Below are 71,041 nucleotides of genomic sequence, written 5' to 3'. Positions count from 1 at the left end.
TTAAATTCCACTTACGAGTGAAATCATACAGCTATTTGTCTTTCTCTGACTGGCTTATTTCGCTTAGCATAATTCTCTAACTCCATCTATGTCCTTACAAATGGCAAGATTTCAGTCTTTTTTATGGCTGAGTAATATTCCATTGTATTTATGTATACCATGTCTTTATCTGTTCATCAGTGGACAGACACTTGAACTGTTTCTGTATCTTAGCTGTAGTAAATGATGCTACTATAAACATTGGGGTGCATGTGCCCCTTCAAATCACTATTTTTGTATCCTTTGGTTAAATACCTAGTAGTGCAATTGCTGGGTCCAAGGGTAGTTCTATTTTTAACTTTTTGAGCAGCCTCCATACTGTTTTCCAGAGTGGTTTCACCAGTTTGAATTCCCACCAGCAGTGCAGGAGGAGGGTTCGCCTTTCTCTGCATCCTCTCCAACACCTGTTGTTTCTGGTTAATTTTAGCTATTCTGACAGGTGTGAGGGGGTATCTCATTGTACTGTTGATTTGTATTTCCCTGATAATGAGTGATGTTGAGCATTTTTTCATGTATCTGTTGGCCATATGGATGTCTCCTTTGGAAAAATGCCTGTTCATCTCTTCTGCCCATTTTTAAATTCTTTTATTTGGTTTTTGGGTGTTGAGTTTTATAAGTTCTTTATATATTTTGGATACTAACTCTTTATCAGATATGTCATTTTCAAATATCTTATTTCATTCTGTAGGTTGCCTTTTAGTTTTATTGATTATTTCCATCCCTGTGCAGAAGCAGCTTTTTATTTTGATGAAGTCCCAATTGTTTCTTTTTGCTTTTGTTTCCCTTGCCTCAGGAGACATATTGAGAAAGAAGTTGCTCTGGCCAGTGTCAAGGAAGTTACTATGTGTGTTCTCATCTAGGATTTTTTAATGGTTTCAGATCTCATATTTAGGTCTTTTATCCATTTTTTAAAGAGATTTATTTATTTTAGAGAACAAGAGAGAGCATGCACACAAGTGCGGGGAGGGGCAGAGGGGGAGAGAATCTCAAGCAGACTCCCTGCTGAGCAGGGAGCCTGACACGGGGCTCCATCTCATGACTCTGAGATCGGGACCTGAGCCAAAATCAAGAGTCAGTCACTTAACCACCTGAGCCAACCAGGGCACCCCATCCATTTTGAATTTATTTTTTGTGCATGGTATAAGAAAGTGGTCCAGTTTCCTTCTTTTGCATGTTGCTGGCTAGTTTTCCCAGCGCCATTTGTTGAAGAGACTGTCTTTTCCTATTGGATATTCTTTCCTGCTTTGTCGGAGGTTAATTGACCATATAATTTTGGGTTCGTTCTGGGTTTTGTATTCTGTTCCATTGGTCTGTATGTCTGTTTTTGTGCCAGTACCATACTGTTTTGGTCATTGGAGCTTTTTAATATACCTTGAAGTTCGGGATTGTGATGCCTCCAGCTTTGCTTTTCTTTTTCAAGGTTGCTTTGTTTATTCAGAGTCTTTTCTGGTTCCGTACTAATTTTAGATTGTTTGTTCTAGCTCTGTGAAAAATGCTGTTGGTATTTTGATAGGGCACATCAGTTTTGATTGGCTTATAATAACCTCCTCCAGACTCCAGTACTCAGTTCTCTCTCCAATTCATTCTTCTACTGCAACTAGTATGAGGGATCTTTATTTCTTTTATTTTTTATTATGAAAAAATTTAAACATACGGGAAAGTGAAATAGTACAATGAACTCCATACACTCATAGCTCAGGTTCAATAATTATCATGATTCTGCTATATTTGTCTCACCTTTCCTTTTTTATTTTTTCTTTATGGAAGTATTTAAAATTTTTAAAAAGATTTTATTTATTTATTTGACAGAGAGAGAGCACGAGCAAACATGAGCTGGGGGAGAGGCAGAGGGGGAGGGAGAAGCAGAATCCCCACTGAGCAGGGAGCCCAATGTGGGGCTCGATCCAGGAGCCGTGTTGATTATGACCTGAGCTGAAGGCAGACGCTTAACCGACTAGGCCACCCAGGCACCCCTTAGGAAATTTCAGACATCATGTCATTTCATCCTAGCATACTTGAGTCTACCAAAAAAAAAAAAAAAAGACACTTCTAACATAGCCACAATGCCATTATCACACCATCCTAAATTAATTCTGATTCCTTGATATTATCTATCAAAGGTTGGCAAACTACTGGGCCTACAGTCTGTTTTTGTATGACCTGCAAGCTAAGAATTTTACACTTTTAAAAGGATGTTTAAGAGTGCCTGGGTGGCTCAGTTGTTTGAGCGACCAACTCTTGATTTCCGCTCAGGTGATGATCTCAGGGTCGTGAGATCAAGCCCCATGTCTGGCTCATGCTGGATGTGGAGACTGCTTAAGATTGTTTCTGTCCCTTTACCTCTTCCCCTCACTCCGCTCCTTGCGCTCGCTGTCTCTAAAAAAAAAAAAAAAAAAAAAAAAAAGTAAAAGGATGTTTAAAAGCAAACAAAAATTAGTGACAGAGTCATATATGACCCACAAAGCCTAAAATATTTTTTATTCCTTTGCAGAAAAGGTTACCAACTCCTGATTTAAAAGAACATGTGATCTTTCAAAATGCATATCTGAGTTTGCTATTCCTTTGCCTAAAACTCCTCAGGATCAAGTCTGCCCTTGTTAGTGTGAAGGGCAAACCCTGGTGCAGCCCTTCCTTTTGCCCACCTGTCCAGCTGTGTCCACCACCCTCTGCTCCAGAGGGCAGTGAACACTAGTTCCTTTGCACCTGTTCCTCCCTCTGCTGGAACTACTCTGTTTCTGAAGCTTTCCTAATCTTTCAAAGCAGAGTTGGTCCCTTCCGTCTCCTCTCTCATCTGTGCCGTGTCTGCTATTTTTATCTTGTGTTAGTTTTTTTTGGTTGGTTTGGTTTGGGTTGGGTTTTTGTTTTTTTTTTTTTTGTTTTTTTTTTTGCCATTTTTTATTTCCTGCAGATCTCCTAGTCTGCCAGCTCCTTGATGACAAGATCTTACCTATATCTACATCCCTAGGACCAGCCCAGTACCTGGGGAAAAAAAGCCAGATATGGATCGTAATCTAAATTCTTGGGCAACATGAAGCCTCAAAGATAACAGATGCTAGAATACATTTTATTGTTTGTAAAGAAAACTTAATATTTTGTTAGAAACTCTCGATTGTGTTTATATTTTAGCAGATGTCTTTTTTGGGGCTGCTATAACAAAATACACACTGGATGGTGTATAAACAACAGAAATTTAGTTCTTATACTTCTAGAGACTGGGAAGTCCAAAGTCAAGACACCAAAGAATCTCTGTGATGACTTTTTTATGAGAACACTAATCCCATTCACAAAGATTCTGCTCTCATGACCTAAGCACCTCTCAGAGCCCCACCCCCCACACCTGCCCCAAAACCATAATCTCTGAGGGTTAGGATTATAACATGAATTTGGGAGGAGGGGGCTTAAATATTCAGACCATAGCAGCAGCATTTATCCTATTACTGACTTTTTATGTCTTGGCACGTCTCTGCCTATATTGACTGACCTTTTCTTAGACTCAGCGTTGATTAATATGAATCTCACCGCAAACGATCAATTTTCAATGAAGAAGCACATTTATATTAATTTGGTTTGATATCAGTCATTAAGAGGTTGGGTGAACTACACTGGATGATAGTACACTGTGCCTCCATCCAAACAGGAGGTTAATTTAAGCATGCCTGAAACAGGGAGACTCCTGGTGTCTGCCTAGGTCAGAAGGGTAACCAGTGAAATGTTTGTGATGTCATGCAGACCAGACCAGTCAGCAGCCACACAGGGAATCTCAGGGACTGTGAAGTGGATGAACAATTAGCCTATCAGAGAAAGGGGAAGGGTCCAGCTGGGCCAAGGATTAGTGAATGCAGTAGCAGTGAGGGGTGGGTTAGCATGGCCCTTTGGTGTCCAGCCAGTCATTTGAGGTGGCCATATGCAGAAAGCTTCAAGTGCCACACTAAGTAGCCTGGGAAGACTTGATATTGGGGAGTGACCAGGTGTGCATTTTTCAAAACTTAAGGTAGGGAGACTATGGCAGAATTTCAAAAGGATAATTTAGGAAGGCTTAAACTAAGGCCTTTAGCAGTGGGAATAGAATTGGGATTAGGGACTTGAAGTATTGGTAATAGAATCAGCTGGTCCTCGGGGCTCTTTTGGATGTGGAAGGGTGAGGCAAGGAGAAGAGCCCACTCTGATTTAGGCAAAGGGGAGGGCGAGGGTAGACAGGAGGGTCTCTAATTGAAGAGAGCAGGCTGGGCCAGAGATGATCTGAGACGTGGCTTGTAGGAATGGCAGGAGCCACCCAGATAGATCCGACTGCCCAGGGAGAATATGTGGGGTCAGAAGAGGAAAGGTTTAAGATGGAACAGGGAGGCCAGAGACATCTAAGACAGCAGGCGGGGGAGTCAGTGTCTGGCCCCAAAGAAGCTAATGCAGTGTGGTCTGAGTGCGAGAAATCAGATGGGAGATGGACATGACCACTTTTTCAAGAGATAACTGTGAATAGGAAGCAGGATGGCGAAAGCAGTATCTGGAGGGGAAGGTATAGTTAAGGGAATTTTAAATTTACTTTTTGACCTTTTTTAAGCTTTTTATTTGAAAAGTGTTTTAAATATATAGAAAAATGTCAAGAATAAGAATGGTAAAAAGATAGTGTTTACTCATTCACCTATAGCTAACGTTTTTTTTTTTTTTAAGATTTTATTTATTTATTTGACAGAGATAGAGACAGCCAGCGAGAGAGGGAACACAAGCAGGGGGAGTGGGAGAGGTAGAAGCAGGCTCACAGCAGAGGAGCCTGATGTGGGGCTCGATCCCATAACGCCGGGATCACGTCCTGAGCCGAAGGCAGACGCTTAACCGCTGTGCCACCCAGGCGCCCCTATAGCTAACATTTTACTTCATTTTTGTCTTCCCTCTCTTTTGCTCTTTCGTACATATAATTTTTTTCTAAACTTCTTGAAGACAATGCATATGTCATGGCCTCCTGCCCATAAATATTTCAGTATATATTTACTAAGGATAGGGATGTTCTCTTGCCTGAGTACAGTACAGCTGTCACCTTCAGTACATTCAAAGTTAATACTGTGCGATCTGTATTCCAGTTTTGTCAATTGGCACAATTATTCTTTTTATAATTTTCCAGTACAGACCCACTAAGGTCAGGTATTAAGTATAGTGGTCAAGTCTCTTTAGCCATCTTTAATCTAGAACATTTCTGTAGCCTCTCTTGTCTTTTATGAAAATGATACTTCTGAAGAATACAAATACTACTTTGAGTAGAGCAGTCTACATGTTGGATCTACCCGATGTCTGCTTGTGATTTTGAAGCTCAGGTGATGCATTCTCATAGGCCATGTGTCCTCAGGATGTCACTTCTGGAGCGCATGGTGTCCCTCTGCCACCATTGGTGATCTTAATTTAGAACACTTGGCCAAGGCGTTGTCTGATTTCTCCACTGTGTAATTACTGTTTTTTCCTTTTCATTCTAGGGGCAGTATTTTTAGATCGTGTATATACTGCCCCTTCTCAAAATTTACCCCCACATTTAGAATCCAGTGATAATTCTCTCCTGATCCAGTCTGCTCAGATAGTTACAGAATACTGTTTTTTTTTTGTTTAAAGATTTTATTTATTTATTTGACACAGAGAGAGAGACAGTCAGTGAGAGAGGGAACACAAGCAGGGGGAGTGGGAGAGGAAGAAGCAGGCTCCCAGCAGAGCAGTGAGCCTGATGTGGGGCTCAATCCCAGGACCCTGGGATCACGCCCTGAGCCGAAGGCAGACGCTTAATGACTGAGCCACCCAGGCGCCCCAGAATGCTGGTTTTGGTTGGGGTTTTTTTGTTTTGTTTTTTGTTTTTTCCAACTCTGCTCCTCTCCCCACATTTACCAACTGGCCCTGACATTCTGCTGTAAGTAAGTGGCCTCTCTTTCTCCCCTGTTTGTATATGTATGGATTCACAAATTCCCACTTTCAATGGTTTATAATTTACTGTACGTAATTATTATGGAGCCTAAATTGGGTGGTGAGGCTGGCCTATGGTCTTGTGACATGCCCCTGTCGTTTTTAAGCATCTCCTTACTCGTTGGAGTAACAAGATGCCACGGCTCATCTTGTGTGTTTTCTGCCCCAGCCTAGAATCTGCCATTTCTCTGAGGACCTCTGGTTCCTTTTAGTAGACAATGGGAGTAGAGACCAAGAACAGGGTGCTAGATGTGCTTATTACCACTAAGGTGTTTTTTGCTTCTTAGCTTTTCAGCAGAGAGCTAGGGAATATGTGTACATATATACACATGCAAATATACATGCATGTGAGTGCATAGACATGTGCGTGCACACATGTAATTTAGAAATCATGAATTCACACTGATACCTCTGATTCATCCCCACAGGGTTCTTTCTTGCCTTCCCCTATTCCATACTTATATTTCTTCCTTCAGGAAGAAACTGCTTAAAAATTCAGTTGTTTTCAGGGCTTCTCCACCACCTCCTCCATCCTTCCCGATACTGAGAGAATATAGTATATTGTTACAAATTCTGTGATATTATATGCCTAAATTATGGGTTAGTTCTTTGTTTCTTTTTGTTCCCTTCCTGTGGTCACAATATCCATGTGAAACACAGATGAGTTCATTTGTTGCCGTGTGCTTTGTGGTTCAGCTGCTTTTCCTTTTTCAAATTCTCATTGATTTAATTTTATTCTTTGAATATGCAGAACATTATCATCCTTCTATAGTAAAAACTATGCAAAAAGCTGTACTTAGAGTGTCTCTCTTCCCTATCCCTTTGCTCTGTTCTTGCCACTCCACCACTTACAGGTAATGGGGCTTTATTGATTTCTGGTTTCTCTCATTACTATAAAGATAAGCAGTTATATGTTTGTTTTTTTCTTTCAAACATAAAGCATAGCATATATGCTGTTTTTCTCTTTACATGGTATCCTGGAAGTTGCTCCCTCTCAGTCAGTTGTTAGAGATGTTCCACATTCTTGCTTAGTACTCCATTGCATATGTGTGCCATAGTTTATTTAACTGGTTTTCTGTGCTAGGACACTCAGGTAGTTTTCTAGATTCTGTAGTTACAAATAATGCTACCATGAATAGCTTTGTGCACATACACTTTTTTGTATTGTTGGAAGTGGATCATCAGTGTAAATTCCTAGATGGGATTTCTGGATTGAAGTATAAATGCATACAGTTCACCTAAATATTGGCAGATGCCCCTCAACAGGGGTTATGCCCCTTTGCAGTCCCATTAATATATGAGAGCACCTGTTTCCGCCACAGCCTCCCCAACAGAGTGTGTTGTCATGCTTTTTATATGACAGATGAGAAGTAGTATCTTAGTGTAGTTCTTATTTGCATTTCTCTTTTGAGTGGAATTGAAAACGTGTTTAAGGGATATTTTAATATTTCTTTTTGTGAATTGTCTGTTCATGTCTCTTGCACATTTTTCTATAGGAATTTTAGTCTATTTTTTCAACTTTTAAAAAATTTTTATATAAGGGATATTGGCGCTTGTATATGATGCACGTTGCAAATATTTTCTTTCATTTGTCATTTCTCTAATTTTGCTTACAGCATTTTTGCCATGTAATTTATACTTATACAGCCAGTTTATCCATCCTGTCATTGAATGTGAGGCATGGTTTGAGAGCTGTCTCTTCTCAGGTTCTGAAGGCTCTCACTCGTGTGTTCTTCTGGTGTTTGTATGGCAGCATGTTTTTATATTGAGAGCTCTGCTCCACTTGGGGTGACATTCTTGAGTATGGTGTAAAGAATGATCTGATTTTATGTTTTTCCAAAGGGCTTTATAGTTGTTCCAACACTATTCTAAAGACTATCTTTGCCCCAGTAATTTGATATATCATCTTTATCATATGGTTGATTTCTGTATGTAATTAGGATTATTTCTGGACTTTGTATCCTGTTCCTTTTCTCCGTACACTGGGACCATGCTGCTTTAGTTACAGAGGCTTTGTGCTGTATTTTAATACCTAATGTGGCTAGTCCCCACTCACAGCCCTTTTATGTTTCTCTCTAACAATTTTTGTGTTTATTTATTTTTTTAATTTTAAGTAGGCTCCAGGCCCAACATGGGGCTTAAACTCAGGATCCTGAGACTGAGAGTCGCATGCTCTACTGACTGAGCCAGCCAGGCACGCCTTGTATATTTATTTTAGAGGATTTGGTTCTATGGCTGTAGGAACTTACATCTTTCTCTCCTGAGGGCTGAGGATGAATAGAGGTGGAGGGACCAAGGCCAAAGGGAGTGAATGGAGCATGGGCCCTGATGTGTGTGGGAGCAGGATTCAGAGCACAGATAAAAGTCATGTTGCCGTTGATGGTTCTGGAATTCCACTGCCTTCCCAGTAGCCCTCACATTTAAGCAACATGGACTGCTCTGCCCCAAGTCATGGATACAAGTGGAGTGCCTTCAGGGGGAACAAAGAATCCCCGCCTGAGCCCTAAAATCTGTTTTAGGAAGGAGTTTACCTTTCCTAAGTCCTGTACTTTATACCCAGGTTCCAACCCTGATCAAATAACCCAACCTCAAATAATAAATGGTAATAATTATGCAAATAGTACTTAGCAAGTAGTAGGCGTTGTTCACAACACTTTAAGTAACTTTCACAAGGTCATGCAGCTGGATATTTGAACCCAGGTAGTAGTATTTCCTTTGCTTGGGGGTTTGTATTTTAGCTTCTAATCTTTGATATGCTGTGATTGCAGTTAGCTTGTTCATAAAGTAGGAATGAAGGCCTCTTTGCCTGGCACGCTGGAGCATGCCCTTCCATATAGATTTCCTCCCTGACTGCCCACTTTCTAGGATCAGGTTTTCCTTGGAGGGGAAGTCCAGGAGGCCAGAAACTCCTGGAAGCTGCAGTTTGCTTTCTTTCTCACATCTGTCATGACTCTCTTCATGCTTTCGTTACCATAGCCCCAATACCACCACTTAGGTACTGATTTCTTCCCTTTTTTAGCTTTGCCTCTTTAGTTCTGCTGATTATGTCTCTTTTGTCTTACTTACTGATTTTTCTGTTTCCTCTTATTCAGAGATTTCTGCTACTCTTTGTTTTTTCATGACTAGGTAATTGTTTCCAAAAGCTGATCAATGTTGTCCTTGGTTCTTTGCATCATTTCAACCCATTTCAACTTGCCCTCATGCTAAACTGTTATGCAGGAATGGAAAATTCTTTGTTCCATTGAAAATCCAGGGCTCTAACATTTTAACATTAGCTCCACAGGGGCAGAAATTTTGGCATGTCCCCTCTTGTATCCCCTGCAGTTAAAAATGGTACTTAATCACACAGCATGCAGTCAATAAACATTTGTCAAGTGAATGAGTAAATTTGGATGTAATTCTTCCAGTTTCCTCTAAACAAAATGAATAAGTATCATTTTCATTTTCTTGGTTTAGTGTCACATTTGAAGACGAGGGGCACTGAGGATGAGAAATCAGCTGAAAAGTATGAAAATGTTGGAAATGCAGAATCTCTGTGGCCAAAAGTGGAAGGTCTTCACAAGGATCGTATACAGGAATATAAGGTTGGTGAAACTTGTGATTGGAATAGCAAGGTAGAGAGTCAGCTGGAAAATCCTGAGGGAAAAAGAATGAAGGAAGACAAAAGTGGCATCAGGGAAAAGATTGGCAAAGCCAAGAACACAGCAAATATAAAGACGGAACAGGAAGACGAGGCATCTGAGAAAAGCTTACTTCCAAGTTCAAAACATGTTATACACCAGACTGTCCCTATAGAACAGATAAGCAGTGAACAAGACAAATGTGTGGAGAACATTAATGGAACCTCTCACCCTGGTCTACAGCAGAAAACCAGTGCTGTTAAGAAGTCACACAAATGTGATGAGTGTGGGAAGTCGTTCAAATATAATTCCCGCCTTGTTCAACATAAAATTATGCACACTGGGGAAAAACGCTACGAGTGTGATGACTGTGGAGGGACTTTTCGGAGCAGCTCGAGCCTTCGCGTCCACAAACGGATCCATACTGGGGAGAAGCCGTATAAGTGTGAGGAATGTGGGAAAGCCTACATGTCCTACTCTAGCCTTATAAACCACAAAAGCACCCATTCTGGGGAGAAGAACTGTAAGTGTGATGAGTGTGGGAAATCCTTCAATTACAGCTCTGTTTTGGACCAGCATAAGAGGATCCACACAGGAGAAAAGCCCTATGAATGTGGTGAATGTGGGAAGGCTTTCAGGAACAGCTCTGGTCTCAGAGTCCACAAAAGGATTCACACAGGGGAGAAGCCCTACGAATGTGACATCTGTGGGAAAACTTTCAGTAATAGCTCTGGCCTTAGGGTCCATAAGAGGATCCACACAGGCGAGAAACCTTATGAATGCGATGAGTGCGGGAAGGCCTTCATTACTTGCAGAACACTTCTAAACCATAAAAGCATCCACTTTGGAGATAAACCTTACAAATGTGATGAGTGTGAGAAATCGTTTAATTATAGCTCTCTCCTCATTCAGCATAAAGTGATCCACACTGGAGAGAAACCTTATGAATGTGATGAATGTGGGAAGGCCTTCAGGAACAGCTCAGGCCTTATCGTTCACAAAAGGATCCACACGGGAGAGAAACCTTACAAGTGTGATGTCTGTGGCAAAGCATTCAGCTATAGCTCAGGCCTCGCAGTTCATAAAAGCATTCACCCTGGGAAAAAAGCTCATGAATGTAAGGAGTGTGGAAAATCCTTCAGCTATAACTCACTTCTTCTCCAGCATAAAACCATTCATACTGGAGAGAGACCTTATGTGTGTGATTTGTGTGGGAAAACTTTCAGGAACAATTCAGGCCTAAAGGTCCACAGGAGGCTCCATACTGGAGAAAAACCATACAAGTGTGACGTGTGTGGGAAAGCCTATATCTCACGCTCTAGCCTTAAAAACCACAAAGGAATCCATCTTGGGGAAAAGCCCTATAAATGTACCTATTGTGAGAAATCTTTCAATTACAGCTCTGCCCTTGAACAACATAAAAGGATTCATACAAGGGAGAAACCTTTTGGGTGTGATGAGTGTGGAAAAGCCTTCAGAAATAATTCAGGCCTTAAAGTACATAAACGGATCCACACTGGAGAGAGACCTTACAAATGTGAAGAATGTGGGAAAGCCTACATCTCACTGTCAAGCCTTATAAATCATAAAAGTGTACACCCTGGGGAAAAACCCTATAAGTGTGACGAGTGTGAAAAAGCCTTCATCACATACCGAACCCTTATAAACCACAAAAAAATTCATCTTGGGGAGAAGCCCTACAAATGTGATGTATGTGAGAAATCTTTTAATTACACTTCACTCCTTTCTCAACACAAAAGGGTCCACACTAGAGAGAAACCTTATGAATGCGACAGGTGTGAGAAGGTCTTCAGAAACAACTCAAGCCTTAAAGTGCATAAAAGAATCCATACTGGGGAGAAGCCCTATGAATGTGATGTGTGTGGAAAAGCCTACATCTCACACTCAAGCCTTATTAACCATAAAAGTACCCACCCCGGCAAGACACCCTATACATGTGATGAATGTGGAAAAGCTTTTTTCTCAAGCAGAACTCTTATAAGCCATAAAAGAGTCCATCTTGGGGAGAAACCCTTCAAATGTATTGAGTGTGGGAAATCTTTCAATTACAGTTCACTCCTTTCTCAACACAAGAGGATCCACACAGGGGAAAAACCTTATATATGTGATAGGTGTGGAAAGGCATTCCGGAACAGCTCAGGCCTCACGGTGCATAAAAGGATTCATACAGGCGAGAAACCCTATGAATGTGATGAGTGTGGGAAGGCATACATCTCACACTCAAGTCTTATTAACCATAAAAGCGTCCACCGTGGGCAGCAGCCCTATAATTGTGAGTGTGGGAAATCCTTCAATTACAGATCAGTTCTTGACCAACACAAAAGGATCCACACCGGAAAGAAGCCATACCGATGTAATGAGTGTGGGAAGGCTTTTAATATCAGATCAAATCTCACTAAGCATAAAAGAACCCATACTGGAGAGGAATCTTTAAATGTGACAAGTGTGGGAAGTCACAGTGACACATCACAGAAGAAAACTCATGAGGGAGGGAATGCTCTGGACGGGACCAAGATGAGCATATCTGTAGGAGGCAGAGCTTACCAAGTCTCAACTCAAATGGAAGAAAAACCTTATGAATGTATGAATATCTGAGCTCTTCGTTCATGGCTTGTAACTTACATAGTATAAGTGAAACTGCGAGTACTCGTCAGTGTGATCTTCACATGGCCAGCAAGGAAGCCTCCAGTGTCAAGGTGGTTGAGCCTTTATGGAACACAAAATAGTTTATACTGGGGATAAAACCTATCAAAGTGATGGTGATTAAAAAACCTTCAAAATAAGTAGACATTTCTGGACATAAAACACATGGATGAGGAAAGGACTTCACTTAGAAGTCATATAGTTACCATCAGAAATTTCTTATTTGGGTAAATTCTGTGAATAGAAATGGGGGAAATTTAGGTACAGCTTTGAATCTTAATTATACATTGGTCAGTGGGGAAAAAATACAAGAAGGGCCTCCCAACAGGCAAATTCAGGGAGAGAGAGGCTTCAGGGAATACAAATTTATTTAATAGTAGTGATCATGAAGTATAAATTTGGTATAATTGAATAATTTGTGAGGGGTGATGATAAATTTTGAAACAAAATTGGATTTTGTTGTAGGAAGAGTAAAAAGTATAGACATGAATCTAGCAGGAAATAGTCATTTAAAAAATGTAAGTTGATTGGACTATATGGTTGTAATGTTGTAATACACTGGTTGAATGGGAGAAACTTTTAAAAAATGTCAAATGAACCCCCTCAGTGAATGATGAAGTGTGATGAGTGTAAACCTCACACGTTATGCTACAAATACAAGGTTCTGCCGTAGAGAGAAATTCAGCACATTAAATAACTAATGGAACACAAACATGAATTTGCACCTGCACAAAAATAATTGATTCAGGGATTCATGTGAATAGGAATGCTGAGGTGATTTTATTGGAAGAGCTAGAAAGCTAAGTAGCTATTGATAATTGAGGGTTTGGAGGAAATTCGTGCTTCTTAATAATCCTGTTAAATGTTTGGTTGTTTTGAAATGTGTTATTGTAAAGATTTCATACACTTCCTGTGTGTATTGTCTGTTGTAAAATGTTATGAATACTTTGTTCAGGGCTCAGTCTGTCTTGGCCATGAAGAGCCAGATAGTCGTGGTGAGGTAAGGTGGAACTCCAATAAAGAAATTCCTCAAAAGTACACAGGCTCTGACTGACTCTGGATGGAGCAATTCACTGAGAAAGCAGTTTGTGTGTCACATCTTTGTGGGGTGAGTGAGACCAGATGCAGAGCAGGGAGGGCAGCAGGGGCCTTATTCCACAGGACTCATAGCTCAGGTTTCACAAGAAGTTAGGTGGCGTGTCTACCAGGAGAAGTGCGGAATGGTCTGACCCGCATACTGGGCCTGGATCATAGCTCCTGGGAGTGGGCAGGCTGTGGGACTGATCTGCCACCTCACAGAAATAGTTCTCGTGGGAACAAAATTTAACAAAATGTTGTTATGTGTAAAGCTGTTAACTAGGTATCTCAAAGGGTAAAAGGAGAGTTGAGTAAGCTGTCCAAGAATACTCCGGATGGCGCCTGTCTGTAGAGGCTGAATTCTAGTCCTGTCTCTCTGGCTCCAAAATCCACTCTCCTTACCAGAGAGCAGTCTCTAGCTAGCTAGTTTCCTGGCTTTCTGGGATTTGTCTCTAGTCCTGTTCTAGCCTCACGTAGTTTCCATGCCTCTCTCTAGGGGTATGATTCTTTCACTTTGTCTCCAAGCCTCCACCAGTAGGTTTTGATGGAAGGGGAGGGACAGAGCTAGGAAAGGGAGAAGGAAAGAGCATTTCTGCCGCTCAGCTCCACTTTGGAACACCCCAGCCACACTTGTTCTGTCCTTCTCGGAGCACTGACCCTCTCCACAGACTTGGATTAATGGAGTCAGCAAATACTCGTTGAGGATCTGCTAGGCACAATCCCCTGTCCTAGGAGCTAGGCAGCAGGAATAAATAAAGGATAGGTAAGGGAGAAAGTCCATAAGCAAAACCACACTAATGGGTGCTGAACTGAACTCTGCAGTGTTGGGAGGAAAGTGACCTCCACCAGCGGGGAAGAGGGAGGCAGCGGTGATGTCTGGGTGGGACAGTTGGGTTGTTAAAGAGGGAGGAGTGGGAAATAGGATGGTCTGATTGAAGGCCTCATTGGAAAAGCTCACACATCCTCAAAAGGGGATGGCTGTTGCAGGATCCGTGCATAGTGGGCAGAAAGGAAGGCCATAGAATATCAGTTCCAAGGAGTCGCCAGGTATCCAACTTTCATTTACTTGAGGCCACCAATGGTTTGAGCATCACCCCTCCATGCACACACACCCAGGTACTTGGGCTCTGCCTGGACCCAATGTACCACCTACAGTTGTGAGAGAAACCAATGAAATAACAAGGGCAAGGGTGGCTGCCGCTCAAATGGGGATTCCGAGTGCTCCAGCCTGCTGAGCACTAGGATTTGCTGCTACTGAGGCCTCCACTGACTGACCCACAGGAAATGGACCTCAGGGCCTCTTGGCCTGGGCCTCCAGTCCGAGGGCCGGTGACATGCTGCTCCAGCTGGTCTCATATGATTTCCCCTTGTGCCAGGTAGACTTTCTGCAGATTCAGTGAGCTGTTCGGGCTCACCTCAGGACGAGCGTGTTTCGGGAGCACCATCCCCCACCTCTTTCCAGAGAAAATGCCTGATGTGCAAGAAGAATTAAACTTGCCAACATGTAGGTAAATCAAAAAAAATTTTTAAAAAGGCGGAGTCTAATTCAAAGGACTAAAGGTAGAATTGAAATGTTGGACAATAGTCGGTTAAATTGGAAGCTGGAAGATTTGCATGAAAGTGGCCTAAAGTGCTTGTATTTTTTCTGAGGAGGTGAAGATGCTCTTAGCTCTGGATTTTGTTAAGTTAACTGTATGGTAAAATGTCATGGGCAGACCAGAAAGATAGAAGTCAAGTGTATAAAGTACCTAAAGATCTGGGGGCGCCTGGGTGGCGCAGTCGTTAAGCATCTGCCTTCGGTTCAGGGCGTGATCCTGGTGTTCTGGGATCGAGCCCCACGTCGGGCTCCTCCGTTGGGAGCCCACTTCTTCCTCTCCCACTCCCCCTGCTTGTGTTCCCTCTCTCACTGGCTGTTTCTCTCTCTGTGTCAAATGAATAAATAAAATCTTAAAAAAAAAAAAAAAAGTACCTAAAGATCTGGACTGGAAAACCTCAAAGTCTGGAAAAGAGAAAAACCAGCATTGAAGAGGATGGTACCTTCTGGGAAAGACAGGCAAGGTTACTTTGGTCAATTTCATACCAATGACAATGAAAGACTGCATTTTTAAAAATGTAGATGGCATCCCACCCCTCCTCTCAAGAGAGCATTGAGAATAAAAAGACTAAATAGACAGGACAGTTTAAAAATGAGATCCTGTCATCAGAAGGGAACACCAAAGCAGCTTCTGTCCTAAACTGTTAGCTGATGCTGCATAGCTGGGTCCCACTGAACCAGCCACAGGGAGTGAGTGAGACAAGGTCAGGGCCAGGCCCACTGAGGTGGTGAATCTTACACGAGAACTTTCTGCAGTTAAGCTGGATTCCTGAAGTGCCGCATCCTCAAGAGAAACCATCCCTCAGTCCCAGGGGGCTGTAGAGACAGTGGCCTTGTAACTGAACAGAGCAGTAGAAAAGAAAGTATCCCAAACACCTTGTGGTCACTGACCAACCCTTATGACCCAGGTAAACACAACCTGAGCCCTGGCCAAAGCAACAAGAGGCATCTTTGAAAGAGGACTTCACTCTAGACCTCAGGGAACATTTAGAGGTGATTTTTCAGGAGCATTTAATAAGTAAACAAGGATAATCTGGCACAAGGGGAAAAGGCAACATGACAAAACCAGAAAAGAACAGATTCACATAGACTTCACATATTATCAGTTATGTTGGTTTTTTTAAATTAAAAAAAATATTTTGGAATTTTTGTGGGGTTTTTTTAATTTTAAAAATTTTTTTGTTTAAAATATTTAAAGATGTATTTGGCTACATATTGTGACAAAATTAAAAATAGAATTGGTGAACTGAAAGATAAAGGTGAAGAAATCCAGAATGCAGCATGGGGTTAGAAAAATATGGGAAAATAGAGAAATGTTTTCTTTGGGAAGTTTTTACATATAAATATATGTAAAGTCACAGTCTCAGAAGGCAAGGACAGAAGAAAAGGGCCAAAGGGACTGGGGCTGAGAATTTTCCAGAGCTGATGAAAAACACAAGTCAAGAGATTGAAAAGCCCAAAGAATGCATTTACAAAAATCATATCTACATGCATCATAGTGTAACTGCAGAAAAAGAAAGAAAAATTAACAGCTAAAGACAAATTACCTTCAAAGAACAACATACTTCTCAGCAACAACAGAAGGTAAAAGAGTGGAATGAAAACATGAGTATAAAGATAGAAAATAACTGTCAGCCTGGACGTTTATGCCTAGTGAAAATATCTTGTAAGAGTGAGGACAAAATAAATACATTTTAGGACAAAACTTGTTTTCCCCTGCTGACCCTCACTGAAGGCAATTCTAAAGAATGCATTTTAATACAGAAAGAGAGTGATCCCAGATGATGTTCTGAGATGAAAAAGGAAGAGCAAAGAGTAAGAGATAGGTAGGCAAATGTAAATGAACATTTTTATACAAAACAAAGATTTAGAGTTGTTAAGATAGACTCAAAATAGCAGACAGCAATAATATGTCAAGAGAGTAAAAGAAAAATTAAGTATTGTATGAGGAAAGGCTTTGGTTAATCTCATAGACATTGTAAAATCTAGGAGAATCAAAATGCAATGTACATTTTTAATACTAATAGAGGAAAAGTGAATTTTTAAAAATCAATAAAAAGCAAAAGAAAAAACAGGAAAGAGAAGGAAAAACAGGTGGTAGATCTTAAGCCAAAAATATCAATATTTCTATTCAAATGACAAAGATTGCCAAACAATGTCTTAGTCTGTTCAGGCCACTATAACAAAATACCATAGACTGGGTGGCTATCAACAACAGAACCATATTTGAGGCTAGAAGTTCAAGATCAGAGTGGTTGGAGATCGGCATGGTTGGGTGAGGGCTCTCTTCCAGGTTGCAGATGTCTAATTGTACCCTCATGTGGTGGAAAGGGCTGAAAAGTTCTTTGGGGTCTCAGATAATAGCACTGATCCCGTTCATCAGGGCTCCCTTCATATGACTTAATCACTTCCCAAATCCCAACCTCCTAACACTTTCACACTGGGCATTGGGATTCCAACATGTGAATTTGGGGGGAATACAAACATTCACACTGTAGCAGGCAGGACAAAAGTATAAAACTCCACTGTATACTGTATACAAGAGACTCACCTTAAATATGAGGACACTCAAGATTTGAAAGTAAAAGATTGAGACAAAGTTATTTGAAGCAAATAGTAATCAATAGAAACTGGTGTAGCTCTACTAATATTAGATGAAATAGATACTTTAAGTCATAAACTATTCCTACAGATAAAGGGAATCATTTATTACATTAAGACAAAAGGTCCAGGGAAGAGAAAATACTGGGAAGATGTAACAGTTTTAAGTCAGTATCTACCTAATAACATAGCTCAAGAGTTGACAAATATATGCAGAATTCAAAGGAGAAATATAAAATCCACAATCATGATGGGAGATTTTTGATACGTCTCTCAGTAATAGGACAAGAATATTAAGAATTAGTAAAGTTACAGATTTGAACACAATGATTTAGTAAGCAACCTAATACATGGAACCCTGCACCACTGTATGAAGGATACAATTTTTTTTCCCAAGCACACATGAAACATTTTCAAAAATTGACCTACACAATGTTACATGTCAATTATATTTCAGTGAAGCTGGGGAAGAAATTGACCATTTGCTGGACTGTAGCGTAAACCTCCACAAATTTTAAAAAATTAAAATCATACAGAGTATGTTATCTTGACTATGCAATTAAATTAGAAATTAATAATAAAAGGATACTTAGTCCATCCCCATTATATTCAGAAATTTACAAATACTTTTCTTAATCATGGTTCAGGGAGGAAAATATTTTGAACTGAATACTGTAATCAAGACCACCGGGATATTGCTGAAGCAGTGCTTAGGGAAACATTTATAGCCTAAAAAGATATTCTAGAAAATCACAAAACCTAGTAATCATCTAAGTACCATCTCAAAAAGATAGAACAATCAAAATAAATCCCAAAAGAGTTAAAATAAGAAAGTAATAAAAGATAGACTTTGATGAAATAGGAAAACAATACAGAGGATCAACAAAACCAAATGCATGTGTGTGTGCTTTGGAAAAGACATAAAACTGACAAACCTCTGGTGAGATTGATCAAAGAAAAAAGAACAAGTCAGGAATAAAAAGGGGGAGTAAGGAGAACTGTAAAATTTTCTACTCTCTGAACATGCACTGACCTCCTGACTCCCTGCTACTGAGAGAATAACCCACTCCCTCTAAATTCCTAGAGTCAACAGTTCTGAGAACAGGATGTAACATGAGTGAGCCAAGTCACAAACACAATCCATTTCTGAAGGAAATCTTGGAAATTATACATGGAAGCAATCTTAGAAGCAAGATACTGCTGAAAAACCAGATCCAGAATCATTGTTCTCGAATCTCATCTTAGGTTGTATCTGTGTGTGGGGTGGTCCTTGGGATATTTTCTTGGCTTTCAGATGGGGCTGCCTTCCACTCCCTGACTGTCCGGTCGCTAGAGTCTTGGGACTGGGGCCACCACATGGCAAGACTTACTTCACACACCTTCATGCTAACGCTTCTCGTTCCAGGCACTTCTAAGAGCTCTAATAACACTAACTTCTCCAACTAGCTACTATTATTATTCCAGTAAGAGACAGCTGAGGACACACAGCATAAAACAGAAAACTTAATTACTTGCCTAAAATGATCTTGGATAAGAGAAAGAGCCCTTATTTGCATCTGGGCTTTGTGGTGGAAAGACCACGTTTTGGCCACTATACTTTGTAGTCTCTCTACATGGGATTCACACACACTCCTTCCTGAGCATTAACGATATTCTCCACAGCCTGAGAAAACTGCCAGGTCTAAATGGGGACACTCTGCAGAAAGAATCGTGTTAAAATTTGTGACTTCTTTCTCCATGTCTCCAGGCTGAGGGACTCAGTTGAGGCTGAAGAAGAGGCGTGGAGAAACCTCCCAGCCCGAGTAATCCCCTGGAAGTGGTTATGCCCAATTTTTCAAGGTCATGATGCAGACAGACTTCAGGTCCCCCACTATCTGTCCTCAGCTAACTGGTCCTCAGTTAACCCTATCTCATTTTTGAATCCCCATGAGGGAAAAGTTCCCTTGCATTGCATGACTGGTACTCAGTACCACTTCACCCCTAGAGTGTTCATACATAAACCCAGATGAAATTATTTTTCAGGTTCTAGGCAAGCAATCCATTGTTTCTAAGCAAACGTGCTTTGCTTTTTCAGGCTGGAAAAGGGGTCAGCAGAAGAAGTCTCCAGCTCTACTCCAGTGACCAAGAGTGTTGGGTAGGACCAAGGCTGCTTTGCACTTGCTTCTCCCGCTTAGGCAGCCTGCCCACTCATACTATAGGCATTTTGCTTCTCCCCACCACACCCCCTGTTTTCCTGACAATAGATGGCCTGGAAATTAATACAGAAAAGGCTAGTGGGAGCCAAGCCTCCACCATCTTAACCATGGCTGTTTGGGGGTGAGTGTCCCTTAAGATCTGAAAGGATAAGAGGAGGTCCAAGGGTTGGCAGGGCAAAGCCCTGGAGGAGGGCAGAAGTTCCTCTGGTCTTGGATATAAACGTTAGGGCCAGCATTCCAGTGAATGCAGCAACCGTGAATTTCTTTTCCTGTCCATAATTTCCCCATCCGTAAAACGAGGGAAATGACCCAACTCACAAGGTTGCTTTAAGGATTCATGAAAAAGCATTTTGTATTTTGCAAATCTCTATATGAACATCATTGTTAAATTGACTAGTGACCTGTCTTGTTTTTTAAGCTAAAAAGGAGATCAAAATTAGAGCAAAGATTAATGAAACAGAAAATGACACAATAGAAAGGATCAAAAGTCAAGGTTGGTATTTTGGAAAGCGTATTAATATTGGTAAACCTCTGGTGTAACAAAGAACAAAAATCACAATCACAACAGATCCCATATGTTATTTAGAAGTATGCTTTTAATTTTTAAAACTTACAGGGACTTCCTAGTTATATTTTATTATCGCATTGTGGTCAGAAAACATACTCTGCATGATTGCTACCCTTCGACATTTGTTGGGATCTGCTTATGGCCCCGCACGTGTTTGATCTCTGAGGTTTCTGTGGGCGCTGGAGAAGATGTGTTCTGCGGGCGCTGGGTGCACTCATCCAGACAAAGCCTTAGATCGAGTTGGTAATGCAGTGTTCAGATCTTCTCTGCTCTTAATGGATTTTTTCTGTTTGTTCTGTCAGTTAATGAGGTAATTCCACTCACAGGACTGTGAAGTTTGCTCTATATATCTGAGGCCATGTTATTAGATGCATGTAAATATAGAATTGCTATATCTTCCTGAGGAATTGAAATTGTAAGAAGAAAGCCTCTAACTGTACCAATGCCTTTTGCCTATTTGAAGTCTATTTTTTCCTGATATTAATAACATTTGCTTCTTTTTAATTATGTAACATGGCATATCTCTTTTCATCCTTTTACTAGATTTCAAAGCCCAAAGATGTGTTTAGATGTATCTCTTGGAAATAGCATGTTGTGCTTTTAATCTAGTCTGATAATTTCTTTTAACAGGAACATTAGGCCTTCCATGTATAATTTCCAGTACGTTTGGGCTTAAATCTTACTCACTGCTTTCTATTTACCCTACCTGACCTAAGTTATGTTATCTCTTTTCTTGACTTCTTTCAGATTGGGTTAGATTTCTTCTGTTAGGATTCTATTACAATGAGTCTATTATTCTACTTTTCCCTCTGTTGGTTTGGAAGTTATATACTTTTTCTCTTCTTCACTGGCCAAAGACTTAAAAGATCCATTCTTGATTTATCAAAGCCTAATGTTAATTGGCACTTTTACTTTCATACTAGACAATGAAAGGATCTTAGAATACTTTAACTTCATTTACCTGTCATTTTATATGCTATCGTTTTTGTGAACTTTAATTACGTACATATAAAGGTATATGGGTATGTACTGGAATACAGTATGACTGTTTTCTATACCAAATGTTTATTGAGATTTATCTTCCTATTTACTGCTTACTTTCTGCCTCCTCAGCTTCCCATGTGGGGTCATTTTCCTTCCTTCTGTCTGAAAAACATCCTATAGGACATTCTGTCCTGTTAGAGGTAACACCTTCCATTTTTTGTTTGCCTAAAAATAGCTTTATTCCACCTCATTCTTAAAAGATATTTTTTCCTAGGAATAGAATTCTAGGTTGAGGGTCTTTTGTCACAGTGGAGGCATCGAGCCACCAATTTCTGACTTCCATACTGGTTGGTGAGTGGTCAACTGTTCATTCTCCCATTTAATGCATTCTTTTAAGGTTTTTTTTTTTTCCTGTGTTTTTGGTTTATTCCGGTTTTACTATGATATTTTTAGGTGTTTGGGGTTTTTTTTTCTAGTAATGCTGCTTCAGATTGTTTGGGCTTTTAAATTTGTGGATTTGTATCTTCAGTTTTGGTAAATTCTCAGCCGTTGGGTGCCCTCATACTCTTTCTCTTTCCTTCTGGGACTACAGTAAACATATATTAGACCTTATCACCATAACCCCTGTGGTGAAGTAGTAACCTGAACCTCTCATTTCTGCCCCTTTGTCCCCGCTCCCTGCCCAGGCTTCATTCTGGAAATAACTTATATGTCATTCGTCTCTCATTAGCTGTGTAATCTGCCATTAAGTAGATACTCTATTTTTCAGTTAGAGACTTTCCATTTGTTTCCTTTTTTAGAGTATGCCAAATACTCAAATTTGTCTCTATTTTGTTTAAACTTTATTTTAAAAGCTGTATCTGATGACATCCAGCAGGGGCTTTCTCTGATGCTGATCTCTGAGAGTGTCACAAATTCCCTGCATTAGATTCCCTCTGCCCAAATACTTAGAGAGGTTTCTGTTTTCCTGGTTGGAATCCGACTGATACACTGCTATCTGCCAAGCTCTCAATCCTGCACCTTACAACTTTCTACAGATTTTTTTCACTGCCTACAGCTCTCCTTTATATTTCGTTAACTTTCAGCAAAAGGGAGCTTGATTCAGGAGCTACAGAATTTGTGGTCTGAAGCCAGGAGTCTAAAGTGAACACAAACTGGAAAAAATAATCCCTTCTCAAAGACTCCTAGCCTTAGTAAATAATTTTTGGATAACATTTTTCTGGGGGGGCCACACTGCCATCCTCCCAATTTTGTTTCAGTTGGCCTGCAATCAAGCAAATTCATTTTCTCCTTCCACAAAAAAATATCTGAGATACATATGTTAGTTATTTACCGAAAGTTAAATCTTCTTGAAGCTATTTCAATAACATATTTAAAAGTTTTCAATCAGTAGTCACTTACTAAAAAAAAAAAAAAAGTTCTTAGAGCCTGTCCTCTGAAGATATAATTAAAACAAAACAAGGCACAAACAGTGGGCACAAACCTTGGTGCTCCTAGGTCCCAGCTTCTTTCTCAGGAGGGGTTTTTCCCTTGAAAAATAAAGTTAAAGCATGTTACAACAAATACTATAATAGCAATACTCTAACATTTTTCTTCTTCCTGTGATGTTACTACCCTCCTCCCCATCAAAAAATGTTTTTTAGCTACTTTTATGGGAAGAGTTACATCATTTCCCAGTTCTGCTCTCACTTCCCCCCACGTCTAGAATCTTGGGTGTTAACCTAGTTTATTTTGTCTGGGGAAATGCTGACTAGTGGGGCTGTGAAGAGCAATCTCAGGGCCTTCCTCAGCCCCCAGCCCCTTAGCTCTCTCTGGAGCTGACTGACCCTCTCGTGGCCCATGCAGAGATCTGCCCTTGGGCACACCAGCCCTTGACCTAGACCACCCTCCAAGACTAACAGTGCCTCAGCGCCTAGTCCGTCAGGGGTAGGGGACAGCAGACCAACACCGTACTCGAACTTCTGCACAGAACACAGTCTTGATGACTAAATGGCCCCATGCCATTTGCTGTGGGGCCTCCATCTGGGGTTCCCCACTCACCTCTTTTAGCCAGTCGCAAACTGCAGTATTTCGGGTGGGCTGCAGACTGGCATAAAGGTACCACAAAAATACACCCATTGTAGGGTTAGAGTAAGCTCCTGGTTTAGTTAACCAGCTTCAAAATCTTATCAGAAGCAAGATGGCATCTGGGCAGGATTCAGAGCATCACAGTGATGTTCACCTTGGTGCCCAGGGTCCCTAAGCGGCTAGGATTGACTGGATCTGGAGCATTTTTTTCTTGTCAGGACACAACCATTTTAAACTCTAGGATAACATAACTTTTGGAATCCAAACCAATAATCTGTGCATTTATACTTTCAAGAATTTGTACAGACAAGAGGCTCTCACGGGTGGAACCAGAGCCAGCAGCACCAGGGAGCCCATAAGGAGGAGAAGTGTACTTGAGGCAACACTTTGCACTGTTCAAAGGGGACACTTCTGCTTCCAAACATTTGCTTTAGATTTTTCACAGAAAGGAAGCTTACTGGGGCACCTGGGTGGCACAGCGGTTGGGTGTCTGCCTTCGGCTCAGGGCGTGATCCCGGTGTTGTGGGATCGAGCCCCACATCGGGCTCGTCTGCTATGAGCCTGCTTCTTCCTCTCCCACTCCCCCTGCTTGTGTTCCCTCTCTCTCTGGCTGTCTCTCTCTCTGTCGAATATATAAATAAAATCTTAAAAAAAAAAAAAAGAAAGGAAGCTTACCGTACATGCATTTATGTGGTTGTTCTCCTCTCTGTGAAAGGACATTGACATCTTTTGCATTCTTTCTAAGGGCTTCCTCATAACTTACTATATAGTTATACCATAACTTAACCAGTCCCTACTGATAAACATTTGAGTTGTTTCCAGTTTTTTTGCTAGTATAAGCAGTTTTGCAATAAAATATATTTGCTCTCCCTTACAGAAATTTATCTGAAGGATACGTTTTTTTTTTCTTTTTTTAGAATCATAAAAATTAATTTTGGGGGGCTTTCAAAATGTTTTTTTATCGAGTATAGTTGACACACAATGTTACATTAGTTTGAGGAGTACCACATAATGATTTGACAAGATTATACCTTATGATATGCTTACCACCAGTATCACCATACAACACTATTACAACATCATTGGTTATATTTAAAGGTTACGTTTCTAAAGACAGAATTGTTGAGTCAAAATTTGCCTTACATTTTTGATAGTGTAAACTTGCTATCTAAAAATCCTGCAACAACTTCTACTTCCAACAGTAGTGCATAGAACTTTCTATTTCCCCACACCTTCACTAACACTAGGCATTGTCGGCATTTTTCACCTTTGACAAGCTGATATTTGAAAAATGGTATCTACTGTTTTTTTTTTTTAATCTCGAAACTGTCTCAAAGGAAAATGGAAAGTACAGTATAAAACTTCTATTCTTCCCAAACCATTTGAAAACTAAGTTGCTGACAAGGCACCCCATCACCTTTGAATACTTTTAGTGTCTATTTCCTACGAGCAAGGATCTTTTACCTCACCACCATAAAATCATCAAAATCAGAAACTTAACATTGACTCAGTACTACCATCCAATGTTCTGACCCCATCCAGGTTTCTTTAATTGTCCCAGGAATGTCCTTTGGAATAAAACTATTCAGTTCAGACTCGTGCATTGCTAATTTAGTTTCTGCATCTTTTTGGTCTCCTTCAATCGAGAACAGTGCTCCCGTCCTAGAACAGTGGTTCTCAAGCTTGCCCAAGTGTCAGAATTATGTGGTGGGCTCGTTAATACACAGATGACTGGGCCCCAGAGCTCCTGATTTAGGGAGTGGCTACGAAGTTGCAGAAAATGCTCAGGTGAGGCTGATTCTGTTGGTCCAGGGACCTGTCCACATTGAAGTCCACCAGCCTGACGGGTCCCCGATTGCTCATGAGGCCATCGGCAGGCTTGTGCACAAGGTGGAAGGTGAAGACGTAGTCCAATCTTCTTAGTATTTAAAATAATGCTTCATACTACCAATAGGTTGTATTTTTACAAAGGAATTACTAAGTGTGGTTTATTAGTTTCCCATTGCCACAATTTGGTGGCTTAAAACAACACAAATTTATTATCTTAACATTCTGGAGACCAGAAGTCCAAAATGGGTATCTTTGGCCTAAAATCAAGATGTCGGCAGAAGCTGCATTCTTTCTGGAAGCTGTGAGGAGAGTCCATTCCTTGTCTTTCCCAGCTTCTACAGGACGTCTGCAACCTGCTCCTATGGCCCCTTCCATCTTCAAAGCCAACAATGGCCAGACAAGTCTTTCTCATGCTGCATCAATTCTGGGATAATCCAGAATAACATCCTCATTTCAGGATCCCAAACGTCTGCAAATCCCTTTTGCCCCGTGAGGCAATATATTCACAGATTCCGAGGACGAGGACATCTTTGGGGTCCATCACCCTGCCTACCATAGTGAAGACCTCTAGCCGGCTACCAAACTCTGTTCTTCCCTTCTAGGGGCACAGAGCTACACCACATTTTCCAGTCGTTTTTGCAAACGGGTGAGGTCTCTCAAAAGGAATGTGAGTGGGAGTGTGTGTTCTTTCCATACCAGGCCTGCGAGAACCTCCTTTGCATGCTTCTCCTGTTCTTTCTGCTTTCTCAGGCCCTTGAGGATGTGGAGCCTGGGTAGTCACTGACCTGAACACCCATCCTGGACTATCAAGAGAGCAAAAATTAAAATTCTATAGCACAGAGACTACATTGTAGAGCCTTGCATTTTGGCTCTACTTGTTATAGTAGTTGACCCTTCAGTGGTCAGTCAATCCTAACTAATACATCAACAAATGAGAATATTTCTTCAGAGGCCCTTGACTCCTAATGCCCACATTTCATAAGACCTAAACCTCCTACTTCCCTAAGAAGACTGAGGTCCTCTGAAATAGGCAACCACGGTTTTTTACCTCCTCCCTTCAAACATTTATTGAACAACAGGTACAGGGCAGGTGCACTAGGAATGCCTGCGATGCTTGCTTCTTTTTTCTTGATGGGCATACTTTCCTTTCTCTCTTGTTGCCTTTTTTAAACCAGGGCTCCTTCTCCAGCTCTACTGCCCTCACCACCTTCCTCAAATTTCTCCTCTCCACTGGCACTTTAGCTTCTGCTTTCAAACATGTTGGCCTTGCTCCCAGGGTTGAGTCAGCCTTGCCTTCACTCTGCTGCGCCAGCAAACTGCTTCTCTGTTCCTCTGCCTCTTTCCACTATCAGACTTCAGGAGCTGGGGCCTCACTTTGATACACGTCTGGAGATGGGAGGGAACAGAGATTGACCTGGCCTGGGGGCTCAGGGAAAGGTACAATGAAGAGGCACAGTGTTCCAGCTGATGGCTGAGGCTGAGAAGGCATGAGCTGAGCAAAGGAAGAAGAAGAAAGTTACAGGCAGACACACTGCTAGAAAATAGAGAGCCTGTAACTAATTGCTTGTAACTAAAAAAAAAAAAAAGGCAATACGAGAAAGAAAGAAAGAAAAGAAAGAGAAAGAAAGAAAGAAAAGAAAGAAAGGCTGAACTTATAAGGCGCCAGTAAATACATGTGGTAACTGGGGTGGGTCAAGGACCTGTGTAAAAGGGAGAAGGAAAGTGCTCTGGGGACAGGGCAGGGGTTGGAGGAGGGGTATGGAGAAGAGTTGGGGAGCACGGTGTACTAGGCAGGGGGCTAGAGCTCCGAAGACAGCCTGGATTGTGGCCTTTGCAAAGCTCTGTAGCTGGCCAGGCCCCGCTGGCCGTGCTCTGCAGTCGGAGCTCAAACCCACAACCCAGCCGAAGCAGTCAGGCACCTCAGAAAGTGTGACCTGGGGTCCTGCGCCCTGCTCAGCTGCTCCAGGAAGCTTGGGGACCTGGGTTGTGACCATAGGCCTATTCTAATTTGTAAATCTGTGAGGATGACCAAGAAGATGGGTGATGGCAACCAAGGCTCCTCTTCTCCCAGCTTGTGCGGGGAAAGATTTCCATCCCAGCAGAGGCGCTTAGGAGAAGGCAGGGATGCGAAGCCCTGGGTCTGATTCCGTCTCCCTGTTCTAAGGGCCGTGCTGTTCTGGGGCAGACCCACAAAGATCCCAGATACGGAAGTGCGGTGGGCTGTGAGCCCTGCAGAAGAACTCTTGGCACATAACCACTTCGTCCAAACCCTGCCTTAAGAGACGGAAACACACACTAGTATAGTGTCTAACAGGTCATGGCATGTCCCTGGGCTGTCTGCTCCAGCCCCCTGAAGTTCCTGTGTGGGAAAGCTTCAAGCTGCCAGAAGAATTTCGTTTATTCCAGCCAACACATGAGGAAAAGGCTCCTGTCTCCCAGTCTCTGTAGGAGGGTGGGAGCCTAGCTCCCATCAGCACCAGTGAGCAAATCCAGATGGCCTAATCCTGCACGTGTACCTTTCCACGTCCCTGGTTCTGCTCACCACCCTCCATGACCGCACTCAGAGCAAGATGGGATTTTTCAACGTTGGGATTCTTATTTTCTCCTGAGATTGGGAACTGTTTGGTCTGAGTGTGGAAGGCGGATCGGGTGGGAAAGCAAATGAGCTTCATGTGTGAGGCGGTGCGGCCTGCCTCCGGCCCCCTTAGCTCAGGTTCTGCTCATCAGATGGTGACGACCAGCTCCAAGGTGTAGCAAGTGCCCCACTGATTGGAGCTTCCCCTTCCGCGTTGGCACGCTAATCTCTAAAATGGTCTTCAGACTTGCTAGTGTGTAGAAACTCGTTTTTTTCAGATAGAAATTTAGATCGTACTTTCAAACAGATGAAAGTAGAGCTTCTTTAGTAGGGTGGGGAAGGGGGGGGTTGCCCACGGGGTCTAACAGACTCTCCAGAGGGGGCTGAATCACCTGCACAGAACCAGGGAAGTCAGAGACCACTGGCTACGCCAAGGCACGAGTCTCACCTTCTTCCACTTTGCAGTCAGATCCCTGCCCCAGCAGAGTTTGGGCGGCTCATGTTCAGGCGTCCCTCAAGCTTCTGGCCAATGGGATGTAAGCACAAGTAAAAGGGCAGCTCTCAGGGGATTCCCTGAAAAGAAAGCTCTTAGTCCCCTGCTTGCTTTGCCTTCTTCCGCCTGGCTGGGAAAGAGGACAGCTGGAGTGGCATCTTGAACCCACAGGTAGATTCCAGGTGTGGACGGTGTAAAGCCGGTATGTCAGCGTCATTGCCCAGTGACCTTGTGGAGCAGAGCAACTGTTGCTCGGGAACCCCCCCCCCCCCACTATACTATCACCTGAAAGGGAAACAGAGGCCTGTCTTGTTAAAGCCAGTTTGTTTGGGTCTTTTTGGAAAGTGGCTCAGCCAGTTTTGTAACTAGGAGAGCAGGGCTCAAAGGAGGAGTTTGGTAACTTCTACATTACCTCCTCTAAGCTTTCAGCCGTGCTCAACTTATGGAAGACCCTTGCACTTATGACCCGTGTTCCCATGTGGCTTTGGCCCACTTTTAAAACTTCCTCAACTCCACCCCAATAAAGAAATCTGCAGGTTTGTTGAATGAGAGGATCAGAAGAGTTGGGTCATCCAGTCAGTCATAAATATAGATGCTAATTTCTGAAATGGTATAAGAACACAAAGGAAATTAGTAGAAAATCTGATTTCTATTTCCTTTTCTTGCATCATTTCCTGCCAACTCCCACCTTTTTAATTTATTTATAAGGGAATTCTTCCTCACTCCTCTTTTCCCTTGGATTTTCTCTGGAGTGCCTACATAAGTTGTTCAAACATGTGGCATTACATGGGTCCTCAGGAATGGCTCATGGAAAAGTAGGGCACAGCTGACTGATGGCGACTTGAGTACCGGGAGATGGTGACCCCACAGGAGAGGAGGGAACTTCCTGCTGAGACACTGAAAAACCTCAGAAGGAAAACAAAAAAGGTCAAGAGTCACCTACTAGTAAGAAGCAGCTGTAAAAAGAAATGTAAAGTGTTTCTCGAACTTTCTTTTCAAATTGCAGTCTTAATAATTGCCATCCTTTATGAGTCAGCCATAGGTCTAGGTGTCTCACAGACACAACATCTCATCTTTACAGAATCACTCAGGGCAAACGTTCTTATTCACGCTTTACAAATGAGACTGGAATTCAGAGTAAGATTAGGGATTTGAACCTGGCCTTGACCCTTCCCCCCGCCCCTTCCACTTTAGACAAGAAATATAAAGCATTAAAATCTGGCCTTGGAGGATGTGATTAATTTTATGTGTCATTTTAGCTGGCCGTGGTGCCCAAATATGTAGTCAAACATCCTTCTGGATGTTTCTGTGAGGGTGTTTCTGGATGGGAGATTAACATTTCAGTTGATGGAGGAAAGCAGATTGCCCTCCATAATGTGGGTGGTCCTCATCCAATTAACTGAAGGCATGCGTAGACCAGACCCACTGACATCCCCTGATCCAGGAGGAATTCTGCCAGCTTCGGGCATTCAGACTTCAAGCACAGCATCAGGGCTATTCCCTGGGTCTCCAGCCTGCATATTTTGGAGAAAACAGTGTGCTTGGAGATGAATGCCGGTAGATTACAAACCAACAGAACCAGAGGGGAAGTGAAGGAAGGTGCTTCTCTGCTCTGGGCTGTACTAAACTGCTTTGCATCTTCAGGGGTTTCTCTGTGCATGGCACAGGGGTCAGTGAGCTACGTAAAGACACTGAGCCAGACTGGTGTCCTCTCCCAGTGTGTAATCGTGCATCTGTGGCAGAGTTCCTCTTCCTGGGCTCGTAGGAGGATGGGTTTTCCCAGTCTCCTTTGCAGTTAGGGGTGATGATGTGATTGGGTTCTGGCCAATGAAAGGTGGGTGGTCTGATGTAAACTGCTTCCTGGCTTGGCCCAAAAAATTTCTGTAATCCTTTAGCTCTCGGTTCCACTGTTCCCGCCACCGGGGAGGTTCATATTCAGAATGATTTGGGTAGAAGATGGATGAGGGCCACCAGCACCATATTAGACTTTGTATGAGCAAGAAATAAACCTTTAAGCACATCAGCTCACTGAGATTTGGGGTTTACTGGTTCCCTGTCCCTAGGCGGGTCTGTGCTGACAAAGGCAGCATCCGTTAGCCTCTGTTGGCTGGAGGAAGCTAGGCCTCTCCAACAAAGAGAGTCAATGATACAGTGTTTTTAAAAGAGGGCAACCGACTGATGTGTTGACACAAGTTGTGTCAGTGTGATTATTTTCACAGGTGTCTCAGCTTGGATGATAAATTATATGGACGCCCTGCTTAAGGAACAAAGAACTTTAAATCTCTCTCGCTTCCCAGTCCAAAGGGAGCAACTGCTGCCTGATAGCTCTGTCCTGAGTCCCTTTCATGTAATTGCTCTGCAGACTTCAGGGCACTGGGGTCATCTGGATGGTGGCAGCTGGGCTGTGGCCACACAGAGGTTGTCACTGGTGACTTTTTGATCTTATTTTTTGAGAGAGTGAGAGAGAGTGAGTGTGCACAAGTGGGGGGAGGGCAGAGGGAGAGAGAATTCTCAAGCAGACTTCACACCCAGTGTGGAGCCTGCCGTGGGGCTTGATCTCATCCCTGAGATCATGACCCAAGCCGAAATTAAGAGTCAGATGCTGAGCGTGCCTGGGTGGCTCAGTCGTTAAGCGTCTGCCTTCAGCTCAGGGGCTGATCCCAGGGTTCTTGGATCGAGCCCCACATCGGGCTCCATGCTCAGTGGGAAGCCTGCTTCTTCCTCTCCCCCTCCCCCTGCTTGTGTTCCCTCTCTCACTGGCTGTCTCTCTCTCTCTGTCAAATAAGTAAGTAAAATCTTAAAAAAAAAAAAAAAAAGAGTCATATGCTGAACCAACGGAGCCCAGGTGCCCCGACTTTTTTATTCTTTAGTCTTCTGATTCCCGTGGCTAAAGAAAGACCACAGTGGAGGCCACAGTGTGAATGTACCCCTATCCCAAACACGCTTTGTCATGTAATTGAAACATGACACTGTCCTGATAGTTCAGTAACGCTGATTCTGACCTTAGCCAAAATTAAGCTTTCTTCACGTCAGCATAACCTATAGCTTCCTACTGCCCCCCATACGCTTAAGCTTACGCTGTGCTTCTACCCTAAAAGGAACATCAGTTTCTAGTAACCAGTCACAAGAGAAAACCGTGTACTTTCTCATGCTCTGTAAGCTGCTCTGTGACAGCTGAGAGCCAGCTGTAAGCACTTTGAAGTCTTCCTGTTCACCGATAGTTTGTGTCTGCTCAAATATTCATATCAAGTAAGTCTCTCTGGATTTTCTCCTGACACCATTCTAGACGTAAGCACAAGGAGACCAGACTCCCGGTCTTTTTGTTTCTCACTTCTTATTTTGAGATCATTATAGATTCCCAAGCAGTTGCAAGAACACAGAGATCCTTTGACCTAGTTTCTCCTAATAGTAACATCTTGCAAAACTCTAATATACTGCCACAACTAGGATGTCAGTATTGGTACAAGGCCAAGACCTTGTACAGATTTCCTCAGTTTTACTTGTACTCGTGTGTGTGTTATTTAGTTCTATGCAATTTTATCACATGTGTAGATTTTTTGTGACCAACGCCACAGGCAAGGTGCAGAAAGGCCAACTTTGTTTCTATTCACACTCCCTTCCTCCCAGGCCTAGAGCAGTGCCTGCCTCAAAGAAGACACTTGGTAAATGCTTGTTGAGCGAATGAGTGACTAGCTAGGGTTCTCAGAAGCCAGGAAGGAGATGCAAAAATCCTCCCACGTAAATGACGTCCATACCACAGTGCAGAGGTAGGCCTGGGGACGGCTGTGCCATCTGCCGCTGGGCCACGTGATTGCTGCAGCCCACCCTCTCCTCCGGGATGGGCAGGGGAAAGTCAGGGCATGCCCAGTCCTTCCAAGGGCAAGGCCCAGAGGTTGCACACATTGCTTCCCCTCACATCCCTTTGTGTGTTGAGTTCTAAGAATTGAGTTCTAAGCCCACATCAAGCTAGGAGGGAGGCTGAGGTTGATGGTGTTATGGGCCTGCCATTGTTCCTGCCCTCCCTGCCCTTGCCGAGGTTCCCCAAGGCAGGGAGTACTTCCCTACCCCACTGATGTCCGGCTCTGGCCAGGGGAATGTGGGCGGGAGTGACAAGGTGTCAGTTCTGAGCTGAGGCCTTAAGTGGCCTCTCGTGTTCTTCTCCATGCCACTCAGCCTCCATGAGCAGCACCTGCGCCAGGAAGCTGGGGGTCCAGACGATAGGACAAGTGGAGCTGCCCTATATCTGACCATGGCCTGAAGCAGAGCTGCCTCTGCTCAAATGCAAGAAAAATAAAAATAAACAGCTTTGGTGGGGGGAGGGGAGGAGGAGAAGCCATGGAGATTTGGGCTTGCTTGTTAGGCAGCACCGATGAGGCAGAAACTTCATGCGGTGGCCGTGAGTTCAGCCTTCACTGAGGAGCTCTACTGCTGAAGGGGCCATCACGGCCGCCTGGGCGGCTCGGTGGTTAAGCGTCTGCCTTCGGCTCAGGTCATGATCCCAGGATCCTGGGCTCCCTGCTCAGCAGGGAACCTGCTTCTCCCTCTCCCTCTGGGTTCTCTCTGTCTCTCTCAAATAAATAAATAAAATCTAAAAAGAAAGAAGAAGAAGAAGAAGGGAAGAACACACATTAGTGTACCGGGGAGGGTTCTTCCTGGACAGAGCAGAGACCACACCCAACCTGTGGAGGGCTCCTTTAGGGGTCCGGGGCATGGCCGAGCCAAATGTAACATAAGGGGGAGCACATTCCTGGGACTGTATTGTGGGTGGAAGCCCTGGAGATGGGCTGCCCTGGGCCAACTGGAATGGTGAGAGCAGACTGGGAGCCCCTCTGTCTGGAGGCGTCTTGGAAATGAAGGGCAGGTTCTGCGTGGGAGAATGATGATAATGGAAAACTGTGTCTTAACAAATAAAATGGTCACATTAACTAAACGAAGTTTTGCAAGAGTTTTCTCTGTGAGTCAAGAGGTCGTTCTAATAATAGAAGCCTGAAATACATGTGTTTCACCATATTAAATGGTTCATCGGTGTCTGTCTGTTGCCACTGTGGCTGTGGAGAAAGCTGCCATTCCGGTCGGCATCCCATACAAGATTAGGAATGCAGGGAAAGACAGCTGATGCGTCTACCAGATCAATCAGACTTTAAGGAGCATTTCTCCATAGTGCCTCGGCACCTCAGCGCTCACAGTTCGTGTGATAAATGCAGAATTTAAAGGAAGCAGCTCTCCATATTACTTGCTGACTGTTCTGCCAAGAATTCGGGTGTACAGACTTGGCATCGAATTTTTTCTACCTGGGAAACTGCTAGAAATATGCAAGAGGTAAAAACTTTTGAAAGCACAGCGATTTAGGGGTGAATATCCATTCTGAGGTAGATGAATTCATCCCTGATAAAGTATTGGCTGCTTACTTGAAACAGAAGAAAATAAAACATAGCTTAAAACATTTCTTCAAACACAAATATATCCTAAATTTTACCTAGGTTGTCTTTGTTTGTTGTTTGTTTATTTTGGCTTTTTGGTATTTATCTTCCTACTTTATCACTTAAAAATGTTGAAAGACTAGAACCACAAATGCCTTCCATCTAGATTCAATGGTTGTTAATGTTTTACCCTGTTTGCTTTTTCTCCTTCTCTCCTCCACCCCCGACATACCAAAATAAACCAGTTTCGAAAATAAGTTATTAAAATGACCTCATGATCTCTAAATACTTCAGCACGAATCTCCTAAAAACAAGGGCAATCTCCTATATAACCACACCTTAGAAAATTAACAATCTACAATCACAACTAATAGCCAAGCCATATTTAAATTTTCCCAGTTGTCTCCTACAGATTCCTATGCAATTCCCCCATGATCTAATCAATGTTTGTGGATTCCGTCTGGAGGTTAATCTGGAAACTCTCCCCCACTTTAATTTCTGTTTGGTTTTGACCTATGATGTTGATTTTTCAAGAATCCAGGCCAAGCAACTGAGAGAAAGGCACACATTCTTCATTTGTCTGATTGTACCTGGATGGTGTTATTTTTTTTTTATTGTGTTATCTTAGTCATCATACAGCGTGGGTGGTGTTCTTTAACATTTGCTTTTAAGACTGTATTGTCCTTAAAATGGAAGTTAGTTCTGAAGACTCCATTAGGCTTAGGTTAAACATTTTTTTGCAGGAATACTTCACAGACATCTCAGAAGAGTGTTCATGTATCGGGTTTTTCCACGAGTAGTGATGCTGAGGTGATAACTTGGGTGACAAAGTGACTGCCAACCCTCCATGGAGAAGTGTCTGCCTGGAAATGGAGACTGAGGCAACGTTCACAGGCTAATGTTTTATGACAGGTGCAAAAAAGTTGGAAGGAAAGAATCGAAGCAAAAAAGGTGGAAGGAAGAGAAAGAGGGAGAATGAATGCAATGTGGTTTCTTGACAAGCTGGCCCTGGTTTCGTAAGCAGCCCCACTTGGTCATGTGGGACATCCTTGGACGTGCTCTATGCACTGTCTCATATGAGTGGAGTTGTTCTCTGACACAAAGCCCACAGCGTGTAAATATCCCTGTACGTCTGGATTGTGTTACCAGTGCCTCCGGGCAGCCACCGGGAAAGTAGGGCTTCTGTGGGTCCCACCGTGTTGGACTTGGGTATGGGAGCTTCTGTACACCTTTCTGGTGTAATGACAGCCTTGCCGAAGGCAGAGAGAGATGTCTGTCATTGTAGGAGGTGAGGTGACGAGATGGAGGCTGGAGCTTTACCACCATCACTGGGACCTCATCAGGGCAAGTGAGTCCTGAGAGGCAGGCAGGCAGGGCCAAACGCATCTGTGGGAATGGGCATACATTGGATCCAATACCAAAAGGAACATCTTTCTCTTTGAAACTGGTAATGATCTGTGGAGTGATAATTTGCTCCTGTAGGAATACCCTATTGCCCAATTACTTTTTATGTAATGGTTTTAGAACCCATTGATTATTCTTTTTTTTTTAAAGATTTTATTTATTCATTTGACAGAGAGAGAGACAGCCAGCGAGAGATGGAACACAAGCAGGGGGAGTGGGAGAGGAAGAAGCAGGCTTCTAGTGGAGGAGCCTGATGTGGGGCTCGATCCCAGAACGCCGGGATCACGCCCTGAGCCGAAGGCAGACGCTTAACGACTGAGCCACCCAGGCGCCCCTAGAACCCATTGATTATTCTTGCCTGAACCACTAATACATCGGGAGTTGCAAGGTATGGGGGCTAGTGGTACCCACTGCCACTATACTAGGGTGTCATTTCTTCTGGGTGCTTCAGGAACACAACTAGGATTATATTTATGTATATATGTATGAAGTAGCATGAGTTCATATTGTTATTGGCATTGTTAAACAGTATTTTTCTTCAAATACTGTTTACATTTTATCTTTTTCCTTTGATATTGGAAATTCTTGGTTCCCAATAATATTAATGTAGGTATAGTCAGAGTAGTGTGTCCAGGTTACCCAAAGTAACTTTCTTTTTCATTGTTGGTTTAGTAACTAATTTTATATAAAGTTAGATCATTTGTTTCTTTTAAGGTCTAGATTTAATGGATTTTCTTTATGATTAGCTTTTGTTTTTGAGTATATAAAACACATGGTTAAAAAATCAACATTATATCAACACATTTAGCCAGAGAAGCCTCACTCCCATGTACATCCTCTCCACTCTGTTTCATTTTCATTAGTTTCTGGTTTCTCCTTTACTGCATTTCCTTTTGCAAAAATCAGCAAATACAGAGATATAGTTGACCCTTGAAGAACACGAGGGTTAGGGATACCGACTTCCCATGCAGCCGAAAATCCATGTGCAACTTTTGACGCCCTTAAAACTTAATTACTAATACCTTACTGTAATAAGTATTATATACTGTATTCTTATAAGAAAGTAAGCTAGAGGTTATTAAGTAAATCATAAGGAAAACACACTTACAGTACAGTACTGTGTAAGTGGACCCATGCAGTTCAAACTCTGCTGTTCTAGGGTCCAGTATACATTTTAATTTCCCCTTCTTTCTTACACAAAATGCACAACACTGTATACTCTGATCTTTGACTAGGCTTTTTTCTTATAATAACATATATGCAAGGAATTATTCCATACTTGTTCATAGATTTAAGTTAAATGCTAAAATTCATTAACTGTTTACTACCTACATATGTCAAGTGTATTAGGGTAGGCGAGGCAATGTTGTAGTAACAAACCAACCCCCAAACCATTACAAACCCCCAAACCATTACAAATTGGTTTCTTGCTCACATAAAGTCCTACGTGGGGTAGGACACCCCTCTATGTCTTATAGCCATGTGACGTGGAACAGATGTGCCCCTTGGTCGCCAGGCTGAGTAGTCAGGCCTGGAAACAGCCCAGGACATGGCCCAGTCACCTGGCCCCAAACCAATATGAGGGAGGTTGAAAATGTGTCTCATTCCTCAAGAAGAGGAAACAGAAATGGAATTTGGTGAATTACGTAGCATTGTCTCTGCCACACCAGACTTCACATTCATTCTCTCATAGAAATCCCACCACAGTTCTACAAGGTAGGTACTTTTATTATGTGTATTTTACAGCAAAGGACCTTGAGCATTCCTGTGTGTCAGGATTAATTTCAGATCCAGGTGTATCTGGTGTTTTCCACTAAAAAAACCCCACAGCAAACCCATTTCATCCATGCATAACAGCAAAATTCGCAGAAACGTTGGAGCTCAGGGCGATTGGTGTAGGACAATAAATATTTAGGCTTAGGATTAAGAAGCTATTTCTTACAAAAAAGTACAAAATAAAAATGAAATCCCTGAAACAATAAAGTGTAAAACACACATAGTATTTCAGTATCATTGGATGATAAAACAGCTTTATTTATAATTTCTGAATCAAGAGCTAATGTTATAGACATTTTTTAAAGTGCAAAGTGAGACTGTAAACATTTTTTCTTCCTCTTCCTAAGTAAAAGCATCATATGTTCACTGCATGAGAGAAATAATGACTCTTTTAAAACCAGTTGGGATAGTTCTGAGGAATTAAGCCAAGTAAGCGCCAAGGATTTTAAAGTTGAAAAACCTTTGTTTTAGAGGAGGAAATGAATAAAATTCAAAGGCCATTTGGACGGTGTGTTTAGTCCCACATTATTTGTTATATTTATATAGTATTTTTATAGTATTATATTTATTGCCTGAGATTGGGTGCAACAATACTGGATCCCAGTGTATGTTTTTAGTGAGTGATTGCAGCAAAGTGAACAAAATGACAAAACTAGGAACTCCACTTTAAATGAACCATCGGCCATCCACATATGCAAGGGACTGCAGATTCCATGAAAAGTTCAGCTGGTTCCAGAAGGTGATTTTTCTAGAACAAGGCAAAGCTCACCCTCACCTGTGAGTGTCAAGCAAACTCATCCCGGCTGTTGATCCAACACAGTTTTCACGATAATGCCCTGCAAGTATCAACCTCTTGTCAGTGGTTTCCATTTTGGACCCTAACTACAGTAAGAAATATTGTTAGCCACGTACACACACAGCCATTCATGAGACATAATAAGGGCAAAACACCCTGATCCTCTCCCCTCAACCTACTCTACTCTCTACTCTCTTTTCCCCCAAATGCAGGCATCCCTGCATTCACAACCTCTAAGACCAGCTGTGTGAAATCCTTAAGCTATTACTGCTCTTTGCTTTGGCTGGCCAATCAAACCAGCCTGTGTCGAACAGTTATTTTCTCTTCTTGTTCCACAGCTCCCAGAAGGAAGACAGGCTCCGTGCTTGGAGAAGGTACTGTCACCTCAGAATCAGTAACCAAACCCTGGAGCCTGGAGGACTCAGTGCTGTTTATAGAAGTCGCTACTTCCTTTAAGTCTATCTTAAAAAATGTTCAGGCTCGCTTAGCACATTGACGCATGGCTAGCATTGCCAGATTTAGCAAAGCAAACAAACAAAACCAAGTTGCCCAGTTACATTTGAATTTCAGATAAACAATAATTTTTAGTGTATGTCTTATGCAAGAAAAATAATTCCTTGTTTATCTGAAGTTCAAATTTAACTGGGTGTTTCATATTGTATCTGACAACCCAACTGGCCACACACCCTGTTCTCCTTTACTTTGAACATCTTGAATCTTAAGGATAGATCTAGGCCAGACAGGATGTGGGCATTGCTCTTGGGAGGGGGGACATTTTGGCTTAGCCTCCTTCTGCTCTCCTCCGTTTTAATTGCTGGCTACACGCCCCACAGCCCCCTTGAGGGTTCTCCCATCCTGGGGTCACCCTCTTAGACATGGCATTGGATAGGCAAGGTGGCACAAACCCTGCTCCTGCTGTGTCCACTTGACCTTGGCATCCGAACCTCAGAGATGCCATCTCTAGCTCAGAGACAAAGGACAGTCACCAGCCCAATCTAGCCGTTTCACAGAATCACAGTCTCTCCTTCCTGCAGTCTCTATAAGCGATCCTCTCCATGAGGGAGAGCCTACAGGGAGGACTGAGAATTGCGTCCTACTCCACTCCTCCTGAGCTGACATCACCAGCCTCCTTCCGCTTCCAATTCTATGTATCTCAAAGAAAAGCTTTGCCTTTCCATCAAAGCACACTAACTCTCCACACAGGCCAAGCCTCTTCATCCCCTCAGAATCAGAACCTTTGAACTTGGTTTTTCTTCTCATTACCAACACCCCCCACCACCACCACCCCAAGAAATTTGGTCATTGTCTGAAACTGCTCACAAAGGGCTGGTTTAGGGAAGTGCTGGGATCTTCTCTGCCTCCGTGCTGGTCAGGTTTCCGGCTGTGCCCTTCACATTTGGTTAATGGCAAGAGTAAAGCTCACCTCCTGGTTAAGGCTTTGAGTCTGAGTTGCGAGCTTGGGGGCCCTCCACGGCTTGGGTTGGGTTGTAAGGTAGTTACTGTGTTTCTTCAGTCGGTGGTGAGCAGCAAAAGGACAGGGGCTCCACATTTGTGGAATTAGCACATGAAGTAGAGTCTGCTGTAGGTGGACAGACAGGGGCAGCTGGAAAGTATAGGCCATGATCCTTGCTGTCATCAGACCTTTTCACGACACTGGCCTTCCTCCCTCTGATTGCCAAGATCCATCAGGACTTGTTGTCCAGGCGCCACAATTTCTTCTGGGTCCTTCTCTCCCCTTGTTAACACTTATTATCCAGACCTTTCTGCCAGGGCCATCTGGGTCTTCCCAAGTGCTATGAAAAAAACCCAATGCAACAAAACTAATGTCTAAATGGCTGCCACTGGGATAGGTTTGATATTCTGTATTAAAAAAAAAAAAAAAACAACCCTCATAGATATTTATTAAGTGCTGCTATTTGTGCCTAACACTGTTGGGGTCACATGAGGTTAAGACACAAGTTCCTGCATTCAAGAATCATCATTGGGGCACCTGGGTGGCACAGCGGTTAAGCGTCTGCCTTCGGCTCAGGGCGTGATCCCGGTGATCTGGGATCGAGCCCCACATCAGGCTCCTCCGCTATGAGCCTGCTTCTTCCTCTCCCACTCCCCCTGCTTGTGTTCCCTCTCTCGCTGGCTGTCTCTATCTCTGTCAAATAAATAAAATCTAAAAAAAAAAAAAATCATCATAGAAGCCAAGATTTGAATACTTTTAAAAAGGCATTTCAGGATGACCCTAAAAGACTAGTAGGTAATAAAATGCATTTGACATGACTTACAAAGGTCATCTAATGACACTGTGTTTCATCATTTGTGGAATCCAAGGATTCGATCAGATTTTCCCTAAAGTTTCCTTACTCGTTCCAAAAAAAATTAGATCGTCCAAATTTTATATAACAAAATAACCAGATACTGTATTCACTACATGCCAGGCACTATTGCTTATGAAGACTGACTCTTCCAGTCTTCATAAGAATACCATGAGGTGGCCATTATTCATTTCCCACTTGGCAGGTAGGGAAATTAAGGCATTGAGGTTAGGAATTTGCCCATGGCACAGAGCTCTACAGTAGAGCTGGCAGACAAACCCAAGGCAACAGGCTCCCAAGTGTACAAGACACAGGTGTGCCATCCTGTGTCTCGGCAGGCCTTCGCTCTGGCTTTCCCACACTTACTTTTCAGCTTGCACTTCCTTACATTTTAAATGCAGAAACAATATATTGTTCTTGGAATGCCAAAGCTATTTTCCACTACCCTACAAACTTGGTCCTCTGGGTTCGAACTTGTACAATTTGCAACCCAGTTTCTAACATTTTAGAAACTATGCATCTGTGAAACTATGGCTTTATCTCTTTTTAGGGATTTGGTTTACTGGAATCTGTAAATTTCACTCAGATTTTACCCCAAAGTCCTGCCTCATTCACTATGTCATGTTTCTTTCCTCATTTTCTCAAAATGGATCGGGTTAAATCTTCAACATTCTCTCTCCTGCCCTTCTTTCTTAGTTTTGATTCCACACCTTCCCAAGCAGGATTTGCGTATAGTGCTTCACTAAAACTTTGGTTTCCTCTGTGGCTGCTCACATCTAGCTACATCTTACAGCTGTTCACAGTCCACTCCAGTCTCTCAAGGTACAGCTGGGGGTTGGGTGGAGCTGAAGAATATGGAGAGGAATAAGACCAGGGACAGGTGCACCATGATGAATTCCAATACAAGCAAAAAAGAACCAGTGCTGACAACTACTGTGGTTTCAAGGAGAGAGTGGCATTTGAGCTGGTAATAAGAGACTTCCAAAGATTTTGTGGGGATAGAGAAGGACAGAGTAGAGCCCAGGCTGACGGAGGGGAGATGAATTCGGAGTCTCCGCATCCCTCAGACCAAAGATCCCTGGTCTCTTGCCTGGAATGAAGTGCCAAAGTCCAGAAAAAAAGTAAACTGTTATTTTTTCTTGGAATATTGTCCTCACTCTAGGTTGTAGCTGAGTATATCTGACCCATTTCATATATATACATAAACACACACATGCCCAATTCTCTCCTGAAATTCCAATTGTTTTTTGCCCACTCAAGAAAGCATGTTAAATGCAAGAATGTGGGGTGCCTGGATGGCTCAGTAGGTTAGGCGTCTGACTCCTGGTTTCAGCTCAGGTCATGATCTCAGGGTCATGGGATCCAGCCCCGCATCAAGCTCTGTATAAGGCTCTATGCTCAGTGCAGAGTTGGCTTGAGATTCTCTCTCCCTCTCCCTCTGGCCCTCCTACTCCTGTGCATTCTCTCTCTGTATCTCAAATACATCTTAAAAAAAAAAAAAAAAAAGAATGCAAGCATGCAAGCCTGATATTTCCACAGACATACCTCAAGTGGGCCTGATTATTTAGCAGGGTCAATCACCTGAAAAGATCAGTCCTTTAACAGGTCCTAGGAATGAATCAGTGTGTGACACAACACAGAGGTGACTGCCACACTACAATGAGAGTTGGGAAGTAGCAGGCACAGGAAAGGATTATTAACCCCCAGAAGCCTGTGGCTTTTTTTTCTCCTTAGACAGTTTCCAGATGATTCCTAGTGAGTCTTTGCTGGTGTGTTGGGTTGCCTTCAACTTACATTCTTCCATTATTCCGAAGTAGCCTATTGTGGGGGTGGAGTGGTGTGTGTGTGTGGGGGGGGGGGGAATGAGGGGACACGTGGACACCTTTGTCCTAGAATAAGATGGAAAACAGTGAATCACACACCTAGCAAAAGAGCAGAAATGGTCCTTTGAAAGATTTATGTATGACCTTTCCTTTTTTATGACTAATAAAGATTATTACTAAAAGTTATTTAAAATGTTTCCAATAATTAGAAATGGTTATTCTGGTTTAAAACGCATTTCAAAAGAGATAAGGGAATTATGATAAGGTACAATGATAGTTTGGGGGTAATAGTTGTAATCGTTTTCTCCCAAGTACTTTGAACTGCTCCCGTACAAGGAGAAGCTTTGAAGGATTCGGTTGGGGTATGTGAGAGCTGGTCACTGCAGTCAGAACCTTTAGAATCCAAGCACCCTGACACCAAAACCAGCTTAGATTATAAGGAGTAGGAATATTCCTGTTTGAGCTTGGATCTGCTTGAAGTAAAGCATTCATGACCCCAAACCAGGGGTTACTCTCTCCTTCCCTGTAAGACCTCACTGGTGACCCACTTAAGCCCTGGAGATACTCTGGATTAATTTTTTGTCCCTCTAAACACTTTTTCAGTACTTCTGAAATGTCTTCAGTTTTTAACCTGTAACTTTTTGTTCTATCTTGAGAATAATTCTCTTTCCCTGTGACTGATACATCCTGAAGGCAAAAGGCACTTCTAATTTGGACTGGGCTCCCTTGACTTCTCCCTTCTCCTTCTCCTCTCTCCCAGCTACCCCCACCACCTGTGGAGGCTCAGTCCGGGGAAACCAGCCTCTGGCATCAGGATCCAAGGTTTTTTACTCGCTAGGTAACTGCACAACCCTCACTAATGGAGCCGGTCTATGGAAATGCTGACCCGAGCTGCTCTTCGTTTAAATGCAAATTCACGGATTTAAAAACAAAACCACCCAGTGAAAGTTAGAACTTACAGTTGTTAAAGAAAGGTATTTAAAAGCAGACCAGCTTTCACTATGGCCTAATCATACTTTGAGAGCCCTGAAAAAGGGACAGGCCAGGCGAGAAACAGGAGTAGCTTCCTAATAAGGGCGAGAGGGAGAAGGTGGGCCTCAGGGCTTTCTCTGTTCTCAGATGGAGAGGGCATTAAGTGATCTCCCATGTGATCTCAATGTGCCCACCACCCTGGCACTTTCCGATTGCTATCTGTAAACTCCTAAACCCCATAGATATTTACATTGCTCTTTGCAGTTTTAAAAGAGTTCCCACAGCCTTGGTTTCATTTGATCCTTATGAATACCTTGCCAGGGGTGAAGGATACATTTCATTATCTGCACCTTGGGAAAGGAAACCAAATCTTCCACCACAGAAATCAGAGGAGCCAGAATCTGAGCTGACAGGTAAATGTTCACTGAATTAAACAAATACAGAAATATATGAGTATTTTAAGGTAAACAGGTGTCTGCCCTAAAGAAACTCATAGTCTCTTTGGGGAAAAATGCTCAAAATTAAAAATAATTAAAATAACAATGCTTTAGAGGGGAGAGGGTGGGAGATTGGGATAAGCCAGTGATGGGTATTAAGGAGGGCACGTATTGCATGGAGCACTAGGTGTTATACGCAAGTAATGAGTCATGGAACTTTACATCAAAAACTTGGGATGTACTGTATGGTGACTAACATAATAAAAAATTATTATTAAAAAAAAACAAAAAAACAATGCAATTTAATAAGGAAAGACCAGATACAAGATGGTCAGTGCATCCTTCACTGTGAAATGGATGAAGGAAGCACTATGATTCTATGTGTACTTAAGTAGCTTTCATCCCATGACTGAACTGAAATCCCCGGTGTCCTCCACCTGCCACCCAACCTTCATCTCAAGTCTCTGCTTAATAGTCTGGGTTTCATCAGGATTCCTTACGTGTCTGTAAGAAGTCTAGCTTTACACTTAGCTACGGTGATGTCTGAGCTTGTCACATCCTCTTAAGTCCTGTATTCGCAGTGCAACTCTGGCCCTCCCCACCCTCTTGCTTTTTTTTTTTTTTTTTTTTTTTTTTTTTGCCACAAGGAAAATGAAAAAGGGAGTGGGGGATATCTGTCTTCAGTGTTCCAGAAAAGTCCACCCTCTCCTCCTGGATTTGCTGAAGGGAGTAGAGTTTAGAAAACAGTGTGGTGACTAATGAATCAGACACTAAGAAAGACATTAGAAGGAGGGTGTTTTAGGAAAGAACACCGACCAGGCCAAAGAGAGAGTGAGAAAAGACAAAAGACAGAACATGCCCATGGTCAGGACTACCTTCTCCTGACACAGAAGCATCATTGTGTGATAATTATGTGTGCATGGATAGGGATAACTAATAGGGATAACAGATCATTTAAAATTGAGATTTCCAAAAATCTAGGATGGCACTGGCTATCACTGCTCTCCAGAAAACACAAATTATCCCCAAACGCCTCCTCCCTCATCTGGGGATTCTGTGGCCTTTTATGTGGAGACGACGGTCCTGTCTCCTTATTCACTCCTTTTTTTTTTTTAAGATTTTATTTATTCACTTGACAGAGAGAGAGAGGCTTAACGACTGAGCCACCCAGGCGCCCCTCTTTATTCACTCCTTATATCACATTGGCAAAAACAGATACAAAAGTCTAGAGTCTACTCCTAAGTATTAATTTATTCTGCAGCTTCCCCTGCTTATGCTCTCTCTCCCTCTCTCTCTCTGACAAATAAGTAAATAAAATCTTTTTTTTTAAAGATTTTATATATTTATTTGAGAGAGAGCGAGAGAGTGTGAGAGAAACACAAGCGGGGGAGGGGGGCGGCAGGCAGAGGGAGAAGCAGGCTCCCCACTGAGCAGGGAACCCAATGTGCGACGGCATCCCAGGACCCTGGGATCATGACCTGAGCAGAAGGCAGATGCTTAATGGACTGAGCCACCAGGTGCCCCATAAATAAAATCTTAAAAAAAAAAAACACCAAAAAACAAAAAACAGGTTCCACTTTACTAGTAAAGAAAATACAACTTAAAAACAATACAAAACCATTCTTCTGTCAGATTGGCAGAGATGACAAAGAATGGTAACACGGTGCTGGTAGGATGCAGAGGACCCTCCCGCCTGCTGGTGTCAAAGCAGTGCCACCTTTCTGCAGGTCTCTTGCGAACATGCATCAAAGCCTTCAATAATAAGTGCAGCTTTTGACAACAGTTCCAGGATTTTATCCTGAGGAAATAATGAGGGATGTGCACAGAGATTTAGCTACAAGTAATTTTGTGAAAAGTTGGAAACAACCCAAATGTACAAAAGACAGGGACTATAATTATGGTACATTTGTGTAATGGGATACCAAGCAGTCACTAAAAATGACACAGAAGTATATTTTTTGACATGGAAAAATGTTCATAATAGATTAAGCTAATTATAATATGATCCTATACATATATATACACATACGTATATATATACACACACACACTTTATTTCTGGATGCTTTAATTTTTTCATTTTGCTTATTTATGGTTTACTGTTTTTCTGTAATGAATGTCCATTTATTTTATAATAATTTTTAAAAACCAGGCAATTATATGGAAATAAAAGGACAGAAGAAAAGGCATTAATAAATTCTGAATTCACTGGAATTAAACAATAACTGATCATTAATAAATAAACAAATCATAAAGTGCTAGCATTTACCTTGAATTAACTAGATTTAGTTTTTCTGCCATCAGAGGTAATAAGGCCTAGAATTAAAAGTGACTTGAGTTATAGAAAATAAAGTTACAATTCAGGTATTACCTGTCTTTGAACTGTGAAATCTATACCCGTTATGTGTTTGTATGTGTGTCTAGAAAAGATCCACTAAATTTAAAAGTGGTCCCCTTCAGCGGGGTGGGATTAGAGGAGAAAGGATAATTTTTTCTTGACCCTACTCTGTATTGTTTGACTTATTGGAACAAGCATGTAAAAATCTAAGTATCTTTAAAAAGCATATTATGAATATTTAGAAATGTGAACAGTATCTATGGTATAGTGTGAAAAAAACTATAATGTAAAATATACTATGTCATGTATCTACATGTGAGAAAGGCCTGGATGGGAATACTCTATCATGAAAATAGTTGTCCCAGTTCATTTATTAGTTCATTTATTCCACAAATATTTGTTGAGCACCTACTGACAGCTAGGCACTTGGGATATAGCAAGGAATCAAATAGCGAAATATGACTCCCCTCATGGAATTTATACTCTACAGGGATAGACAGACAATAAGTAGTAAGCATAATAAATAGGTTAGTTGAGAAGTGAGTGCTATGGAAAAACTGGAGCTGATTAAGATAGACTGGCACTGCAGTGAGTGGGGGGAGGGTTACATGGGTTGGTCAGGGAAGGCCTCATTGAGGCGACATTTGAGAAAAGGTTTGAAAGCAGTGAGGCAGTGAATTAGGCAAATATCTGGATAAGGAGAAGAGACAGCCAGTGCCAAGGTCCTGAAATGGGCTCAAGGAAAACCAACGAAGGCAGTGTGGCTGAGTCAGAGTAAGCAAGAGGGAGAGCAGGCCAGAGATAAATAGGGCAGTTAGTCAGTGCTGGGCTCCGCAAGGACTTTGGCTTTTGACTCCAAGTGAACTGGGACACCACTGTGTGGTTTTGAGTGGAGAAATGTCAGGATCCCTTTCGCTGTTGTATGGAGATTAGGCTTTTCTGGGGGCGGTAGTGTAGCAGAGACCCGGTTGGGTGAGAGATGGAGGTTGCTGTGGGGATGCTGAGGTGTTGGATACTAGATATAGTTTGAATGTAGAGTCAACAAAATTTCCCAATTGGGTAGAGGACTGAGAGAAGTGTATGAGGATGGCTTTTAAGGTTTTGGACCTGGCAATGAAACGGAGTTGCCATTAATTCAGATGAGAAAGACAGCTGGATGGAGTAGGTTTAAGTTGGGGAAAGAACTTATTTGTGGACCTGTTAGGTTTGAGTGTAATAGCAATATAAATTCTGTTTTAAGAATGTTTCTAATATTATGACATCTCTCCTAATAAATCATTTCAAGACTCCTGACTCAGCAATTATTACATTCCCAGTACTGAAAATATGCATTAGTCACTGCTAGTCATCTGGAGAAATCATGGGAACAGAAGATATGCCAGAAGACCGGAGCCTAGGTTCCAGTTTTCAAAAACGGGGAAGAAACCGAGGGCTGCAAATCCATCCACAGTCCTGGCAATATTTTAGAACATATGAACTCCAAAAATTAGTTATAGCTCCTTTTGGATTCAGCTTGGAGTCGAGCAAGTCAGACCAATATATGTACTAGAAAAACCCAGACTTTTCTTCCGTACGTCTTCTTTCCTATTCAGTAGAACTCTTCACTTCTGATAACTTCTGACACCAAATATGTGTGGTTTTTTAACCCCACCTAGCAATTTTCTGAGACACCGGCTGGTTGTCCTACCGTTTAACTCAATTCTGACACGTACCTGGAGATAGCTAGCATCAGATCCAGAGTCCCATGAGACTGACCACACTTCAGATACCAATCACAAGTAGCAGGTCCCCAAGTTACCCACAACTTCTGTCTGACTTGGCTACAAACTGGCAGTTCCCAGGACCTCCTCCCCTTGGATTTGACTGTTGGCTACAGCAGCTCACAGAACTCAGGAAAACACTCATTTACACTCACCAATTTAGTAAAGGACATAATAAAGGATACGGATGAATAGCCAGATGAAGAGAAACACAGGGTGGGGTGTGGGAGGGTGCCAAGGACCCATGGAACCACGGTCAATGACCCTATATTAGAACAAAAGATGCTCCTAGTGCTCTTATCACTCAGGAGATTCCAAGGGTTTTATGAACTTTGAGCCAGGAATGAAATGAAGACCAGATATACATATCCCTTTTTAGAAATCATAACATCTCCTAAGGTAGGCCAGAAGACTGAAGCCTAGGTTAACGTTTTCAGAAAGGAGGAAAAAGCAGAGGCTGCCAATCCGTTCATAGTCCTGGCAAGGTTCTACTACATGTCATCAAGGGGATGACATATGAACTCCAAAAATTAATAGTAGCTCCTCTTGCATTCAAGCTGAACTCAAGAGCAAGTCAGGCCAATGTATTTAGAAAAAAAAGCAACCAGGGCCATCTTGGGACTTGGAAGTCCACTGCAGGAGTGGAAAGGTTTCTTCAGAGACAGGGCTCAGGTGGAACGCGATAGCGGCAGTACTGGGTCGTGTTACAGACTGGGAGGTGGGAGGCCGTCTCTACGTAGCACTTTCTAGTTCTGTAACCGCAGGCTGCCTCTCTGCTGTTCAGGGGGTGATAACCAAGTATTAATACTCCGGGTATTAATACTTGTAAAGTGCTTTGCACAGCGTGTACAACGTGTACTGAAGGTGCGGGACGGGGGGCATTCATTTTAGAGCACTCTTACCCTTTTCTTTCTCTTTTCGGACTCAAGGAAACGTCCTGCCTGGGCGAGACAAGCTGCGAGAAAAAGGAAGCGATGAACAAAATAAAACTTCCCTTTGGTCCTGCTACAGAGCTGTCAGCACAGGAACGGTTAACACGGGCCTCGGGGCTTCCTGAATTGTTTCTCGCCGAGACGACCCACAACCGGAGAGCGGAGCTGCCTGGGCTTTTGGCAGCAACCCTTCCGCCGGCGGTTGCTAGGCGACCTAAGGCGGGCCAGGGGCCAAGCTACCCTACCCCTTTCCTGCCCAAGTCCCACCCCGCCAGGCCGGCCAAGCGTCGACACCCGCGACCGGCCGAGGCGCCGCGACGCATGCGCTCTTCCTACGGCGCGGCGCGAAGTGACGCGCGCTCTCATTCGCCGCTGTACTCCCTGCCCCGCCCCTTCTTGTGCTCTGGCCCCACGTTCAGTTCTCTTCCAGACCCGGTCGTGCCCGCACCTCGTCTTCAGTCCTATGAACAGTGCAGACCTACGTCCCTCGCTCCCGTGGTGGCGGTGGTGATGGGCGGTGGGGAGGGGGAGCGGGGTGTGGTGGACGAATGAGGCGGGATGAAGGGAAGTGGCGGTGTCGCGGACTCACTTCCGGAGCACGGGCGGAAGTGGCTGCGGTGGATGGTGGGAGGGGGGAAAGGAGCGCGAGGGGAGGGCCCGGCCGCCGGGGGTCGAGGGGGTGGGGCCTGGGCCGCCTGTCGGGACCCAGCCTGGGGCCTGGACTCCGACCCGGGAGGGCCACGGCTTCCAGCTGAGACCGGGCGGGCGGGATCCAGGTAACGACCCCACGCAGACGGGGCGAGGGTCGTCCGGCGGTAGGGGGGTGGGGGTCAGAGTCTAGGGAGGGTCGCAGTGTCACTCCCTTTCCCCGTGAACACGGAGCACGGGGTTCGGAGGAGAAGGGTGGGAGGAGTTAAACTCATGGCGGGGGGGGGGGGGGGTCATGTGAACGCCACGCCCCTACAGGAAGGAAGGGTGTGTGTGTGTGTGTGTGTGTTTAGGAATAAATTTAGAAGGGAGGGGGCGACGGTGTGTGTGTGAATAAACTTAGAAGAGAGGGGGCGACCGGGGTGGGCTTCCCAACTGAGAAATTGGAACACTGTGCAGCTATTGCTGGCAGGACTCAGGCCTCTATTCCAGGAGAGTGCTCTCAGTGGCCCTGGGAAGGAGTTTGACTGAGATTAGGAATTACATCCCTGGCACAGTTTTGGAAGCAGAGGGGGAGGTGAGGGTAAAGCGAAAAGAGCAAAGAATGTATGTGGAAGGTGCCAGCATCTAGGTCTGGAATGGATTTAGTTCATTCTGGGAGAGCTGACCGGGCGATTAAAACACTGAACACTCTTAAGAAGCTTGGGAGATGTAGGAGATTAGTGTGTGGCAATAACAAGACAAGAGGGAGAAGGAAGAAGGATGTTCTTTTCTATGTTTCTTAGAAGACAGTCTCCATTGATGATAGAGCAGGATAAAGGAATCTAATTTAGGTAAGGGGTCTTAGGAATCCATTTGGGTATATAGTAGATTAGAAAGTGTCATAATGTTTAAATATTCCACAGGTTAACACTGAAATCAGCCTTCTGGCCATGCCGGCTCTATGGCCTGTTTCTTCTCATGAACCCCAGCAGAAGACAGACTGGCCAGTCCTCGCAGTGGATGACTTCCCTTCCCTGAGCAAGCGATGGGATAGAACCTGGGATCTGCCCAACACCAGACTCTGGGCTTAATAAGCCAGCTGAATGAAGGAATGTAACAGGCCCCTGGGAGGGACACTGAACCCTGCAGTGGGGGGGGAGGGGCCTGGACATACCCCTTCCCCCCCAGACTCCTCCCCCTCAGAGTCCACTCAGCCATGGACTTTGGACCTGGATAAGAGGAGAGAAGCTGCACTTTGTTTGGTGTATCTAATTTGGGAGACTAAGTTTTGGAAATGGAGTGCTGGAAGGGGGTTTGATGATCTCCAGGGGAGCAGCTGAGAGAAGAGAAGAAAGGTAAGGTGCCTGTCTCACTTCCCACTTGGTGTCTTGCTGCTCCTGTGCAGAGTATGTTGAGTGGGGCAAATCTGGGGACGCTGCCATTTAGGAGGAGCCTGATGAGAACCCTTACCCTGATGGGTACACCGGAAGCTCCCCCTCTGTGTCACTGTCTTCGAGTGCAGACTTGTTTGCAGCCTCTCTTTACCCAGGCAGGAGGAGTACCTTGTAAGGGGTTGTGTGCAATGGCAATTGTGAAGTTAGGCCTAGGAGAACATGAAAAGAATTTAGGCTTCTGAGGAGAGGAAGGGCCAACACTGAGTCAACACATTTTGGGCTAAATAAGACTCTAGGATAGATTACCTAGGCAGAGACAGGCTGCTGTGCTTTGGGGAACTAACTGAATAGAACTGCCTTGGGGGGAGGGTAGAAGATGGTCTAGATAACTTCCTAAATTGTCTGTCTTCTTCCTCCCTCTCTAAAGGGGTTTAGGCCATGAAACCTTATGCAGACAGCAGAGGAACAGAATACAGGTTTGAGATCAGTTGAATTTTTGTTCTAGCTTTGACATTCTTAGTGTGCAACCCTAGATATGTCGGTTAAGCTCTGCCATGTTCTGTTCACCTGTAAGACGGGGATAACTAACTTTACAGGTACCTCACAGGTTGTTACAGGGAGCAAATGAAATGATAGATTTTGAAAAGTATCCAGGGCCGTGTACATGGAAAACAGTATCATTGACATTGTTTGATAATGCTTGTATAATTGGTACATACAGAAAAACTCCGAATTAGGAGTTCTGCTCTTTTATTTTTTTATTTTTTATTTTTTTTATTTTTTAAGATTTTATTTATTTGACAGAGAGAGACAGCCAGCGAGAGAGGGAACACAAGCAGGGGGAGTGAGAGAGGAAGAAGCAGGCTCCCAGCGGAAGAGCCTGATGTGGGGCTCAATCCCAGAACTCCGGGATCACGCCCTGAGCCGAAGGCAGACGCTTAACTGAGCCACCCAGGCGCCCCACTGCTCTTTTATTGAATTAGTGTATTGGCAAAAGCCTTGGATGTCCTCAATTAAAAGCCTGCCCTGAATTTGTCTCATCTTGTTGCTGTTAAACAATTCCTGGGATATCAAGTGGTGGAAAAGGTGAACCTAGGAGAACTTAGATTGAGGGAATCTGGTCCTAGTGATAAGTGTGCCTGTTTGGGGTAGCAGATTAAAGAGTGGTGGAGGAAAGTGTAAGTCTCAAGGGCCAACTGTGTAGTTAGGAGATGGAGCTCCATTTCTTGGAGTAAATTTTGGGCCTTTTCTTCCTGTGCCATATCCTGGTATTCTCTCCTGCTCTTTAAGATGACAGTTTTTTTGGACTGCCATCTCTTAGCCCTTTATATTTTTGCAGGCTCTGTTCCCACAGACCTATTCATAGTTACCTTCTCACCTCCTTCCTGCTCCTTCCTTGAACTCCGGTTTACCTGTGCCAAGATACCCGATTTTCTCAGTGACATCAAACAGAAAGGAGATGTGTTGGAAATTTTGATAGACAGTGGGGTATGGTGCCTGGGGGCACGGGGCAGGAAGCTAGGCTTCTAGCATCCCTTTGCCTTTTACTAGCTGTGTAACACCTGGACCTAACATTCACTGGGGGGCTGGCAGCAATAACTAAGGTCATTTGCAAGCTGAAAATCATGTATTTGTGACTTACTTTCTTTTTTCCTCCTCCTTCCTTTCTTGCTCGCCTTCCCCCAGTGGTGAGCTGTTCCTTCTCTGGTCTGAGGCTGACTTGGGGCAGTACCTTTCAGGCCAGGCTTCTACTTTAGAAGGTCTAGATTTCAGGGTGGCACATCACCTCCCCCACCTTGGCCCAGCAGATTCCTGGTGCCAGTCCTTGCAAGGCACATCCAGTCTCAGGATGCGTTTGCAGCCCTCATCTTACCTGGAAGACCTGTGAGTGCTTAGAAACACTTAAAGTACCATAGAGCTGTGCTCTATTTATATGGCGCTTATGTTACGTGAAGTGTTCGGCTGTTGGGTCACTTTTCTGTCACCACATTGTTGTAAGGAAGAGAGAGCAGGGATTATTTCCCCAGTTTGATTTGTAAGGGGAAGCTACAGAAGCCCTAAGCACAAAGGGCTTGCCCAAGTGTGGAGAGGCAGACACTGTAATCGCCTGCCCAGTGGTGGGCTGCTTCTGCAGTATCTGACCTGGTAAGGGCCATCTGGATTCTGCTGCAAACCTTCAGGGAGGGAATTCAGTGCCCTGTCAGCCTCTCAGGTAAGACATTTCCTCCCTAGACTGAACCAGAATTCCTCTCCCCTGTCATTTTCACTGAAAGTACTAGTCCTGTGCTCTGCCTGACCCTGTCACAAGATAGCCTTCTCAAGGCAGTCATCGGCCTTCTCGCAGGGGTGCCTTCTCACAGGGGGTACCAGGAACTCAGACCACTTAGCCAGGACCAGTGATAGATTTAACCAAAAGTTGTGGATGTGTTTTAACTGAATTTATTTATACCATTCTCTCATACAAAAGGAATTGTATGTGGCTAACCAAAAGTCTCATTTCACAGACTTTGCTCACTGGTCGTTGTATTAATCTTTTCTCTTTTCTTTGATCTTGATGAGTTGTGTTTCTGGGTCTCCATGGGGAGTGGGGATGTTAGGAGAATGGGAGAGGGAAAAATAGACACAGCACTGATTTAGAACTTTGATTTGACTTCTTCTGATGGTTTCCAGCCAAGATCTGTCTCAAGTGCAGAGCATGAATTCTTTCCAAATTATAAAAAAATTCAGGGTATCTTAGGTATGGTTTATGGGAAGGCAGTTGGAACAGTTTTCACTTCCTTCTCCTTATCTCTCCAGTCCTCTTTTGGAGGTAGTGGTGGTGGGCAGGATACAGTATTTTCACTTCTAATTCTCTCTTATCTTGTGATCAGATCTTCCTATTTCTTCCATTTTCATGTACTCCAATTTCCGTTTCATTCCCAGAATTCAGGCACTTAACTCCTTGTTTCTGCCCTTCTCCCCCCACCCTCCTAAACATCTCCTCATGAAATCTCCATCAACAGCCTAGGGCCTCTTTTCCCAGTCCAGTGTGGCACTTACCACCCTGGCTTCTTGCCTCTCAGACCAAATATTTTCTCTTGTTTCCATCCAAGAATTCAGCCCAAACCAGTTCTCTAACCAGGGTCTCTCTGCTCGGGATGGTCCTTTTGCAGCTGGATAATTTCTACCCTTAGATCTTCCTGTGAGCTTTGGAATTTCAGCAAAGGATTGTAGTCGTTATGGTGTGAGTTCTGGTGCACAAACAATTCCCCATTCTTGTCTCCATTGAACTGCCTTCGATAGAGAAGGATTATTATTAGAGGTGGGAATGTGACATCTCATGGGCTGGTTGGTCTGCCTCACTTTTCAGCATCCTACTATGTCCTTTGTCCTGGAGGGTGATTTTTAGCTCCTGATATCTTGAATCTACAAACCAGTATCTCCCAACTTTTTACACTTTTAGGAATTATCATTTTCCTTCTTACTTTGACATGGAGTGTGAGTGTGTAGGCTTCCCATATCCCCCAACTCCCTTCATAAGGAAAGCATAAAAAGAGGGCAGAGGTGCAGAGACAGTGGCTACTGGCTGGCATGTGAGTGTGGGCTTGCATTTCCTGCCATGGCCCATGAAGTCTGCTCAGCTGGAAACCTTGGAGACACACACACACACACACACACACTCACACTCACGAGTCTAGCCTCAGTGAGGTGTCAGCTCTTTTCTCACTCTGCTCCTTCAGGGCTAGGCTCCAACTGCTTCTACCAGAACCTCCCTGCTGCCCCACTGTGCACCTGTCATGCTGGACACACAGCCATCTTAGAGCATCTGCACTCAAGGGTGTGTAAGAGGAAGGAGTGAGTGCAGGCATGCCTGGGTCTAAAACCTGGCCACGGCCCTCACTAGGTCTTGCGACCCTCAGCCTGTTGGCACTCTGTGGGTCACACTCCTGATCTGTAGAATGGGATGATGATGCGCGCTCTGCAGAGCTGCTGGGAGGGTTCAGCCTGTGGAGGCCTCTGTGCTGTTGGTTTATTTCCTTAGCCCCAGGCAGGGGGTGCCTTTAGGGCATGCCCTGCTCTTTTGTTTCTCTAGAACCCTTCATAATTCCTGGTTTCATGTAGCAACAAGTTAGTAGGTGAAATCAGTCAGTAAGCACACACTGCTAAGTTCCTGCCTGGAACACAGGAGGGAAGTGGATTGGGGGAGGGCCTGGTGCCTGTAGAATGCGTCCTCATCACTTGGTAGGGCTGGCCCTAGACTGGGTGTGCATGAGTAGCCAGTTGTTCTCAGTTCCCCACCCTCACTTCCCAGGATCAGACACAGACATCAAGGCTTTTCCAGGGTGCCCCCTCACCCCCTTTCACAGGGCTACCACAAAATCCTGAGATTAAGTCCTTTGTTCCTTAGGTCTCGTGGTTCTTACCCCCAGGACAAGTCTGTCCTCTGCTCCTGTACTCAGAGTGAACAGCTCTCATTCCCCACCTCGAAAGAAAAAAACAAACAAACAAAAAAAGAAGGTATTTAAAAAAGAAAAAGAAAGGAACAACAGCTGGCCCTTTTCTGCTTTTGGCAGCAGGTGTTTCCTCTCTGGCTTCTTTTTTGGCACCTTGGTTCTTGTTGTCACATCCCTGCACCCTGTGGCCCCTTTGTTGCCCCAGCTCCTCCCTCCCGTAAGCTAGAGTTTAGCAGGTTGACGAGCGCTGTCCCCAGAACCTTGGCCCTGGATTTGGTGAACGCACCATCTGGCTTCCCGGCCTACCTCAGGCAGGGCTCTCCGCATCAACTCTGAGGCTCCAGGCTCTGGGGCTGGGGAGGGCAAGACTTCAGAAATCTCCGCTGGACCGGGTGGAGGGTGTGGCTGGGGTCGGGATTGTGAGCAGGGAAGGGCCCAGTGTAACAGCTGTCAACACAGCGCCTCCTGAAGTTCAGAACCCGGGAAAACTTGGGATGTCCAGACGGCGGGTAATTGCTGAGTCGGGCGGAGGAGGCGGTCCTGGGGAGAAGGGGCCCCCGGCGAGTACTGGCGGCCGGTCCCGCCCCTCGGCCCTCCCGGCCCCGCCCTTCTCGGGGAAGGGCCACGTTGCTCGCCTGGCGGGCCGGCCCGGCGCATGTAGGAAGGACCGGCCGAGAGGAAGGCGCCGGCATCCGCGCGAGCGCCTGGAACGCGCCGGGGCCCCGGGCTCGTTCCCCGCGCCCCGGGGCGGCCCAAGTTCAGGGCCGGGAAGTAGGGAGGACCTGGTGAGTAGGGGCCCGAAAGGCCGGCGTCCGTCAGTTCTGAGGCTTGTCCCGGGGAGGGGATGGAGGTCCGGCTGAAGGAGGCCCCGCGGGAGCGCAGAGGGCGCTCCAGGAGCTCGGGTCCCGGCTGGAGAAGCGGCTCCTTTCCGAGCGCTTCGTATACCCCGACAGCCCTGGAGCCCGGCCGCCCCAGCGAGAAGGACTTCGGCCGGCCCGCCCCGGGTTTCGGCCGCGCACCCCTCCCGAGCCGGGAAGTCGAACTCAGCGTTCCGTTCTCGGAATCCCGGGCCTCCAGCTGTTGGAGGAAGGGTGGGCTCCGCGGGGAGGGAGGCGGTTGTGAAACTCGGTGGTAGGGCGTACGTGGGTGCGGGGCCAGAGGAGGTGGGATTGCTGGAGAAGTTTTGGGGCGCGGGAAGGGGCGGTGGCCTTTCCCCAAACCCCACCCCGGCGTCCTTTCCACTAGTTACTAGGGTTCTTTCTCCTCAGCCGCAAGGAAGAATTGACTCAATGTGAAAAATATGTCAATTGGGAAGAAAACTTTTTCCTACCTGTTAGCTAACGTGTGTGGAGTCGGGGGCTCCTGAGACGTACAGGGCCTCCCATCTTATAACCTGGAGCAGAAGGGCTGTGTGGCCAGTTGATCTGCGTCTGTACTGAACAGTGACCTCCAGGGCGAGGCTCCACCTTGGTTAACCCTTGTCCTGTGGCCTGTTTAATTACTCTTTGCTTTAGGTCCTCACTGGCTGAGAGATCCAGCTTTATTTTCTGTCGTTTGTAACAGTTTTCAGTCCATGGAGCCTTTTCTCTCAGATGCTTCCATCTCCTGAGTCCGCCTCCCATGGTGAATCACCCCTGTCTGACCCCATTACTGGAGACCATTGAGCTCTTCTGGATTCCTACTTCTGTGTCCTTTTCTCAGAGTTAGAAAGCACTGTAGTTATGTTTAACCTCAGTGGCATATGTGACACCTTAAACTCACTTCCTGTTTGGGACATTGGGGAAATTGTCGCTATCCTTTTCATCAGCAGAAACCAGGGAACCTGGGGAAGATCCAAATCGATTCTTTTTCTGTTCAAATAAGGGAACCAAGGCCCAAGTGGGTCGGGTAGCCCAAGGTTACCTGGTTTCCCAGGCTTTTTGCTGCACTAACCTCATGCTTCCTTTCAGCCTTTTCTTTTTCAGGATGAATAACCTGCCTCCCTTTCCTCCTAGGTCTTACTCTCTAAGCTCTTGAATTATTTAGTGTATCTTCTCTGACTTCTTTTCATTTCTTCCGTCCTTGTGAAAGTATGGAGCCTGATACGTGATGCAGGAGTCTAGCAGAGGTCTAATAATGAACAAGAAAGTAATTCAATTAGGTCTCCATTATCTGAGGTGTATTCTGTACTTTGGATTTTTTAGGCAGTGCTTTTTAACATGGTAAGCAAGACAAAGCTAGAAGGGAAAGCCTGTCAATATTACTTTAACTCCCATACTTTTTTTGAAGCTAAGTATGACTTCTCCATTCTTGCTCATGAAGAGAAGTTAACTATCTGGTCTTCTCTTGACATTTAAGAAATAGTTTTGCCAGAGAGGGGGGACTGGCTGCAGAATACCATGGAATCAGGGTATTGGAAAGGGATCTTACAGCTTCTAGGCAGTCCTTCAGAGAAAGAAACAGAGACCCCCAGGAGTTGGTGGGACCTGCTCAGAGCCTCCTGGGTTTTGGCTGAGGGTTTTACACACTAAAAGTGCTCACTCCTCACCTTTCACCACAGTGCAGATGTCCTTGTACTTGGTGGTGTGGATCAGCTGTGTCACTTCTCTAAAGGAGTGTGAAACTCTAGCACATCAGAACTAGTTTTGAATTTGTGCCTTGTGGGCAAATGTCATTAATAACAGAACATCAGGAGCTCAGGTCAGTGTTAAGGACTATTGTTCTATTTTAGAAAAGGAAGGTGTAGCAGATTATATTTTCCCCAAACAGTCACCCCATAAATACCCCATTCCACTTGTTTTTACAAGTGGACATTGTTCTCCACCCACCAGTGGTGGGATCTTTGGTTTTCTCCCTTTGAGTGTGGGCAGGTGTTCATGATTCCTTTGACCTATGAGTAAAAGGCTGGATCATGAAAAAGATACAGTTTCACCTGGTTTATTCTCTTTCTTGGGACACTCATCTTTGGAACCCAGCCATCAAGTTCAGAGGAAACCCAGGCCACGTGAAGAGGCTACGTGGCTGTACTGCAGCCAGCACTTCATCTAATCGTGCTAACGTCAGCCTGCAGACATGTGACAGAATAAGCTTTTGAGGGAGAGTCCGCTCTTGGCTTTTGAGTCTTCCAGCTGAGATCCCAGACATCATGAAGCAGAGACAGGTCAGGCGCTCTGCCCCACTCTCCAAATTCCTGACCTGTTGAAACTGTGAGAGAGAATAAATGGCTGCTATTGAACATTAATGTTTATTGTTCAATAATAGCTATTGGTGAGGAAGGGAATATGAGTAGAGGCAGACCCTCAGATTTTGGACTTGGGGCTTTGAGCACAGAGGACCTTGTGCTTATCAAGGGGTACTTAGATTCTGTTTTACTCATTATTTCAGGTACTTATTGTTATATTACACATCGCCTCAAAACTTAATGGCTTAAAACAGAATCATTTTATTCCTTTCTTAGCTCTGTCGTTCTTGCTCATGGTTGTTCATGAGGTTGCAGCCCCATGTGGCCAGGGCTGGGATCATCTGAAAGGCTTCTGCCCATGTCTGGTGGTTGATGCTTGCTTTTGGCTAGAACCCTAGCTTAGGTTGTGAGCCGGAATGCCTCTAGGTGTCCTGTCCATGTGGCTTGGGCTTCCTCCAACCTCTGTGGCCGTATTCAAAGACCACGCATCTCAGGAGCAACAGGTGGAAACTATATTGCCTTTCATGGACTAGTTTTGCAAATCGTGCATGGTCACTTCCTCTGTAGCCACAGATCAAAGAGAGGGAACATAGACGTTGCATCCCCCACCTCTAGTAGGAGGAATGGCATTAAATCTTTGTAAGAAGAGCTTGTGGGATGGGATATGTGGTGATCATCTTTGGAAAATGTAATCCTTCACTCTCATGCTGCTGGTTTGGTCTTCTTTCTCCCTGATTCATCTAATAATGCAAGCAGTCTGCCGTCTAGTCACTTGAATTTCATATGTGTGTCAAGCACTGTAATAGGGTTAAAGGTCATAGAGCTTTTTTCCTAAGGAGTAAAGTGAGAACCACATAAGCACAGCCACAGATTCTGTTACAGTGTGGAGGGGAGAAACCGGAGGTGTAGAGAGTGTGGTATGAGGGTAGTTGTGGGAAGGCCTGGCTCTGCCTGGGAGCTTATGGAAGGATTTGCCAAACTGGGCTCTAAAGGATGTGCGAGTGCCTACAGTGGGTCCATAGGTGGTATTTCAGGGTGAAGGAGCAGCTGGAGCAAAGACTGCAGCATATAAGTGTACTCACTGGGGGAAATCAGTAGCTTGCTGAAGCCAGAGAATGAGGTTCAGAGATTAGTGGTTGGAGGTGAGCTTGGAAAAGGATGTTTGAGTTAATTTGTTCTGAAGGCCTCGTGTGTCATAATGAAGTTGAGTTGTATTCTGTGGGCAGTGGTAGCCCAGATGGTTTTTAAGGCAGGTTAGTGTCTGACCAGCTGTGCACTCCAAGAAAGAAGGATGCTCTGTTGCTGTTGGGAAGGTTGTTTAGGGGGAAGCAAGATTAGTGACAGGTAGACGAGCTGAGAAGCTACATCAGGAGTTCAGGCTTAAAACAGTAGCTCATAAGGAAAGAGAGTTCAGGTTCAAGGGCTTGAAATGGGACTGTGGCGGTGAATGAGTAACTGTCTCTTCGATTTTCATAATTCGGAAATGCTTGGGGCTGGATATGTTTCAGAATTTATAATTTTTTGGATTTTAAAAAGATGATCTGGTGCATTTATGATGTAGTGTAAAGTGTGAAACAGCACACCATAATCCAGCATCTTGATTTCTGTGGCAAATGTATAAATAGTCACACTAAATGGATAATAAATACTATAAATAGGCTTACATTAGATCACATCAGATTTCACCAAAGGTTTTACTGCCAAATGAGTGTAGGAAACTTCTCTTTTTCAGTGCTATTGGGGCTTGGGAATTGCAGTTTAGGGATTGTGGGTGAGTGGCATCCACACAGAAATCACTTTTTATAGGTCATTGGCAAATCTCTTTGATTGTCAAAGATCCTAGCACAACAGCTTGACTGCACTGGGGGAGCTAGTCCCCATCCTTGAATAGCTTGTAGCTGAGGATATTTAACAGATCTTGAGCAAGAAGTTGCACTGAGGTCAATGATTGTGAAGGAGAGGTAGACTTCACATTGTCTGACATCTTCCCTGGCAGAGACATGAGTGAGAGCACACCAAGTGAAGGGGGGAGGGAAGAACAGACCAGTCGTACAGGCACATGCAGAGGCCTTGAGGCAGGCTCAGGTGTTTGTAGCCCAGAAGGATCTAGTAGAGTGGAACAAAGAGAGCCAGCTAGAGAAGGGACAGAGGAATGACTGGCTAGCATTAATGTCACAGCTGGGCACTATTCTAAACACCTGATACAGATGATCTCACCCAGTCTTTACAGCAGTCCAGTGAGGTATTCTATTATGATTTCCATCTTAGAGGTGAGAAGATTGAGTTTCAGAGATGTGAAAAAAATGTGGGGTGGTGCCAAGCATTTGTTTGGCTTGCCCTTGTTACTCCTGATGGTAGGGGGGAGAGCAGTACTTCCTCGATAAATGTGTTGGCTTGCTGGCCAAAGGCTGGGCTGGCCTTTGGGGCTTTATCATCCGTCAGGCACTGCCAGCTGCTGGAGAGCACGTGTGCTTGTGTACACACACACACCATTCGTTAACTTCCATATAGAGAGGAGGATCCGTCCTGGAGAGCATGTGAAGAAGCAGTAGGGAACAGCACTGGGACTCTGAGTCTGTGTAGAGAAGCAGTGGGGCCTGGGAATAGACATGTTGTGTTCTCTATGGAAAGAGGAGTAAATTCTGTTTCACAATTTAGAAAAAATGGTCATGGTCTGGAGAATGAGGGCCTGAGCCCTAAGGTAGAGGCCTGGGCAGGACTGGGACAGCTGTTTCCTGTGGGCCATCCAGCCACGCTTGATGTTCACAAACTTGCTTAGAGTCCAGTCCTCTGAAAGATTGAGAAGATTGCTTTGATCTGCATGGCTTAGAAGGATGGGGGGAGGGTTCTAGGCGGAAGTGGATGTGGCCACTAGTTCCTAATGTCTGGAGAACAGTGAAGGCATGTCATCTGCAGGGTAGAGAGGATGTGGTTCCTTGGGTTTTGCCACCAGTCTAAGAGCTTGCCGGTCTGAGGTGGCTTGTTGATAAGTCAGAGACAGGTCTGCTCCTCCAGCCTTGAGAATAGCATTTCAGAGGATGGAGTTCAGTCTCTTTTTTCCTTCCTCCAACGCTTTATCTAAAGACTTTTCCTGCCCAGTCAGTTAGGAGGCAGGAATTCAGGGCATGGGGAATCCTGGCCAGGAGATTGGAGGGAAAGATCCAACAATGACCATATCCTGAGGGGGAGTGAGGAAGAAACTAGAAATCTGTTGTCTCTCTCTTCTAGGAAACTCTGATTTGTATATGAGCACTGATATAGCATGGGAATTTAATGACACAGTAAAGTGGAAATGGACTTGAGTTTTCGAGGAGATTGGTACTATGGAGTTGTTGGGGGTGGATGGTTTCTCAGAGGAAGACAGGTGGTGGTGGTGGTGGTGGTGTTGGTGGTGGTACTGGTACTGGTACTGGTACTGGCAGGGGCTGGGGGAGTCTCCCCAGGAGGGAGACAGAATCCAGGTTCCTTTAGATACCCTTCAGGATCAACACTTTGATCCTTTGACACTGGATCTGCCTGCTCTCAAGAGCCCAGAAGTGCAGAGATGAGATCCGGAACCTGAGATTTTGGCGTTTGTGAGGCAGAGGGTAACTGGCAGAGCAGCAGGCACAAGAGGGCACATACCTGAAGCTTTAGGTGTGAAGAGTGGAGACTAGAAGTAGGAAAGCCAGGGAGAGAGTTGCATGGTGGGTAATGTCAGCTGTCTGGAAACTGGAGGATGTGGTAGATCCTTTCGAGTAGTGAGTTCTGGTGGAGTAAGATGTGTGTCCCGGTCCCTTCCCAGAGCCTATCAGAGAGCAGGTGTGTGATGAGTGATTAAGGAGTTGAGTGATTAAGGAGTTGAGTGATTAAGGATTTGAGTGATTAAGGAGTTCAGGACAAATGGATTGTTTCAGTTGCCCCTACTGATCTGCCTAACTGGGGCCATATTGGACAAAGCTAGTCAGAGCTGTGGGCCACGTCCCCATATTGAGTTTAAGAAAGTTTATTTGGAAATAATTTCAATTTATAAAAAAGATGCAAGAATTAAAATGGTATAAGGACACTCATTCCTTTACTCAGATTCACTCTGTTATCATTTTGCTACATCTGCTTGCTCTCTATGTATACATGATATTTTTTTTTCTGACCCATTTGAGAAGTGGCATCTGTCATGGCTGTCTGCTCCTGATTACTTCAGTCTGAATTAGCTAAGAATTGGGATATTATTTTCCATAGCCACAGTATGGCTATTTGTCAGTCCACATTGATACTTTAATTGAGTGTACATTCCAATTTTGTCATTTGACCCAGTAATATCTTTTTTTAAAGAAAAAGTTTAATTGAGGTATAATTGACATAGAGTCAAGTGTACATATTTAAAATGTGCAGTTTGATAAGTTTGTATGTGTGTATACACCCATGAAACTATTACCCCAATCAAGATAATAGCAAAGTTTCCTACTGTCCCTTTGTAATACCTTCCCTCACTGCATCCATGCCTAGGCAACCACTGATCTGCGTTCTGTCACTATAGATTATTTTGTATTTTCTGGAGATTTATATAAGGGGAGTCAGTGTATATGCTCTTCTTTCGGTCATCCACATATCACATGATTATTTGAGATTCATCCATGTGTTGTGTGTATCAATAGTTTATTCCTTTGAATATTACTCCATTTTACAGGAAAGCCACGGTTTGTTTATATGTACTCCTCTGTTGATGGTCATTGGGTTTTCCCAGGTTTTGGTGATTATGAATGAAGCTGCTATAAACATTCCAGATAGTTTTTGTGTGAACATATGTTTTCATTTCCCTTGGGTCTATATCTAAGAGTGGACTTGGTCGCTCTCTGTCTAGTATTTTGACAAAGTACCAAACTGGTATAAAAGGACATTAGTTCCATACCTCACACCATATACAAAAATTAACTCAAAATGAACCATAAACCTGGAACTATAAAACCTGAAAGAGAAAACATAGGAAAGGATATGTTTGATTTTGGCAAAGATCCCTTTAGATACAATGTGAAAAGCATGATCGGTAAAAGATGAAACCCTTGATAATAGAATATCATTAAAATTAAGAACTTCTGTTTTTCATTTGACACTGTTAAGACAACTGTTTGAATTTTTGCATCTGATGGATGAGAAATTTTATCTTAGTATATTTTAATTTGCATTTTTCTTATAAGTGAAATTGAGTATCTTTTCATATGTCTAAGGACCATTTCAGTATCTTTTTGTGAGTTGCCCTTGTCTAAAGACAAGGAGTTTTGGCTTTTTACCCCCTCAGTTTAAAAGTTCTTTGTCTCTTAGACTATTGGCTTTTTATTTGTATGTATATAGCAACTATTCTCTCCCAGTTTGTCTTTAACTTGGCTAATGATGTTTATATCATGCAAAAGTGTTTTACTTATTACTGCATCTTGATTTTGAATCCAACTTAGAAAGCCTTTCTCTGCACCCAGGTTATAGAGGAATTGACCCATATTTTCTTCTAGCACTTGTATAGTTATATTTTTTATATTTAGATCTCTAATCCACTTGGAAGTTTTTCTTCTGTACAGATCTAATTTTGTTTTTCCAAGTAGCTATATAGTTGTTATAACAACTAAGAAGACCATTTTTTTGCCCTAGTAATTTTAAGTCTCACCTGTATCATATATTAGGTTTCTACATGGTTTTGGGTCTATTTTCTGTAGTTTAAATTGTATTCCTTTGGATGATCTGTGTATTTACCAACTAGCATCACATAGTTTTAATTATAGAAGCTTTGTAATGTGTAATATTTTAATGGCTGGTAGGGCTAGTCCCTCTTTCACACCTTGTTTTCATTATTTTCCTAGATGATCTTGTACTTTTTTTTCTTTTTTTTAAATTTAAATTCAGTTAGCCAGCATATAGTGCATCAGTTTTTGATGTGATGTTCAGTGATTCATTCGTTGCATGTAACACCCAGTGCCCATCACATTACTGTCAGTTTGTCTAGCTCCCAAAAAAACGTATTTTTATTGAGATTTCTGATGATGCTGAGATGTCCTAACCAAGAACAAGGATATGTAAGTCCTCTTTTGTGTCTCTCAGGAACCATAATCTTGTCCTGTAGGTTTAGAATATTTCTTGATAAGTGTATTCTTACATAGTTTACCATTTTTATGGCTGTCATAAATAGGGTTTTCTCATCCATTGTGACTTGTAATGAGTTATTATTTGTGGATATGAAGGTTATTGATTTGTGCGTGTTAATTTTTATATCCTGCTACTTTGCTCAATTCTTCAGTTGTTTGGGTTTGTTATATCATTAATTCTGTTAGAGTTTCTCAGGCATATTCTTACAGTATCAACAAATAGAGATAGTCATGCTGCTTTTTCCACTTCTGCCTTTGCCTCTGTAGTCCATTCACATCGGTTGATTCCTTCAACTGAATGTTAAATAGTCATATAAATGGTGGGCAGCTTGGCTTTGCCCCTGACCTTTGTGGGAATTCCTCTAGGGCTTCCTTGTTAGGTAAGGTCTGGCTTTAGCCTAGAGGTGTGATGTTAGAGTTTTTATTTTTATTTCTTTAAAAGATTTTATTTATTTATTTGAGAGAGAGGGGAACACTGGCTCGTGAGCTGGCAGGACAGGCAGAGGAAGGGAAACTCTAGCAGGCTCCCCGCTGAGCCCAGAGCCCCTGCCTGCTCCATCTCAGGACCCTGAGATCTTGACCTGAGCTGATACCAAGAGTTGATGCTTCACTGACTGAGCCACCCTGATATTAGAGTTTTTAAGTCAGTAATCTTTGAGCAGTTTGATTTGAGGAATGGGAGACAGGTGGTCTCACCTCCAGCCCTGCCCCTAAGCTCTGGATGGAAGATGGAACTGAAGTCTGTCAGGTATGGAAGGGAAAGTAGAATTCCCTTGCTTCCTCCTTTATAGCATCCCTCTCTACTAAGCCCTCAAACCATATTGCTTTTCTGAGGACTCCTGGACTCATTCTGGAGTGGGGAAGTATCCCAGATTAGGAGATGGGCAGCTGTTTTCTAAGAGAGCTCTGGGGTCAACCTCCTGGCCCTTCCTACCCCACTGTTGCTCCTATTGTTGGCAGCCCCTCCAGCCCCCAGACCTCCCCCCCAGGATGGCCCCGTGCCTTTGTGATGAAGGTCGGTTTTCTCTGTCCTGTCCTCAGGTGCATGGCTGCGTCCTAATCCCGAAGGCCAGAGAGCGCGTCCCTGGGGCTGAAGACGTGAAGTAGGCCAGCCAAGGGCAGCCTCGCGCCCCACCCCTGCCGGCCCGCCCCGCGGGGGCCAGGATGCTGAAGAAGCAGTCTGCAGGGCTTGTGCTGTGGGGCGCCATCCTCTTCGTGGCCTGGAACGCCCTGCTGCTGCTCTTCTTCTGGACGCGCCCGTCGCCCGGCAGGCTGCCGTCGGACAGCGCCCTGGATGACGACCCTGCCGGCCTCACCCGCGAGGTGATCCGCCTGGCCGAGGACGCGGAGGTGGAGCTGGAGCGGCAGCGGGGGCTGCTGCAGCAGATCCGGGAGCATCATGCCCGCTGGAGCCAGCGCTGGAGGGCGCCCACCGCCGCCGCGCCCGCCCCGCCACGCGCGCCCGCGTCCTCCGCGCCGGTCGTGATCCCCATCCTGGTGATCGCGTGTGACCGCAGCACTGTGCGGCGCTGCCTGGACAAGCTGCTGCACTACCGGCCGTCGGCCGAGCGCTTCCCCATCATCGTCAGCCAGGACTGCGGCCACGAGGAGACTGCGCAGGTCATCGCGTCGTACGGCAGTGCCGTCACGCACATTCGGCAGCCGGACCTGAGTAGCATCGCCGTGCCCCCCGACCACCGCAAGTTCCAGGGCTACTACAAGATCGCGCGCCACTACCGCTGGGCGCTGGGCCAGGTCTTCCACCGCTTCAAGTTCCCGGCCGCCGTGGTGGTGGAGGACGACCTGGAGGTGGCACCAGACTTCTTCGAGTACTTTCAGGCCACGTACCCGCTGCTGCGGGCCGACCCCTCCCTCTGGTGTGTGTCCGCCTGGAACGACAACGGCAAGGAGCAGATGGTGGACTCGAGCAAGCCCGAGCTGCTCTACCGCACGGACTTCTTCCCGGGTCTGGGTTGGCTGCTGCTGGCCGAGCTCTGGGCTGAGCTGGAGCCCAAGTGGCCCAGGGCCTTCTGGGACGACTGGATGCGCAGGCCCGAGCAGCGGCAGGGCCGGGCCTGCGTGCGGCCCGAGATCTCCAGAACCATGACCTTTGGCCGCAAGGGCGTGAGCCACGGGCAGTTCTTTGACCAGCACCTCAAATTCATCAAGCTGAACCAGCACTTCGTGCCCTTCACCCAGCTGGACCTGTCCTACCTGCGGCAGGAGACCTATGACAGAGATTTCCTCGCCCGCGTCTATGGGGCTCCCCTGCTACAGGTGGAGAAAGTGAGGACCAGTGAGCGGAACGAGCTGGGGGAGGTGCGGGTGCAGTACACCGGCAGGGACAGCTTCAAGGCCTTTGCCAAAGCCCTGGGAGTCATGGACGACCTCAAGTCCGGAGTCCCCAGGGCCGGCTACCGGGGCATCGTCAGCTTCCTGTTCCGGGGTCGCCGCGTCCACCTGGCCCCTCCGCAGACCTGGGATGGCTATGATCCTAGCTGGAATTAGCTGCGCCTGCCTGTCCCTCCAGGCTCCTTCCTTGCCGTATCACGGGCTGAGATGGGACCGTGTCCCTGGGCTGCATCGTCCTCTCTGTGTGTCTCTCTTGGGTACACTTACCTTTTCTTTTTCTTTTTTCTTTCTTTCTTTCTTTCTTTCTTTCTTTCTTTCTTTCTTTCTTTCTTTCTTTCTTTCTTTCTTTCTTTTTTTTCTTTTTCGAATGGCATTCAAGAGCACAGAGGGTAAGGTGAGGGCCATTCTCCTGTTCTCAAGGGGGTCAAATCAGGGGAACCTTTCAGGGGTATGTTGGGCGGTATTAAGCAGGAAACCACTGTGTGGTAAGGGGACACTTGGGCATGTTGGGGCCACAGACTTCCATGTTCCAGGTTTTCTCCCAGAGCATCTGCAGCTTTAGCTCTCTTGACCTGCTCTCTTTCCCGTGTCCTGGCTCTTCCAACCAAGGTATGAGCTCACCTCCTGTATCTGCTCCCCATTCCCACCTTCCCCCAGTTTGAGGGGTTGTTGGGTTATTTGAAAAGGGGACTTATCTGTGGCCAAAATGAGACTAACCAAAGGGGTGTCATCATCAGAATCTGGGTGGAGCTATTGGGCTTTCAGGGTTTACCGCCACCCACCCCTATTTCTCTTCTACCGCTTTCCTTATCCCTGACCACCTCTCTGCTCTTCCTTCCTTGCAGCTTAGCAGTTTGTGATTCTAGGATGGAAAGTGGAAGGGGGAGAGCAAAACTTCTCAGCTTATTTCCAGAAGTGGGGGGGAAACGTGGTAAGGAGAAAGCCTTGGTGTGCTGGGACACTCCTCCCTCATCCTGCCTCAAAGAAACAGACTCTGTCCCTGGGTCCTGGCCTTTCTAAAAATTGATCCCTTCCCTTTTGTTGTAGGAGGTATCACGCTGGCTTTGTGGAAGAGAGATTGCTCCTCTTGTCCTTTTTCCCCAGGGGTTTGGTGCACAGGCTCCTCCCTGAAGGTTGAGGCATCCAGCGGCCCTCTCAGGATGAGGTGGAGCAGTGGAGACAGGATGGCTCCTGCCTTCCTCCCCTATCCCCCCGGGCATTCCCTTGTCTGCTCAGATTAGGATGAGGATGGCAGGTTGGAGAGCAGCGTGTTTGTTTTTGCTTCTGGGTTGACCTCAGTTCATGGAAGAAAGTTGAAGCTACAGAATTATTTTCAAAAATAAAGGCTGAATTGTCTGAAAAACTGTGTGTGTGTGTTTATGTCTCCTGGAACAGGAGGAGAGGGTGGAGAAGGCGGTGAAGGGTAGAGGAAGAAAGAAAAAGGGAGAACAAGGGCTGAGGCAGAGGCCTGGATGGCAAGAGGAAGTGGATCAGCTAAAGGGAGGAAAGCAGATGACCGGAAGCCGGGAGCTGGGAGGGGCTGGGTGTGAGAGAAAGGCCAGGCCTGGAGGTGGGGGGAGGTGGTCCATGGCTAGCGTCCCTGCTGCTAATCTCTGGAGTTGGGCTGTGAGCCCTTGATGGACTTGAGCTTGCTGTCAGCCTGCAGGCCTGGTCTGGGAGGACCCAGGCCGTCCCTGACAAAGTGGGTGCTGTGTGCTGGGTGCCACATTTCCTGGGCCTGCCCCTGAGCTCCAGGATGCAGAGCTGATACCAGGGTGAGCACTGTCAGTGAGTGGCTCGCACAGTCCTGACCGTGATCCCAGTGAGAATGCCTTTTGTACTGCCGCCTAGAACACACACACAGCTGGCCAGCAGTTCCTGAGACTGACATCATGTGAAACACATGCTGAGAGTTTCTGTTCTCTGTTCTTTCTTTTTTTGATGATGCATTAGTGGGTTTGGAAATCCTGGGTAGGTGACTTTGTTCACCAATACTATTCTGGAGCTTCTCACATGTGAACTGTGGAGGGAGCGGGTCCGGCCTCCCTTCTCCTAGGCTGAGTGGGGAATGCTGAGTGTGCTAAGGGAACCGGGGTCAGACATTCACTTTAATCTTCCAGATTTTTGTAGAGCTAGTTTTGTCTTCCCATGTGCTCCTAGATGGGTCATTTAACCCTGTTTTGGGGGAGGGAGATGGTCGTTATCCATGATTTGCAGACAGGGAAAGGCCCAGTGACACACTGGGCCAGGAGTACTTTGGCTGCCAAACTCCATGTTCTTAGCACTAAATGTATTCAACAATTGCTCACCAAGCACATTGTTCTGAGAGCTCTGTGGTTAACATGAACTCATTTAATCCTCAAAGCGGTTGTGAGTGGTAAGAACTCCTGTTTTACAGGTGAGGAGATGGGCGCAGAGAGGTTCCTTTGCCCAAGGCCACACACCTGGTTGGCGTGGAGTGGTGGATTCGAACGGGGCCCAAGCTGTTAACTACCACCTAACACTGGACTGTCCCCTTTCTTTCTTTTTTTTTTTTTTTAAAGCTTTTATTTATTTATTTGACAGAGACAGACAGCGAGAGAGGGAACATAAGCAGGGGGAGTGGGAGAGAAAGAAGTAGGCTCCCAGCGGAGAAGCCTGATGTGGGGCGTGATCCCAGCGTTCTGGGATTCCAGAATGCTGGGATCACGCCCTGAGCTGAAGGCAGACGCTTAACGACTGCTCCACCCAAGCGCCCCCTGGACTGTCCCCTTTCTATCCTTTACTGCTTCCTCAGGGATGCCTCCTCAGTCTCCTCTGTACTCTGGTCTCCCCTCCATCAAGCCCCAGGGTGGTGGATGGGGCCGGACTTCCTGGCCAAGCAGCAGCAAGGTCTGCCTGAGGTGGTGGGCTGGGCGGGGGAAGAACTCCCCCCACCTCCGCCGCCCGCCCAGAGAGATTTCAGAGGAGGTGCTGCTCTTCGAAGATACTGGCTGATTTCTCCGGTTTCTCCTGAAGCAAAGAGAACTTTCAGGGGTCTCTGTGTCCTGTTTCTCCTCCTTCTGATGTAGGTCCTCAGGCCAGGTTTGCCCGGTCAAATCATCTGCTATTGTGGTTCATGTGTACGTGGCTGCTCTCCTTGAAGAGCCATGATCCTCCCGGGATGCAAAGCTTGTAGAAATACCGAATGCAGGCCCTGCAGGGAGGCAGTGTGCTTGTGGGAACAGCTGCTGCTCACACCAGGACACCACTTCTCTGGCTTGGCCTTGGCACTTCTGCCTCTGCCTTGTCCTGCAGCCCTTCCTCCACTTCCTGCTCCTGGTTCCCGAGAACCATTGTTTCCACCTTCCCTCCATGAGTCTTCCCTCCACCAGTCTCTTGGCCTTTGCTGTTGTTAAATAACAAATATTCAAGTAAATTTTAAAGATCTAATTGGCCTTATTGAACGGTTCATGATCAGGCAGCATCCTGTCTAAGAAGTAGAAAGGAGTTCTAAAGGGCTACAGAAAGGGAAGGTTTTTAAAGGCAGGACAAGGAAGTCATAAACAGAAAAAAAAAAAATTGTTATTTTGGATAAGGTCACCTCCCTTTGGGGAACAAAGGGGTCTTAGGTGGATTACCTCATCAGTGCTGACTAGGAAATTCCAAACTGGTTGAAACTACATTCCTGGGGGAGATTGAAACTGCAATCCAGTTAGGTATGAAACCCTGTTTGGTCCCATGGGTTTAGCCCAAGTGACTCCATTTTGGATCTATTATTTCTTTTTCACAGTCTTCTCTCTTTTCTGGATCACCCTGGTGGAGTCTCACTTGTGAGGTGAGTCACCTTTGGTGTGGACAAATGGGTGGAGTCCTTGACCATGCTCTCCCCGAGCTGACCCACCTGGGTGAGCTAGGAATCCTGTCAGGGCTGAGGGGCAAGGGCTAGGAGGGGGACATGGGGACCAGGGTACAGTAGGGGACCGAGGGTGGGAGCAGGGGCTGAGACTGGGGCCTTGGCTGGGCTGGAGGGGTCTGTGTTTAATGTTAGATACAACGCCCTTTTAAAATGAAAAGTAGGGGCACCTGGGTGGCTCAGTCGGTTGGGTGGCTGCCTTTGGCTCAGGTCATGATCCCAGGGTCCTGGGATCGAGCCCCACATTGGGCTCCTTGCTTAGCAGGGAGCCTGCTTCTCCCTTGCCTGCAGCTCCCCCTGCTTGTGCTCTCTCCCTCCCTTTCTCTTTGTGTCAAGTAAATAAAATCTTAAAAAAATAATAAAAAACCATGAAAAGTATAATTTACTTTTTTCTTATTACAAAAGCAATACATGTTCACTTTAGAAAATCAGGAAGCAGATAATAATAAAAACATTCACACTTCCACATGCCCCTCATCTCTGTTTATACCTACCAGGTTTCTTTCTTGCATAAATAAATAAAACATTTATTCGTCAATAAAATGCATGAAGTTACAGAAATATTTATTTGGCTTTATATGAGTTGAACACTTAAAACTCTACACATTGTTTCATAAGCATGTCAAATATTTACCTTCACCCTGATTTTCCTCATTTACCCTCTTTCTTCATAATCTTCAACAAATGCTGGGTTTCAGGCTTCCTGACAGGATTTCTGTAGAGATCAGTGGTTTGTATCCAGTGGGGCCCTTGAACCTCCCTCCGTTGTCCCATCCACCCTCTGTCTAACCTGGGCAAGTCAGAGTTTATACTTGGAGCAGAGGGGAGGGGAGGGGGGAACCCCACCTCTTTTGTTCTGAGGCACAGAGACCAGGCCTGT

General features: G+C 44.6%; 2 protein-coding genes and 2 long non-coding RNA genes across 8 annotated transcripts in view; 2 read left to right on the top strand and 2 right to left on the bottom strand.

The window, feature by feature from the left end:
* ZFP62 (ZFP62 zinc finger protein) overlaps positions 1-13,298 on the top strand; it is a 16,125-nt gene extending 2,827 nt beyond the window's left edge. For both annotated transcript variants that reach the window (XM_026507649.4, XM_057307031.1), the window contains one exon: positions 9,433-13,298. In XM_026507649.4, coding sequence (XP_026363434.1) covers positions 9,433-12,212 — 2,780 coding nt within the window. In that variant the 3' untranslated portion in view covers positions 12,213-13,298. The remainder of the gene's footprint in view (positions 1-9,432) is intronic.
* A 23,480-nt stretch (positions 13,299-36,778) lies between these two features.
* On the bottom strand, positions 36,779-48,544 carry LOC130542728 (uncharacterized). Its single transcript, XR_008957468.1, has 2 exons — positions 48,179-48,544; positions 36,779-39,433 (listed from the first exon to the last, which is right to left on the bottom strand). It is a non-coding gene; the product is annotated as an uncharacterized LOC130542728 (long non-coding RNA).
* A 48-nt stretch (positions 48,545-48,592) lies between these two features.
* Positions 48,593-67,650, top strand: MGAT1 (alpha-1,3-mannosyl-glycoprotein 2-beta-N-acetylglucosaminyltransferase). Of its 4 annotated transcripts, none has more exons than XM_026507653.4 (3): positions 48,593-48,712; positions 49,762-50,193; positions 64,977-67,650. In XM_026507653.4, exon 3 carries the CDS (start codon positions 65,100-65,102, stop codon positions 66,441-66,443), a length of 1,344 nt encoding a protein of 447 aa, XP_026363438.1. In that variant the 5' UTR covers positions 48,593-48,712; positions 49,762-50,193; positions 64,977-65,099; the 3' UTR covers positions 66,444-67,650. The 4 variants fall into 4 exon arrangements, with proteins under 4 accessions (XP_026363438.1, XP_026363439.1, XP_026363436.1 ...); XM_026507654.4 differs by having other exon boundaries at positions 48,593-48,725; XM_026507651.4 differs by lacking the exon at positions 48,593-48,712 and adding an exon at positions 48,860-48,984.
* On the bottom strand, positions 52,656-57,816 carry LOC113261526 (uncharacterized). Its single transcript, XR_003318392.4, has 3 exons — positions 54,972-57,816; positions 54,636-54,694; positions 52,656-53,505 (listed from the first exon to the last, which is right to left on the bottom strand). It is a non-coding gene; the product is annotated as an uncharacterized LOC113261526 (long non-coding RNA).
* Positions 67,651-71,041: the final 3,391 nt, after the last annotated feature.

This window comes from Ursus arctos, unplaced genomic scaffold (genome assembly GCF_023065955.2).
Source record: "Ursus arctos isolate Adak ecotype North America unplaced genomic scaffold, UrsArc2.0 scaffold_5, whole genome shotgun sequence".
NCBI classification, from domain to species: domain Eukaryota; kingdom Metazoa; phylum Chordata; class Mammalia; order Carnivora; family Ursidae; genus Ursus; species Ursus arctos.
Note: the sequence above shows the minus strand (reverse complement) of the source record. Positions and strands in the feature narration are given on the sequence as shown.

Bases quoted from the DNA above. Each gene is read 5' to 3' on its own strand.
- MGAT1 (XM_026507653.4), top strand. From the start codon at position 65,100: ATGCTGAAGAAGCAGTCTGCAGGGCTTGTGCTGTGGGGCGCCATCCTC.